This window comes from Melopsittacus undulatus, chromosome Z, assembly GCF_012275295.1.
Source record: "Melopsittacus undulatus isolate bMelUnd1 chromosome Z, bMelUnd1.mat.Z, whole genome shotgun sequence".
Lineage (NCBI taxonomy): Eukaryota > Metazoa > Chordata > Aves > Psittaciformes > Psittaculidae > Melopsittacus > Melopsittacus undulatus.
Window position 1 is genome coordinate 49,215,871 of NC_047557.1, and position 72,089 is coordinate 49,287,959.

General features: G+C 39.5%; 1 pseudogene; it reads right to left on the reverse strand.

The window, feature by feature from the left end:
• Positions 1 to 2,670: 2,670 nt before the first annotated feature.
• Positions 2,671 to 22,537, reverse strand: LOC101880610 (long-chain fatty acid transport protein 6-like; annotated as a pseudogene).
• Positions 22,538 to 72,089: the final 49,552 nt, after the last annotated feature.

Genomic DNA, 72,089 nt, shown 5'->3' on the forward strand with positions numbered 1-72,089 from the left:
TTCAATTTAGATACATTCCTTGAAAAATTTTGAAAGAAATCTTTAGTGAGTTATATTAAATTTGATAAAATTCAAGCAAATGTCTTCATGTTAAAGCAAACATTAAAGCAAGCATTATTTCATAGTTAATGCACTGTGATACTTAAAATATTGTATTTTTTAAATTTTTGAGAGATAGGTTATTTAAGTTCAGATCCAAAAAAACATAGAAAATTTAAAACACAATATATTCTGTAAGCACCTTCCCTCATTCTTGACTCAAGGCTTCTGAGAATTTCAGTTTATCTGTAGGACGCCAGAAGATATTATAAATAGGTTTCTTGAATAGAAGGCACAGTAAAATTAAGCAATGTCAGACAGTAGTAAACTGAAAGCTTTTTTGTCATGCCTATTTAGGATTAATCTATATTTTCTGCAATTAAGGAAAGATGAGCCCTCATGTTGAAGCTTTTATTTCTCTCTTTTGTCCAATTTCAGTATGATGTTTAGGTATCAGACTCTGGTCTTTATGTTGCTTTATTGCATGAGGACTCATCAAGAGATCAGAATACTTGGATAGAAAATTGCTCACCTCTACCTCTCTGCTGTGTGTGAAGGATATTAGCATATTTTCAGCATCTGTGATTTTCCTTCCTTTACTCAAAGTTTAATCATGATGGATGTGATAAATTGTGCCTTATTTATATATTTCAAAACAGCAAGGTTCTGGTGTGGATTTTTTTTTTTCTGAATACGAAGAAACCTTGAAGATTTTTTTTTTCTCAATATATAAGTGCAATTTATGTTTTCTTTTAAGCATGTAAAATGATCTGTGTTTGTCTTGCTGTTGATCTAAAGCAAAGTATTTTGTTTAACATACCAAGAGTTACAGAATTCTGTCATTTGATTTCTGTAAATGTTTTTTTAATTAAAATCCATATTTGTAGAAAATGTTGGAAGATATCAAATTTGTTTGATATATAAGAATTTTATACTTAATCTTGTCCTATCAGGGATAACAAACTAGTGCTGTTAAGCCTAACATTATGAATGCCATACAGAATTAGCTATGCCACATAAAACCATTGCGATATTTTAAAATCAGCATGTATATCATGAAGTAGAATGCCATGCAACACTTCCATTTCCCCTGAACTTTTAATAACATTAGCCTGGTTTCTGACAGTTTGTCTAGCTGCCTGCCTGAGGCTTGGAGTTCCTGTACTGCCTAATGTGTAGAAACATTCTGCACAGGGTAAAAACTTCCCAGGTTTCTGGGTGTATGAGGTTTCCAGGTTCCTGTGCTTTGCTGTCAAGACTGCAAAGATTTATGGCTGGACATTGAGAAACTACCTTTGTTCCAAAAGAGGCAGTGGGAGGATTGTTTATTCTTTATAATGACTTCCCTCCCTTATGTATTTTCTACTTTAGTTGGTCTGCCAGGGAGTATTTTGAATATTTATCTTGCTTTCCAACTAAAAACATATATTCATAGGTAGGGATAGTTCTTGAACAAGTTAAATTGTGTACAGGAACAATAGAGTGAGGAATCTGTGGTGCTGCACAGATAAAAGCATTCTCTGGAGACTGCAGGACTGTTAACATGCATGTCCCCAGCATCAGTAGGAGACTGGATGGTAGGAGATGTATTCAGCTGCTGTGTGGAACAGACTGCAGAATCTGATCAGTACTCATGTTACATGATAAAAGATGATTAGTGGCAATAACAGGCTCTAAATCTCAAAAGTATAAATCTCAAAATTTTCTTGACAAAAATGACAAAAGGCATGTCTTTGCCAAGTAGTCTGCTTACATAGGAATCATAGTTATCTTTTGTATTCTTACTGATACAGAAGCTTAACACAAGGCAACATCAACCCTTTGCAAACTTTATCACTTGTATTATGTACACTTCTGTGTATTCATATAGAAACACATTTTCTTCTGAACGTTTTTCTAGAGGTGAATTTTTCTGCTTCTGGCATGGCAGAAGCATGTATCACCTACTTCCTTCAGATCTTAAAAAAGGCATCATTATTAGGAAATAAAGGTCTGCTGTCTTTGCAGCTAAAAGGATTCCCGATTTTGAATAAAGAAATTGGTGCCCTCTATAGAATCATAGAATTATAGAATAGTTAGGGTTGGAAATTACCTTAATATCATCTAGTTCCAACCCCCCTGCCATGGGCAATGTTTATCACTGAAGTCACTAATGTATTAAAGATTTTTTTGTCTTTTATAGGACTTCTTTCCTGTTGACAGAAACATTTTGTTCTGCATATGAAATATTCCCTCTCTCAATTTCTTTTTACTCTATAGATCACTTGCTTCACCTTTTTGTGACATAAGTGAATAAAATATGTATTTAAAAACTTTTCTGTGTTAAAAATTTAAATTTATTCTTATAATGTTGTTTTGACTCTGGTTTAAGCTCTGAATTTCAGCTGTTGTAATTTAAGGTTGTTGTACAGTCCCTGGTGGAATTCTTTAAAAAAGTAAGTTTCTTAGGTAATATAATTTTAATTCTAAATTGAATGCATGTCTTCTTCCAAAACAAAAGTAAAGTCCTTCATACAGGAATTTGAAATACCAGATAAAGACATGTTAGTGATACTGCTTTGAACTGGATGTTTGCTGATAGGAGATAGAAACAACACAACAAACCTGGCAAGATGTTGAAGTCTGCTATGGTCATGGAAAGTACCTAAAGAGAAAAAAAGAACATGAAGAAAAGGTTAACACTGGGAGAGATCACACTAAAGGCTTTGAACTGTGACACGGATGAAAGTGTATGGAAAAATACCTGACCCTGCTGTCTGTTTCTGTTCTTACGAAAATAACCTTACAAATCTTGAATTTTGGCAGGTCATCTAAACCTTATTGCTGCATACAGAGGAGATTACTTTTAGTCCTTAGGTAAAACTCCTCCTGGTTTTGAAAAATACAAAGCATGGGGTGGGGAGGTGCCCCAGAAGTCAGCTAGCACATCTTCACTTTAAAAGGATTTCAACTGTAAATAAAATATTCCTGATATTTATCTCACCAACAGATCTGGTTGACAAGTACGATATGTGTGACTAATCCTTGTGCTCCTGTGAAGATAATAAAGCTACATGATCATGAATGCCCATCATGTCACAGTATGAGTCACAGTGAGTCTGTAACAAGCTATTGGTGATAACCTGGCCAGAGGCACATCTGAGCTGAAAGTTCACAGGCTTTCAGAAAGCTTCCAGGAGCATATACTTTACAGCCTCCTCAGCAGTCTGTCAGTTTCTATTAGTGCACAAAAATGTGTCATAATACCCAGCTGCCTTGTTCTCTTACCTTGAAAGACATGTTTGGTTCAGTGTTATGTCATAGAGAATTCTTCACCCAGAGATACATTCTATGCTGCTGTTGTGCCGCTTGTGGAAGTGGGTGCTCATACTGTGGCTTTGCAAGGCCAGGGGAGAATGAAGGGACATCCATGTGAAAATGAAGTGGTTTTCAAGAGGACTACTTTGCTGTTCTGTGGTTGTCTTATGTAGGTGCAAATAAGAGCACTCAGGTTTGAAAACTTTATAATTAGTAGGAAAAGACAGGCACTTTCAGAGGCAGCTTGCATGTCTGATTAAATTGGTGTGTACTACGTACTATTGCTGCTAGAGGTCATTAAGTTACCTTTTAGGATTTTTGTTTGTATCTTTGTGGATGAATACAAGCATGGCTGAATTCTCCTTTCTGTACTCTGAACTGTTCTGGAAGCAGTGTAACCATGTTAACCTTGCAGAAAGAACAAGCTTACACACAGATCAAAATTTCTTGGCTGTTGTGCTTTGTACCCAGAGTAACTTCAATGGCCAGCTGGAGAATGAACAGGCTTGGTCTGCTTCTGCCTACTTTGGAAGACATGTCCTTTGATTAATCATTCTAACCAATAAATCCTCCTCTTCAAAAGTTCCTGATTGGTTATTTTTCTTTTTGTGCAAGGTGCAATCCAGTCCTTCTTGCATTTAGTTCTTTACGTGTTTCCCATCCACCAGCTTATTAAGACTATTTAGCAGTCCACTTTTACTGGCAGCTAAAATAGAGTACTGGTAGCTTAAACATTGACAGGCATTTATTAGCGTATCTTTTGTTCCTTAAACCAGAGATTAAATCACAATTTTGAACTGAACTAGAAGCAAGACAGATGCTGTTTCTTTTCTAGGGCCCTTGAAATTAAGGATAAACACTTTTAGATGGAGTGAGGTGGGACATAATTTGCTGCTTGTAAATATGTGCAAATGAACAAGCTACTGACTTTTAACTGTGCAGCCAGGGATAGAATTGTTGTCTTGTGCTTTTTATTATTTTAACTTTTTCTGAAGAATTAATGTTGGATAGGAACTTAATGTAGAGAGCAAAAAGGGTGTAGAAAAAAGGAGAAGGTAACAGGAAGATAAGTGTTCTGTAGTGTATCTCCATAGTAAGAATAAAGCCTGATACGTGACTAGCCATTTCTCAGCTTCTGGGAGCTCCCTAATATGCTTATTAACAGAAAATAATTATATCAAAGCAGTTTTTAAAATCAACAGTGTTGTGAGCTACATCAAGAGTGTTGCCAGGAAACCAAGGGAGGTGATCCTTCTCTCCTCAATACTCCAGTCCAATCCTGGGCTCCCCAATGCAGGTAGATATGGGAATACTGGAGAGAGTTCTGTAAATATGAAGATCATTGTAGGACTGGAGTTTCTATTGCATGAGGAAAGGCTGAGTGAACTGTTTAGTCTTGAGAAGGAAATGCTATGGGCGATCTCAACACTGTACAAATACCTAAAGGCAGGGTGTAAATAATATGGTGGCAGGGTATTCTCAGTGGTGACCAGTGACAGGACAAGAGGCAGTGTGCACAAACTTAAACACAAGAAGTTCCTTCTGAATATTAAGGAAAAGTTTTAATAATAATCTGATTCACAAGTGTAATGAAATCAAAATCTAGATGCAGCTCTTATTTCTTATTAATTTCTCTATCAAAGCTGCATACAAGCTTGTAAGTTTCTGTTTCATTTTCTTTAATTTTCATAAGTGCAGCTGATCACAAAATCTCTAGTTTACGGGCACTTGGTGATGCTCTGGAGATATGGCTGATTTTATGTTACTGGCTCTCCTCTGATTTCCAGCTGCTAAACTTCATTTGCAACATTAAAACAAAAATGTTAAATGCCTTCCTGTATTATTTTTCTATGTAGGCAGCTGCTGTACAGCACTTGCTCAAACGCCAGTTCATGGACCAGTTGTCTGCACACTCTAGTCAGCGCTGGAGAGGCAGAAGAAATAATTTCATTTAAAATGTGGCTCCCATTAAGGGAAAAGTATAAAACAAACTGTTTTAGAATACTGTTATTGTATGATGTTTTTAATGTACCCAACATTTCCTTTCAGTTCCATCCCGAAACAGGCCACATCTGTAACATGCCTGATTTCCTCTTCGCGCTGCTACTCCATTTCCACAACTCCCAAATCATTTAGTCTTTGGCTTCTGAGCTGGGACTGCTAATAAGTTTGCCAGTTAATTCTCTCTTTTGGCAGCATTTATGATAGGAACCACACTTAGACCACCAAGTCATTTCACACAGGCACTGAATGGCTGCCAGATGGCAATAACGTTAAATCATAGCTAAGTGGGATTGCTTCAAACAACTAGCATGAATTTCTCTTGGTAATTATTTAGAAAATTGATAAGATTAAAAGTTTAATAAGGGAATTAAATATTTTAAATGTGCATTATGAATACAGATTTCTGAGATTTCTTTCTTTAGATGACCTGCTGATGTTATTCTTATAGAGTCAGATTTTTCTGACTTTAGGAAATAGGAGTTTTGGAAAACACAAAACAAAACAACAAGAAGACCTAAACAGAAACAAACAGCCAAAGAAATAAAACCACCCAACACTATCCCTTCCACCCCCTCACCCCCAAAAAAAAAATCCAAAACCAACAAAGAGCAATGTAACCAAACAAAAATAAAAAAAGAAACCCCACAGATATTGCAAAACTGAAATAATTACCTTGCTGTTCTTAGAAGCCTCTTCCTAATGTCTTTCTGCAAAGAAAAAGTTAAGTTAGGGAAATTCAAGTGAAGACACTAGTATGTCAGAGCCTCAGAAATCCCTGGTTCTTCACACCATTATCCCTGGGCCTCAGCTCTTCTAGACTCAGGTCAGAGAGGTTGAGAAGAACAACTCTTAGTCTATGTAGTTTTCTCAAAACCATTCAACAGTGGTGCAAGTCATATTAGAAAGACCCTACATATGGGCTGCTGAAAAAATTTCAAGACTGATATTATCTTAAGTAAAACTTTGTGTGAGAATTTTTTATTTTTGTCATTTTTGATTCGGATGAGCTCTTTCTCAAGACGCATACTTTTTTTCAGAAGTGACTTCATTTTCTGGCCACTCAGTTGTGAGTTGAACATTCATCCTATTACCCTACCGTAAGATATTTTTTAAAGAAACAACATGGACTTGATAATTTTGATTTTTTAATAAGATTGGTTTAAACTCCTTTGATAAGTGTTTATACATGTAAGTGGTCATTAGTTAATATTGCTAGTATCTTTGGTAGTAGGCTCCCTTCAATTAGCTAAAAAAAGCTTGAGTCAGAGAATGTATAAATGCAAACAGATTTAATGAGGTCCACTTCTATACCACCTAAAGCTCCATACTGGTTTTCTTCATCTAATGGAACCATAAAGACAAGTCTATTCTAAAAATTTTTCACTGCTGTCCTGATGCCACTTAGGTAGTATAACCTATGCTAACTTCATCTCAAGATAAATTTACTTAGTATAGTGGCCTATTAGTAAAAAACTAGCTTTTCTCAGTTCTTTAAACTCTCTTAAAAATTACACTTATCTCTAAATGTATACATTCTTTTCACTCACTTCCTCTCCATTTTCACTCAATCTGTTTCATTTCCATGTTGTTCTCAACCAAATTTTTGCCTTTCAGACAATTTATCAATATTTAGGGAGAGGCAAAACTGCTCAATACCTGTCAGCATCTCCTAACAGCAGAAAACTAACTGCTGCAAAATTTCAGAAGCTGTAATGTGGGGCCCCTAACTGCTCTTTGCACTGCATGCTTTCCTGTGCTGTTGCGGAAAGTCATCCTGTGGGGAACACGCAAGGAGTATAATGCTTGCACACTTAAGATTAATGTTTAAAAGGGATTGTATCCCAGTTCTGCTTTTATACTCCAAACCATGTGGGTACATTCTTATTCTAAAATTATGAGATCTTCACTGTAGAGTATCTTACTATCTGTTGCAAAGAACTAGATATTTCTTTGAAACTTTGTCAGTAACAATGAATTATAATCACTTCAAAAACAATCATATTAGGAAAAGGTTTTAAATTGATCACTTCATCCTTTTATGAAAGGATGCTAATCCTTTATGACGGGGGACTTGCCGTGTAATGGACTCAGTCAGAGATCAATATGATCAGACCAAAAGCCATTTATTGCAAAGCATTAACTCCTTATATACTATTGCTTACACACACCTACAGCAATTTGGCATATCATGATTGGATACTTGTCTTGAAGACCCTTAGTGACTAACATATAACTGGTTAAGCACAGGTGTGAAAACTTGACCTCAAAAGCTTGCCAACAGTCGACAGTTCTCATAACTCAGTGAATTCCAGCTTCTTCTTATCTTGCTTGCTTAAGCTTCCTCAGGCCTCCCATGGCCTTGCTGTATCTTTCAGAGTTATTCACAGTTCATGTACCAAATATCCATTCTCCTGTGAGAACACTGTCTCCACAGGGACTAAACCTTTATAAAAGGACACTAAGTTAAGTGTAATATTACCCATGTATGTCTACTTAGTCTTCTATTTGCTAGTTACAGATTAAGAGCTTTGAAACAAAGTCCAGCTTCACCAAGTTGTTAGACACATCTAGGATTTTTTGGTATGTATGAATCTTTAAACCAAAATATAAGTTTAATTCATCAAATATTTCTTAACTTCATAATGATAAAAGCAACAGTAGTTCAGAATAGTATTACTTTTTATGTTTCAAGTCTTGAAACAGTTTTTAAATTGCTTCCTGCATTCCATGATTGTAGAGACCAATTTTCAGGTCAGACAGAAGTTAGAAGTAGAAGGCAACTGATTGTCTTACCATAATTCTCACAAAGTGTGGTTGGGCATAACTTGGAAGGAGATCCACAACATGCTTATGAATTCTTTCTTTGTTAAAAGGCTGGGCAGGTTTAAGCACAATAGCTGCCATCCCTGCTCTTCCCTCATAGTCTAAAAAAATTGAAAAATAGTATGACAAGAGTTTTTGTGAGTCTTGTATAACATTTGGAGGGATTTAGTATTGGTTAAAGCAAATATTTTGAGAGAGTGAAATATCAGCCCTATCCCCTCTGACATCATTGAATGTGAGATACACCGTACTTTGTATTAGAAGACTTAAGGTCTTTTAGTGTTTCTATTCAATGAAAAAAAATGACACGAACCTCTTTTTATTAGGAATTCTGAATGGCTGGCAGCTCGCTGTTAGGTTTTCTTCCTGCTTTGCTCAATCTTACAAACATCTTTCAAACATAGTGGCCTGATGAAATCAGAGTGATCATTAGTTCAATAAAAAGCTCAAAGCATTTCCACAAACATTAATGCAAAAGATGGACATAGACATGTATGAGACTGTACTTGGTCTATAGAAAGCCAAAGGGCTGTTGTCTACTGTGTAAGCAGTGCTGAGTGTTTTCTGCTCTATTCCACAGACAAACAGGGAGGTGCTTCTTAGTAAATTACAAGCAGCAAATTATGTCTGATGGGGAAACAAACAAAACACTTTTAAGAGATGTAGCAAACATGGTTTCTGCTTTTTCTTTGTTCTCCTTTCACAAACACATTATGGAGGAGTTTCTTCTCTGAGGCTCCACTATTTCCAGTACAACCAGAAAATGGGGTATCATGAGTAACTTGCACAACTACAATACCAGCTTTACCTACAGGCCAGGAAATGGTACGCCCCCTACCCCCCACACCCCTACCCCCACCCCCATATTTTTAAGCTGTTTCAAGCATAAAGTATCATATTAAAAATGTTTTGGAAAACCACATATGTTTTACTCATAGGTACAATTCTGTAACTATTTCCTGAACAGCAGAAATAGGTATGTGGAAGAGTATTCTGATTTTGGCTGGTGTAGATTTAGTTATTGTCATGGGTTCAGCTGTGGCAGTCATTTTTTTCCTTCTTGTAGCTGGTGCAGTGCTGTGTTTTGACTTCTGGGCTGGGAATAGTTGCTTAATAGTGAGCATGTTTTGAGGGTGTTTTTGTTCAAAGCCTTTGTTTTTGTTCAAGTGCCTTTTGTTCAAGGCATGTGTTCTGCCCGGGAGGAGGGGAGTCCGGGAGGAAGGAGAGACAGGACACCTGACCCAGGCTAGCCAATGAGGTATTCCATACCATAGCACGTGATGCCCAGGATGCACACTGGGAGAGAGAGAGCTGGAGGGGGAGAGCTCTAGAGGAAAATGGAGGAGGGAGCACGCGGTGCTCGGCCAGGCAGGGTGGAGTGAGTTATGGGTCGGTGGCTGGTGGGGTGTTGTATTCTTTTCGCTTGTTATTGGCTGTATCATTATTATTGTGTTATGCCTTAGCTATTAAACCGTTCTTATCTCAATCTGTGGGGGCTACGTTCCTTGGATTCTCCTTCCTAACTCTCCAGGAGTTGGGGGACTTGGTTTAAGCCACGACAGTTATCTTTCTTGTAGCTGTGTTTTGGCTTTAGTCTGAGAACAATGCTAATAACACACTAATCTTCTAGTTGTTGCTAAGTAGCACTTACCCTGATCAAGGACTTTTCCGTCTCTCATGCTCTGCCAATGAGGAGGAACACAAGAAGGTGGGAGAGAGCAGAGACAGGACACCTGACCCAAACTAACCAAAGGGGTATTCCATACCATAGCACACCATGCCCAGTATATAAACTGGGGGGAGTTGCCTGGAAGGGACAAATAGCTCCTCAGGGATGAGTTGGGTATTTGTCAGTGGGAGGTGAGTAATTGTATTATGCAGCACTTGCATTTATTTGGTCTGTGGACTTTTTTTCCTTTTCCCCTTTTAGTTTTACATTTCTCTCCTTGTTATTCTCCTTATTATTATTACTGTTGTATTAATAGTAGTATATCGTACTTCAGTTATTAAACTGTTCTTATCTGAACTTGCAGGGTTTACATTCTTTTGATTCTCTTCCCCATCTTTCCAGGGGAGAAGGGAAGAGAAAGCGAGCAAGTGTTGGTACTTGAGTTGCTGGTACTGAGTTACTAGCTGGGTTTAAACCACAACAAAGAGGGAACGTAATTCTGCCTCCTTCTATTCTGAAAAGCTAGGCCTTAGGGAAGAGTTTTTTGTGGTATGGTGTACATACTTACCCTGAAAAATAATTTGCCCAATGGAAATTTTGTCATTTGAAAAGGGTGCTGGTAGTCAAACAATACATGTGGGGGCAAAATATAGTGCCTAATGTCTCATAAAACAGGCCATTCTGTCAATTTCACTGAGAAACCAAGAAAGAAGCAAGCTCTTTTCAAGGAAAAAAAAATATATAGATCTTCACAGCAAATAATGTATTATCAGTAATAATTAATAATTGGTACTTTAGTTTCCAATACTACCACCAGAATATATTATAGTATGAAAAAACTCACACTGATTGCTGCTTTGATGATAAATAGTACTATGTGTCACTAAGATCTGACATTAGCATGACAAGTGTTAGGTCTTGCTATACAAGAGCCTTTTTTGCCTTCTGGAATTTTATCTCAATGACAGTTAAATCTACACAGAACTAGTGATGTTAAAGACCTTTTTCCCAGAACCATTAATGGTGACACACATTCATTCGTACTTCTGTAGAGAGACACTCAGACATTTAATGTGACATTAGTAAAATGCAGTGCTCCATCTTTTATGGGAGTCAGTTTTCAGGATTTTTTTCTGAAACAGTCTCAGCTGTGAGACCATTCTATTTTCAGTCTGGAAGCTTCAGTTCTGAGTAGGAATATTCCATTCTGAGTGAGAGTCTGAAGATTCTATGCAACTCTAGGCACTAAATAGTTAAAACTGTTTTGGTTACTAGATGTAAAAATAAGAAAAATATTATCCAGATTTTTAAGTGTCACTGTTATTAATCAGAACTTAAAATTTTGATATTAGAAAGCATTTGTAAACATCTCAAAACACAGTAAATGCAGGAAGTACTGTAAGAAATATGATTTGTTCAGGAATGTGAACAAGCTTTTTCAGGTGAAAATAAAAACATTCTGAGCCCAGGATATCGATTATGGTATTGGCTGTATTATAAATATTTGGATATGTTATAGGGTATATTAGCAATAGATCTCTATTTGTATCTATTGATAATAATTTTTTTCTTGTGTTATTTCTAAGTGTATGTCAAGAATCTGGTGCTCTCAAATCAGTTATGTGTGCCACAAAATATCACCATCTAAATTGAGGTATCTGTTAGTTAATAGGTAATATTTTTCCTTACCTGTGGGTGCTTTCTTATGCTTTCCATTTTCATCCTTCACAAGTTCTTGCTTCCAGACATCATATTTCAATAACTCAGAAGAATGTAGAAACTAAATAAAAAAAAGTGCATGTGCATACTTGAAAACCTCACTGTCTTACTTTCTAGCTGTTTCTATAAAAATTCCTTTCAATTACTGGATAATATTCTATTGACTTTGGAAGTTTTGGAACAGCCTGAAATATACTGAGTTTTCTGAGAACCAATTGTCAGAAGTGTTCATATCATGGTAAGCAACACTAAGTATACATATATACAGATGAAGTGTTTGTCTCCTTTATCAGCAAAAAGAGATCCATTGGTTTGGCGTGTGGTCAGGTTCAAATCATTTATATAAATAAAGTGAAGCAGTGCTTTTGATCAGTTTGTCAATTTTGCTTTAGAACTACCAACCACTTCTAGGTAGAGACTTAATATTATTTAAATATAACTGAAGAAGATTGTCTGAGAAAAAATCTAAATGAAATTTATAGACATCTCAAAAATTACTCCAGCCAGATCCAAATGGAAACTTATATATCAGTTGTTTGATTTAGGCTTTCCTGCCTTCATTTGCTGTCCGCATCATTAAGATTGCTAAAAGATCAAAGGCATTGAAGAGTTGTTATTATGGCTGTAGGGAAGGCATCTCAAATTAAAAGCAGAAGTCATTAATCTGGTTTTGATGTTAACTGGTCTGAATATTTAGTATAATTTGAACATATTTTATTGTAGTAAATGTTCATGATTCACAAGCAGTCTGTCAAACAGAAGCATTTGAGACTGTCAAGACATTTTTGTGCATGGAAGATGTGCATCTCGGCTAAGAATTTCAACAGTAGTCATATGTATAAATTTTGAAGCTCCAGTGTCTGGAGCTATTTTTTCTACGTTATTTGCTTAGAATTTTGATTTTTTCTTCTGCTAGTTTGCTTTGCTTATTTCAGAGAAGAAAGTGTAATACTGGTTTTAATAAGTGAAGATGCAGTCATAGACTAAATTTGTCTAAGTTTGCTCAGGAATGGATATCTCCTGATTTGTACCAAGGCAAATTGAAACTAATTTCTGCCTCATCAATTAATATGTGTGGATTTTTAGGTTGCTAAGTAAACTTTAACCAAAAAAAATAGAATTCAAACACACAAAGGAGTAGTTACAGCTTCTGTTGACTTTCTCTGTATCTTTATTGTAGCTTCACAATGTATGTACAGAGAATAGTGTCAAATAAGGGGCTAAGAATAAAATTTCTGTTTCCATGAACCAAATTTTGCTACATCTGGGCTGTAGTAAGCAGGTTCTTTTTTGTATACTTTCCTGTTCTTCTTAAGTTGTGTTTTTCATGTGTGGTTTCTTTGTTTGTTTGTTTGTTTTGGTTTGTTTGTTTGTTGGTTTGGTTTTTTTTTTTTCAGTTGGCTGTTTACTTGGTTGGTTGGTTCATTTGATTACATTTACCTTTGAGAAGATGCCAGCATGGCCTACAGCTCCTATTTTATTAGTATAGTTCAAGTAAGTAAGATTTCCTTCTGCGAATCCATAGAATTCAGATATTTTAGTTGGGCCAGACTTCATCAGAAATTCTTTCCAGATAGCAAGATCTGATCCATTTCCTAGAGGAATGTGCACTTTGAGAACTCCGTCCTCTTTTTTGTAAACTGCCAAAAGGAAATATTCTGCAACTGAGAAAAGTGGGTCTAAATACCTAGAGTTGGTCTAAATTATTTTATTAGAATAATTTTCCTTTAAGACTCCTACTTTGACTAAAGCGCTTCACAGAAGGGTATTTTTTTTTTAAATCAAACAGAAAATAATCAGAATTCTGTTTCATCCGAGTAAGTTTGGTAGATCTTCCTAAGGTGAAAGCTATTTCTGTAGCTCTGCTTTGTATTTTCACTTATAAATTCTATAACTGAGATGTGTATTAAAAAAAGACTTAGGTTATCTTGAATATGTAAATAAATAATGAATTACCATTTCCTAATAGAAATTTCTTTCTGAACCAAAAAAGGAATTTTTCTGCATAAATAAAATCATGTTGGTAGAAAACACTTGTGATATGATATGATCAGTTCCACATGTGCTGGTAAATTTTACACATCTGCCATGTTGCCTAAGGAATCTGAAAAAGTAGCAGAATGACTTAAAGCTCCTTACTAAATCTCATATGACTAGGTGCAAATTTTAATCTTAAATCTGAATGCAGAAAAAGTGGTAATTAAATCTGAAGTCAAAATGTAGTTGTTAGCCTGTCACTGTTACATGTCAGTTATGTCATTATTGTGGCAAACTTCTGTAAATGTGTTCTGTATTGAGCCTGTACCCTATATGTAGGACTATAGTCAAGCCTCTGCCAATGGAAAAGCCACCACCGTTTTTGAAATGTAACTGGAATTGAGTGATTAAATTACTGCCATGGCTGAATTACAGCAGAAAGTAAAATTATTTTAGTGCCACAGGGATGGCTCCTGTGAAAAAAATGAAAACATATAAATTAATTTTGTTTCCATTTTATTGTTATTTTAAACCGTAAAAATTGTAAAGATATATTTTATTCTTAAATAATATTAAGGTGATACTGAAACAGAACGTTGCCTAAAAATTACTCTACAACCTTTTAGCAGAACCAGGGTTTCAACTTTTTCACTTTTAAAAATACATAAAATTGTCTTGTGAACTCTGGATTAACAGTCAATTCTATTTTATCCAGAAGTGCATTTTATATCCCACAATAGGATCAGCTGTAATGCAGATAAACTACTGAAAAACAGGAGTGGAGACTTCTCTGCTTCTATTTTCTTTTGCAGTTTTAATGCTAAAGCTGAAGAAGTACCATGCTTGTAAATTATGAACCAGTTTGCAGGCTGATTGGGAGGGTTAATTCATTCATAGCATTGTCTCTTCTTCAGCACTTGGTCTTCAGGATGAAATAATGGTTTCCTTGTTTGTTTGTTTGTTTCCAAATTGCTGGTGAGACTGTAGGACTTGAAGTAAACCACGCGAGCTCCAGAGAACTAAGCTTAGGAGAAACTGTTACACTTCAGTTGTTTCATCCCTGCAATAACAATCTGCAGGACTTTCCTACATTACCTAGAATTTTAAAACACCTTTGTTTTAAAAGTTGTATAGCTCTCTTTAAAACCATCCTTGACATACACTCTATATCGTTTGTCAACTTTTATGAGGTACCGTGTTTAAAATTTACTTCCGATATGGATACTGGGTAAGCTTCCCGTAGAAATACTTAGACACTAGTGTCTGTAGAGTCTCTGTCTACAGCAAGAAATCCAGAAGTGCCTCCTCGTTCCCAAATCCATGTTCTTTCTCAGTTTCTGTGTAAGACTTAGGCATGCTGTGGGAAAGGAGGTAAGGACAGGCATTATGGTCTAGGTCCCTAGAGCATACTCCCAACAGTTCCCTCACCTAGGAAGCCCTAGTCCTAGGCAACACCCAAGGCTGCTGTGCTCTGGCATGCACAAGGAGTCTTGGTGAAATGTAGCTGGCTGGTTTATTAGTCTGCACGGGTTTCTTTCACTGTGGAAGAACTTGTGCGGTACACTAAAGGTGATATATAATACACTTTGGTAAGATACCTGATCTTGACAGGGCTGAATTTATCTTGATCCACTTCTGCTGGCATCCTCAGCTTCCTCAACTCAGCAAGGCATCTTTCTGTTTTTCCCTCTTCTTACTAGTTGCCAGTTAAATATCAATACCTCCTCTGTTAAATTCTTGTTATTGAGCCAAGTAAGGAAAGTTCTTCCTGCCTTTTCCTGCAGGAGAGATCTTTACACAACTAGTTTGGCCTAGCTAATTATTCCTTTGTTGGGTTTTTTTTGGAGGCTTTGGGGCTTGTTTTTGTTTTTGGTTGGGTTTCTTTATCCACAGACTTCTGATACAATGTTTGTACAGACTTGAGTTCTGGCCAACAGCTTTCCTGGCTTGTTCTCCCTAATACCTTTTTGTCTTTGACTTCTCTTCTACATCTGGACCACACAATAATAAGTCTCTGTTCAAAGCAGCTGTTGGATTCTCTCAGATGTTCCCCTGTTGCTAGTTCTTGCGTCAACCTCTGACCAATGCAGTTGAAGATCATTAGAACCATTTGCTTGTACATGGGGAGTTCTGTGGTAGGTACAAATACCTCTTGTCATCTCCCTCTCTTAGTAACTTCCCAACTTCTGAGTACAAAATGAAGAAAAGTCAACTTACTCTTTTCCACCATCATTGAGAAACAAGCATTGCAATGTAACAAATATTTTAAGATGTGCTTTTCTGGTGCTACTCTGTTTAGTGATATGTAACTTTTGTCCTAAATCTGATGATGATTTAGCTCCTGTGCTCTTTAGGACACTGGATCATGCTCTTATCATTAAGTCAGATAAAGCTTTTATAGCTTACACCTTTTCCTTACTGTGTCACTTGCTGAGTGACACTTGCCTGTCACTCAGATAAAAAGCTAACAAGCTTGGCTTTACAGGGAATTTATGTTATTATCTGGGAATAACTGTCTCAACCTGCCATGCTTATTTCAGTGTAACCACTACATTTGCTAATATAAACTTTGATTGCTATTGCTGAGCTACACAAACACAAGGCCCAAATTTTGTATACATGGGGGAAAAAAAAAGTATAAAATGTTAAAAATACTATACCATTGAGAAATGGGTAAATCTATGTGACTTAGATTTTCTGTATTTTAAAGGTGCATTTGCAAGCAGGAATTTACACTTGATTGGTTGCAGAGGTAGCAACAGAATTCTCTGATGTATCAAAACACTAACATTGTGTTTTCTTACAGTCATTCCAAAACTGGCTTGCATAAAATTTCTTCTTAAAAACACAAGTTCCTCCTAGGTGATGAAAAGAGATAAGAAAATTCAAAATAACATTTAAAATCTATCTTCTGTTAAGAAAGAGTTGTCATTCTTTTATTTCAACTAATGATTAAATTCAGCTATTTAAATGAATTGTAAGCTATTTCTAGCAGATACGATTGTTAAATGTGAATAGCACAATAGAACCTTGCTTCTTTTTTTGAGTAGTAACTAAAAACTTACAGTATCAGAATCAGTAGAAGAGAACCTTTTAGTTGTAGCCAGTTGTTAGGGACAGGTCAAAGCCCAGTCGTTTTACTTTTGTCAAGATGGTGACTTGTGTAACTCTGAGAAAAAACATCTTGGGATGGAGGAGAAGGTAGCTCACAGCTTCTCTGTGTGAGAAGTGTTGAAAGGCAAACTGGCTCAGAGTCTCTGTTGTTTAAGTTTCAGTCCACTTTTCCTGTTTCTTGTCAACTCATGATTCACAATTTTATATGTTTCCGCAGCCCTGAAGTTTCTTTACAGTTTCCCACTCCAAAAGTCACGTCATCCTAGACCTCTCATGTCTGCCACCCTGCCCCCTTTTCATTTTTTTCTAAGTTTGTCAGTCAAGTCCTGAATCCTTTCTAGCCCACTTGCTTCTAGCTTACCTGTTCCCTCTTGCATTTCTGCCTTCTGAAACTAAAATCAAACCTGATTTCTCAGATGCCAATGTGAACACCCTTTCAATCATTTGGTGCAGGATATGAATGTGATTTCAGATCAAACCTGCAGAATATATACAGTGGTATCATCAACAAACAGACCTCAAGACATGTTATGTCAGATCTAAGCAACAACTGGTGTCTGCTCTAAGCCTGAAAAATTATAACTTAGTTTTCAAATGTTGCTTGAAGACTGAAGAAGGTGATAAAATGAGAAAGTAACAAAAATCTATTCGTAAACATAACATTTCAGTTACTTGCCAAAAAGAGTTACTCACAAAATAATAAAATGTTGCAGCATTCTCAAGTTAATGAAACCTCACTAGAAGATAGATATTACCAAATTTAATGCATCTACCAACAGTAGCACTAGTGTGGTGCAAGGAAAGAGTGAGATACATCATGCCCTGGAGAACTGCACAATACTGAGTTAATCCTAAGTAGGCAGGCAGAACTCTTGGATGAATGATGATAGCAGCTTTCAGGAAACCTGTCAAAGGGAGAAGAGCAAATAATTACAAATTAATTGCTCGCACTAACCAATTTGCTGCAAACAGAATTATATTTGGAATGTACAGGGATAATTGTCTTCTGAGTCTTTGTCCTGTCTGTCAGTCTTTACCTCACAAGTATATCTCCTTATTCTCTCAGCTTCTTCTGTCTTTTTGCCTGTAAGGCTGTTTAGTCTTCTTGCCTGCTTTGTCTGAAGGAGAAAATCTGTACCCTTCACAGGCAAGTGCAGACCAACGGTGCACAGCATTCCCTTCCAACAAAGCAAGAACGGGAAAGCTCCTGAAGAAACGAGCTGCTATTTACAACAGAAATAACTTTCACAAAGCCATTTGGCTTGACTAGAAGAAGGATTTCTCTTTTGTTCCTAGTGAAGTAAGGTGAAACTTTATTATTCAGGCCAGTTCCAAAGGAAAAGCTTTCTCCCAAGCTGAAACACTTGTGCTGACAACGTTTCTTTTTAGTATAGACCTGTGAAATTCTGTCACAGTGGACTCTAAGCAGCTATTAGAGACTGGCTTTATTTACCTTATATTTAAGAAATAAAGTTCAGCTATGGCATATCTATGTGAAATTAGGATCCCATCCTCCTTATGCCAAGGCAAAAAATGAAGTACACTATGCTTTTAACTAAATTAATTCCTCACCATCTTGACTTAAAAATTAAAGTTCTGACTTTTTTTGTGTAGCTGTCTTGTTGTTAAATTTGTACCACCTTAATATTTAGAGAGCTGCAATTGTACTTTGTAAGCATACATCCTCACCTGTACTTCCTGATGTGAAGATATACATACCTGTGTTTCTTGTGTTAGTAACAACTTTAAGGTGGGATGGAACAGGGTGATTTGGCACCGTGTTTGGTTTGTCTGGTACAATGTGAGTGTGCTGGTGCCCATCAGCCGGAAAGCAACATTATTTTCCGAAAGATGAAAAAGAAATTCTTTATTGATGTCAAACAATCTAAATTAAAATATATATATAGGCGTATGATTAACATAATTACAACTGCAAACCTGATTACCTGCATTTGAATTATGTACCCTACCACTGTGTACAGTGAACCTACCACAGCCTACAGCAAGATTTACCCACCTATTGGACAGTGAAAAAAATAATCCTGATGTATATTTTCCCTACACTTCTCATGTGACTATAGCTGTAATACATATGCCCCCTGATCTTTTTTGGTGATTTAATTCAATCGGTATGTTACTTATTTTAAAGCTTGGTACACATACCAACTAATGAGCCCTCATATCTTCTTACGGAACTTTGCCAACCTGTATTGAACATAATACAGTGTTGCATCCCGACTAGAAGGAAGTGCAGCAGGAGGGCCAAGAGACCTCCTTGGATGGATAAGGAGCTGCTCAGAAAAATTCACAAGAAAAAAGATGTTTATAAAAGGTGGCTTGGGATGAATACAGGGATGTTGTCTGGGTAGTTAGGGACCAAGTTAGGAAAGCTAAGGCCCAGTTGGAGCTAAACTTGGCTAGGGATGTTAAAGATAATAGGAAGGAATTTTATAAGCATGTAGCAGCTAAAAAACAGACTAAGGACAATGTAGGCCCCCTCCGGAAACTTTCGGGAGAACTGGCTACACAGGACTTGGAGAAGGCTGAGGTTCTGAATGGCTTCTTTGCTTCCATCTTCACTGGCAAAGGCTCTGACCGCACCACCCAAGTCTGGGAAGGCGGATGCAGGGACTGTGAAAACCTAGACCTTGGGCCTACTGTATGAGAGGATCTGGTTTGAGAGCATCTTAAGAACCTGAATGTACACAAGTCCATGGGACCTGATGAAATCCATCCGCGGGTCCTGAAGGAGCTGGTGAATGAAGTTGCAAAGCCACTGGCCATCATATTTGAAAAAACATGGCAGTCAGGTGAAGTTCCTGATGACTGGAAAAAGGGAAATATAACCCCCATTTTCAAGAAGGGGAAAATGGATGACCCAGGCAATTACAGACCAGTCAGTCTCACCTCTCTGCCTGGCAAAATCTGGGAGCAGATTCTCTTGGAAGGCATGCTAGGGCACATGAAAAACAACAAGGTGCTTGGTGACAGCCAGCATGGCTTTACTAGGGAAAATCCTGCCTGACCAATTTGGTGGCCTTCTATGATGGGGCTACAAAAGTGATGGACAGGGGTGGAGCAGTTGACGTCATCTACCTTGACTTGCGCAAAGCGTTTGACACTGTCCCACATGACATCCTTGTCTCTAAATTGGAGTGTCATCAATTTGATAGGTGGACCACTCGGTGGATAAAGAACTGGCTGGATGGTCACACTCAAAGAGTTGTGGTCAATGGTTCAATGTCCGGCTGGAGATCAGTAATGAGGTGTCCCTCAGGGATCGGTGTTGGGACCGGTCTTGTTTAATATCTTTGTTGCTGACATGGACAATGGAATTGAGAGTGCCCTCAGCAAGTTTGCCGATGACACCAAGCTGTGTGGTTCTGTTGATACACTGGAGGGAAGGAATGCCATCCAGAGGGACCTTGACATACCTGTGAGGTGGGCTGATGCCAACCTCATGAAGTTTAACCATGCCAAGTGCAAGATCCTACACCTGGGTGCAAGCAATCCCAGGCACAGCTACAGGTTGGGCAAAAAGGAAATTCATGGTAGTCCTGCGGAGAAGGACTTGGGGGTGTTAGTCAATGAGAAAATGAACATGAGCCAGCAGTGTGCACTCGCAGCCCAGAAAGCCAACCGTATCCTGGGCTGCATCAAGAGGAGTGTGACCAGCAGGTCGAAGGAGGTGATCCTGCCCTTCTACTCTGCTCTTGTGTGACCTCCCTTGGAGTACTGTGTGCAGTTCTGGTGCCCTCAACATAGAAAGGACATGGTACTGTTAGAACAAGTCCAGAGGAGGGCCACGAGGATGATCAAGGGACTGGAGCACCTCCCATATGAAGACAGGCTGAGAAAGTTGGGGCTGTTCAGGCTGGAGAAGAGAAGGTTGCATGGAGACCTCAGAGCAGCCTTCCAGTATCTGAAGGGGGCCTACAGGGATGCTGGAGAGGGAGTCTTTATTAGGGACTGCAGTGATAGGACAAGGGGTAATGGGTTGAAACTTAAACAGCAGAGGTTTAGATTGGATATAAAGAAGAAATTCTTTACTGTGAGGGTGGTGAGATACTGGAATGGGTTGCCCAGGGAGGTGGTGAATGCTCCATCCCTGGCAGTGTTCAAGACCAGGTTGGCTGAAGCCTTGGTTGATATGGTTTAGTGTGAGGTGTCCCTGCCCATGGCAGGGAGGTTGGAACTAGATGATCTTGAGGTCCTTTCCAATCCTAACTATTCTAGGATTCCATGATTCTAAGATGAGAAAAGTCAGTAGACAATTAAATAAATTGTCCATTATTATGTTATATTCCAGGAAGAGGGCCGGAATTACAGCTCAACATGCTGTACACTTTGCTTCAAGCAATGCTGCCTTTAGACTGCTAATTTGAAACAATTTTAAAGTAACATAAATTTGTATAAGAAAACTTCGAGCAAAAGAACCCCTAACAAAGGGATTTTGAGTAGTCAGTGTACCTGTAGCTACATAAGCCAATAAATATAAATGAAGATGAGAAGATGCAGAAGTATCTCCCCACGCTGTTAGTTTTCTGATGCATGAATGTTTCTGCCAGCACATTGTTCAGTACTTGGAAAGGTTCAGCTTTAAGCCTTTTATTACACTAATTAAATCTATCTATTTTTGGAGCTTATACACTAAATTTAAACAAGGCTGTATCTTTCCAGTCTTTTTTTTTATCTAGCATATGTGTGTGTGTATACATATATATATGAAAGGTCAGCAGCTTTGAATGGCTCTGGTTTTCTAATTTTGATAAAAAGCGTAAAGGAGTAGAAACTCAGTAGTAAGTCAGACACAATACAGAACTTACCTTCTATAATCAGTGCTTTTGCTGTGTATGTGTTAATGCAGTGCAGGAGTGACCTAGAGCAGACATTGAAATTGAGAAAGGTCACCACGCAGCCCAGCTTGGCCAGTCCAAACCACAGAAGCCATTCAGAACCTCAGCCTTCTCTAAGTCCTGTGTAGCCAGTTCTCCCGAAAGTTTCCGGAGGGGGTCTACATTGTCCTTAGTCTGTTTTTTAGCTGCTACATACTTATAAAATCCCTTCCTATTATCTTCAACATCCCTTGCCAAGTTTAGCTCCAATTGGGCCTTAGCTTTCCTAACTTGGTCCCTAACTTCCCGGACAACATCCCTGTATTCATCCCAGGCCACCTGTCCTTGCTTCCACCTTTTATAAGCCTCTTTTTTCCCCATGAATTTTTCTCAGCAGCTCTTTATCCATCCAAGGAGGTCTCCTGGCCCTCCTGCTGCACTTCCTTCTAGTCGGGATGCAACACTCCTGAGCTTGTAGCAGGTGATCCTTGAATAGTAACCAAGAGTCTTGGGCCCCCATGCCCTCTAGGGCTTTATCCCATGGAACCTTGCTAAGCAGGTTCCTGAAGAGCCCAAAGTCTGCTCTCTTGAAGTCCAGGGCAGTGAGCTTACTGCACACTCTTCTCACTGTCTTGAGGACCTTGAATTCAACCATCTCGTGATCACTGCATCCAAGACTTCCCTGGAGCATCACATTTCCAACGAGCCCTTCCCTGTTGGTGAGCACGAGGTCAAGCAGGGCACCTCTCCTCGTCGGCTCCTTTATTGCTTGCAGAAGGAAGTTGTCTTTCACACAATCGAGAAACCTCCTGGATTGCTTGTGCTGGGCCGTATCGTCGCCTCAACAGATGTCAGGGTGGTTGAAGTCCCCCATGAGAACAAGGGCCTGCGAGCATAAGGCTTTTCCTATTTGTCTGTAGAATTCTTCATTCACAGGTTCCTCTTGATCAGGCGGTCTGTAACATATCCCCACAGTAATGTGTCCCATCACCAATTTCCCCTTAACCCTGACCCACAAACTTTCTGTTAACTGATCACCTGTCCCCCGACAGTGCTCCATACTCTCCAGCCTATTCCTAACATAAAGGGCAACTCCCCCTCCCATCCTACCGGGACTGTCTTTTTAAAATAGCCTATAACCTTCCATTCCAACACTCCAGTCAAAGGAGCCATCCCACCATGTTTCAGTGATGCCTATTATGTCATAGCCCCGTAGATGTGCCCACATCTCTAATTCCTCTTGTTTATTCCCCATGCTACGGGCATTTGTATAGAGGCATCTGATCCAAGCTCCAAATGAAGCCAGCTCAGTGGCTGGAGCGGCTAGGATATTACTACATTGCTCAGAGTATTTATTATAGGTGCTGGCAACTGACTGGTTGTGTTGGGATGGAATGATGCTCCCCTCCCCCGCACAACTAGTTTAAAGCATCCTTGACAAGTCTGGCAAGCCTCCAAGCAAAGCCACTCTTCCCTTTCTTTATCAGAGCAGTTCCACCAGCCCCCAGTAGGCCTGGCCTACAAATGTGGGCCCCATGTCCAAGACACCCAAACTCTTGACTATGACACCACCCTTTCAACCATTTATGAACCTGTCCAATCCTCCTTGCCTTTGGAAGGTCCTCCCCTGTGTCTTGGAGAATTGTCGAAAAGACTATCTGAGCTCCAGAACCCCTGACCACCTCTCCCAGAGCTCTGTAGTCCTTCTTTATACTCCTCAGGCTACTACTATCTATATCCCTAGCACCCACATGTATCCCTAGAAGCAGGTAATAGTCCGTGGGACTTACTAGAGCAGGCAGCCTCTCCGCAACATCCCTGATCCATGCCCCAGGTAGGCAACGCACCTCCCTTGCGACCGGGTCAGGCCGACAGATGAGCGCTTCTGTCCCTTTCAAGGCAGAGTCCCCTACTACTACAACCCGCTGCTTTTTCCTGGCGGCACCAGTAGAGATCTTCTGTACCAGTGCACCAGCGACTGTTTCTGATGCAAGTGCATTTCCTCATCAGCCCCTTGCAGGACAGCAAAGCGATTCTGGGTTGGTACAGCAGATTTAGGAGGAAATGCCTAAAAGCATTTTAATTGCTCTCTTCCTCCTTTTGTTGTTTTTTTTTTGTTACTAATTTTCAGCTTCCCTGATCAACAACCCCCTTCTTTCCTTCATGAGTTAGAGGGGAGTCTTGAGGCCCCTGTGCTGTTTGGTCCTGGAGCAAGCAGTCCTGCTTCCTCTCAGCTCCCCTGACATCTTGCAGCTTACTGACAGCATCCCATAGCTCAGCCACCTGCTGCAGGAGGACCTCCATCAGGGAGCAGCGAGTGCAGCCCTGCCCATTCTGCACCTTTCCCTCACAAGACCAGTGCAGGTACTCTCTACACTACAAGTTCTGCACCGCAACCTCCCCACTTACCGGCTCTGTCTGGGTGCCTACGCTGGCCACCACTGGGGCAGCCGGGGCAGAGCTCCCAGACCGGACCCTGGTCATACGGCAAGTGCTCACCATCCCGCTCGCCTGCCCACGCGAGCTGCCGCGCAAACTGCCTCGACCCGCTCGGTTTGGCTGCTCTGTTCACCTGCTCTGTTCGCCCCGCTCCTGGTCACCGCGCTCCCTGAGTAGATTTTTAAGCACTCACAGTTGGTGCCACTCCTCCTGTCTCTGCCCCCGGTGAGTCACCTCCTCGCACTAGCTGAGGTCTTTGCAAGTCCTGTCGAGGACTTGAGGTTCCCTCCTCAGTGGCTCTTGTTGCTCTGTGGTGAGGCTTCTGGACCCTGATCTCCCCCTGCTCCGCTCCGGTGTTACCTATCTATCTGTATTGTCTGTCCCACAGCCATGGAGGAACCCCTGCAATTCACACGCATCTGGCCCAGTGCATGGTATTGTCTTTACATGGAAGTGCCTCCAGAATGTATTTGGTTTCAGATTATCCCAAGCCAATCTCTTGCTGAAGTGATGCCTGGATTCCAGGCTTCAGCCTTTCTGTAAACAGGGAACTGAGAAGGAAGGAAGACCACACAAACTGAGATGTCATCTTCTAACTTTCAAGGAAAGAGTTAGAAACTTGCAGGTGAAGGGCCTTTAAAGGGATCCCTTATTTCTGTCACTTACGTGAAGCAGCAGGATCTGGAAACATGAGTCTAACTCAATTCTTTCAGGATATGGTGGCACTCTGGTCACCTCCATGGATGCCAGAGGCCAGAGGGCAATGCAGTGTGCCCCATGGGGAAGCAGAAGTTACCTGAGAGCCACAACCACAAGGAGAATAAAAACTCAGGCATTATTTGCCTGACTCAAGGTGCCCTTCAAATCCTACTAAAAACCATACTGCACTTCTGGTGGTATACATCACTGTTAGATGATATGAAGTAGCACCTATGAGGCAATACATTATTCAATTTTGCCATTTGCATTGTGCATTTTTTCATGAAATTTTTCTTAGTCTCCTGCCAAATATGTCTGTTGAAACCATGAAATCTGAGATATGGTTTTTTTTTTAATCCATCACCTATTTTGAAGAAAAAAGACTTTCTTTGTTTTGCTCTTCTGCATGTAAAAATTCTTTTGTACCTGAGAAAAACCAGTATTGCCTCAATGAAGAAAACAGAAAGATAATGAAAACAATCTTATGACTCAGAACTTACATGAAACCTCCTAAAAACTGACAAAAATTAATGAGAAAAGCAGCTTCACATGCCCTTCCCCACACCATCCCTCCAGAATTTCACCTTTGCTAGAAGCTCAGTTGAGTTCTATATTTAATAATACAAAGCCTAAGCACTAAAGCTTGAGTCTAAGCTCCCACTGCATGCAAAATATACTATTTGGTATACCCATTTTCTAAATGTCGTATGGTCATTTTCAAGATTATTTCTATAATGGTATGTGGGTGGAAAAAGAAACACAACAAAATCAAAACCATAATTTTAAGTGAAAGCTGGCAGTAGTCTATATGGTAGACTTATAGAATCATAGAATAGTTGGATTTGGAAAAGACCTTAAGATCATCAAGTTCCGACCCCCCTGCCATGGGCAGGGACAAGTTGCACTAAACCATGTCACCCAAGTCTCTGTCCAACCTGGGCTTGAACACCACCAGGGATGGAGCACTCACAGCTTCCCTGAGCAACCCATTCCAGTGTCTCACCACCCTTACAGGAAAGAACTTCATCCTATATCTAATCTAAACTTCCCATGTTTAAGTTTTAACCCATTACACCTTGTCCTACCACTACAGTCCCTAATGAAGAGTCCCTGCCCGTGCAGCCTTCTCTTCTTCAGGCTGAGGAGCCCCAACTTTCTCAGCCTGTCTTCATACAGGAGGTGCTCCAGTTCCTTGATCATCCTCGTGGCCCTCCTCTGGACCTGTTCCAACAGTTCCATGTCCTTTTTAGGTTGAGGACACCAGAACTGCACACAATACTCCAAGTGAAGTCTCACGAGAGCAGAGTAGAGGGGCAGGATCACCTCCTTCAACATGCTGGTCACTCTCCTTTTGATGCAACCCAGGATACGGTTGGCTTTCTGGGCTGCAAGTGCACACTGAAGCCAGCTCATGTTCAGTTCCTCATCAACCAATGCCCCCAGGTTATTTTCTGCAGGGCTGCTCTGAATCTCTTCTCTGCCCAACCTGTAGCTGTGCCTGGGATTGCTCCCACCCAGGTGTAGGACCTTGCACTTGGCTTTGTTAAACTTCATGGGGTTGTTATTGGCCACCTCACAAGCATGTCAAGGTCCCTCTGAATGGCATTCCTTCCCTCCAGCGTATCAACCACAGCTTGGTGTCATCAGCAAACTTGCTGAGGGCACACTCAATCCCACTGTCGATGTCAGGGACAAAGATATTGAACAAGATCGATCCCAGCAGTGATCCCTTAGGGACACCACTCACTACTGGACTGTGTCTTAGCAACTTCACTCACCAGTTCCTTCAGGACCCGCAGATGGATTTCACCAGGTCCCATGGACTTGTGCACATTCAGGTTCTTAGGATGGTCTCAAACCAGATCCTCAGTTACAGTGGGCCCAAAGTCTTCATTCTCATAGTTCTGCATCTGTCTCCCAAAACTTGTGTGGCACTGTTGGTGCATTTGCCAGTGAAGACTGAGGTAAAGAAGTCATTAAGTATCTCAGGCTTCTCCAAATGCTGTGTAGCCAGTTCTCCTGATAGCTTCAAGAGAGGGACCATGCTGTACCTATTCTGTCTTATTTGCTACATACGTATAGAATCCCTTCCTGTTATCTTCAACATTCCTTGCCAAATTTAATCCTAACTGGGCCTTAGCCTTCCTAACTTCCTAGTCTTCTAGTCTTGAGCTTTCAGAAGGACATTGGTCCTTATGAGAGCTGTGATAAAAATATTGAGGCTTTTCAAAACCAGCATAATTTGCATAAAGTTGTGCATGGTTGAATGCAATATCAAGTAACAGAAATGACTGCAATTTTCTATCTCTTAAAGAGATCTGTGTGTCTGAGCTCTTACAGCGATCTGTGAACCTGAGTCTCTGTGCATCTATTCAAAACTTCATAACAGATGTCTGAGGTAACTGGAATTGTATCAAAGAAATCCTATTTGTGCCCATTGATTAGGAGGGAAGCAGATAATTAACTCAGAGGTTGGAGGTTCAAATGCACCCATCTAAACAACACCAGATCACTTCACTGTTTGGGGCAGTTGCTATTTCAAAGAGAAACAATCTCTGCTAATAACAAATAAGCATTTATCTTAGCACAGATAGCCTTAGCTGTCCTGAGTTGGCTTTGACCTTTTAAAACCTTTGCATAATCACAGGGTATATTTTAAAGTAAAACAATATAAGTATGCTGATAGCAACAAACGATCATCTGTGCCTCTTCAGCTGTTCCCATTGGCTGTTGTCTGTTCAGGAGAAGAACAGACAAGAGCTAAGGACCTCAGTCTTTTTGCTGAGCACCACTAAGAAGAATCTGTCTCTATCATTGTTACCTTCTCTGTCAGGTACTTATTGGTAAGATCTCCTCAGCTCTCCATTCTACAGTCTGAGGGGGCCAGCTCTATCAGTTTGTCCTCATACAGCAGATGTTCCCATCCCTTAGCCATCTTCATTTTCCTTGCCTGAATTCACTACATTATGTCCCAAAGTTTTCTAAGTGTAAAAGCACAGGAACTTTGTTGTTGATTGAGACCACAATGCAGGTTTTAACATGAATTACCCTGAGGCCTGTGGTGGGGCAGCAGCTCGAGCAGCCAGGTCTGCTCAAAATGCCTGCTTCAGGTGTGTATCCTGACACAGCCATGATCCAGATGATCCCAGCACTGGGAGGTATCCACTGCAGCTGTGGGAAGCTCTCACTGGAGCAGGGAAAACTGTGAGAATGACAGAGAAGCTGAGAGAAACTGGTACAATGTTCCTGAGCCTCCTGCACACTTGGCAAGGCTGGAGGAGTCTGGGAGAAAGACAGTGCTGGGCCTGGCAGGCAGGAGGAAAGGTGATGCTTCAGTGTCTGCCTTGGCTTCTCACCACCAAAACCTATTTTATTTGGCAGTAAATTAGATTAATTTTTCCCTAAGTGGAGACTGTCTTGCCCTCAGCTATAGTTTGTAAACAGCCACTCTGATGTTATGGTGACCCATGAGCTTTCTCATCCTGTTTTCCCCTGGTCTTCCTGAGGAGGGCCTGCATGAGAGTTTGGCTTTTCACCATAGAATCACAGAATCATAGAATAGTTAGGATTGGAAAGGACCTCAAGATCATCTAGTTCCAACCCCCCTGCCATGGGCAGGGACACCTCACACTAAACCGTATCACCCAACATCTTGGCTGATCTCAATCTGGCTTGTCAGTTTGCTGAATTCTAATGATCTGGGTTTATTTCCAGATAATGACTATTTATGTAAATGAGATGCCTTATAAATAAATATGGAAATTATTCCATAATAGTAATTAAAGGCTTATGGTTGAATTACTTAATATATTAAAGGCAAATGGTGATGTGGACTGTCTTTGAGTTTATTAATTTAGTTATCTTGGTGATTTGTTTGATTTTAACCTGACTTACATACGTTGGACAGTGTTTCCTGAACTAAAACATGCCACGTTATATGTCTGGATACATCAGAGGACATTGAAGGACAATAAAAATCAAAATGCATCATACAGTGGTAGTAGTAAATGGAAACACAGTTTTTGGTCTAAGAATCAAATAAATTAGTTATACTTGGAGAATCTCAGTTTAAGTGTTAGCCATTTACTCAAAAAATGAGGTAGTTTTAAGTTAATTATAATCCTTTGTGCTTCTGTATCTGCTTCTCTGGAGAATCTCAGTAGTGTTCTACAAACATTAATTAAGCCTAGTAGTACTCCTGAGAAGTGATTAACTGATATACTTCACTTAACACATCAAGATATAAGTGATCTCCAGAACAAAATACAAAAACTTTAAACAGCAGGACTAGGCAAGAGTTTAGAGCCTGAAGTATCTTAGGCAGACCAAACTGTGGGGAATGTTTAGATACATAAAATGCAGTTACTTGTCCTAGGCATGAACTGAAGGTTAACCCTCCACAATATTAACTTTGCCGTCAGCTATCAATAGAGCATATTTTGTAGAGCATGTTCTATAAGACCTTCCACAAAGTACTGACTTAGAACAACTTGAATTGGTGTCCTGAATAACTGCCTTCCATTCCTTCTTTCCCTGTGGTTTGGGATGTGACAGTGTTTGACTACCTTGCAGGAGGAGTAAGTCACTTTATTGTATATTATGTTAGGACTAGCTGTTTTGCTAGTTAACCTCTGCACCATAGTGACACAGGTCAGATAGAGGACAGGGTGTATAAAACTAGGGTCAGAATTTAAGCCTAACTTCCCACCAGGAGAAGAGATGAAATAACATGTTTACAGCTGAGATCTTCAGAGAGGGGCCAACAGCAATAGTATCTGTGGTAGAAGAATTGTCATTATGCTCTCATTAGGCACCTGGGTTTTATATTAACGTATAAATGCAAGCATTTCCAGTAAGTGATGATAGGTACTTCATAAGTACTTCACAAACTGAGGACACCTTTTGCAAAAACATATTGCAACAGAATTACTTTGTGACATCCAGAAGCTTGCAGTTTTCACTTTATGTCTTGAGAATACTTGTGAGCATTATTTGCATTTAACTGTACTCCAATCTGTCATTCAAAACTAGCTTAAGTCAGTCTACTGGAAATCTCCTTTATGGCAGGTTCCTCTTATATGCGTTGCCTGGGCTTGAGTAATCTTGAAGATGTGTCACAAAAATTAAGAACCTTCTGTAGTAATACAACTCCGAATGATGTTTTTGTTTGTAGTGCTTTGTATTCAGCAAATAAACGTTAAAAGCTGCACTGAGTTGCAGGGTATTTTTTTGCTCTTGAATCTGTCTTATCATACTGCAGAATCTGGAGAAAAGGTTTATTCAAAACATCACATTCCTGCACTGTTCTTTATTTCAAACAGGATCCTGCAACGTGGGGAGCTTTAGTGTCAAAGAATGTAGGGGGCCTTCCTTGATGTGCTGAATTAGTTTTCATGTGTAGCTCGAACTGAGTTCAAGAATTGTGCCTGCACATGGGGACTGTTGCCAAATGCAGAGAGACATATTACATTGCTGCAGAGGAGAAGGCATTGATCTCCATGAATGTGTAGTCCTGGGGTTTGTCACTACTGCCAAACCTCTTGCTGTTTATAATTGAATATCAGAGTGCTTTTATTCCCTATCACTGCTCCTCCACCCGCGGAAATAAATCAACAGAGGTAGAAAACACTGAACTCATGGCTGTTACTCAGACAGAATGTCCTTTGAAATCAAAAATTCTGGGTTTGGGGCTTTAATTTCTTTAATGCTTACCTGAAACTTCATTTGAAAAACTGTCACATTTGAAGAAGTTTTTTTACGTCTCTTCTCTTTTTATTAATTAGCTCCCCTTCTAATCTCTTTGTGTCACTACAGCTTTATTTCTTGGCTTCAGCAATGTTTCTTGACTTCAGTATGTGTGATACCTGACTTGGTTCCTCCAGCTTTTCCTTGTTATAAGGACTTTCTGCCTTTATTTGACTGTTTCTGATCACCCTCCCATTCTTTTTTCCCATTGTGTAAATAAAATGCCCATCCCTTAGCCCAGGTGAAATTTGTGCTACCTCCACATTAATGTTTTGTTTTGCTTTTTTTTTTTGAACTGACTATTATTGCTTACAAATAAATTAATCTTTTTTTTTGGGGGGGGAGGGGGGCAGGGGGCATTGGTGGTGTTGTTTTGTGTTGTTTTTTTTAAACTGCCTACATTAGTCTGACCTGCTCTTGTTCTCAATCCAAGATCAGTATTATAACCTTAAGCATTTTGACTGCCTCAGTGGAAAGCTTTCTCAAACTGTGTAACTCTGCGTTGTGAAGATAGCAATTCTGTAGTGTGGGGAAGCCATTTGTGTCTGCAGAATGTTCAGGACCTTGTGGAATTAGCCCTGGTTTTGACAGGATCAGTTTCCCGCTGCTGCAAGCAGTCCATGGTAACTGTTTATAAAGCAATGATCAAAAGTGAATTAATACTTAAATTAATTGAATCCTTATTCCTGTTACTCTCTCAATTCATTTTTGTATCTCAGGGCCTTGTTTTGTGCTGATAAAATCCTATTTTATCAGAAAAGAACTGCAGGCATCTGCTGGAAAATCACTGAAATCAATGGGGGAAACCTCATGATTTGGTCTGTACAGCTGCTGCGGCAGGCACTGTAGTGGCAGTCAGGTTTGAATAACGCCAAACAGTAAGTCAATGGTGGCTCCAGTTCCTTGATGTGCTACCACAGGAGGAGTGAGAATTTAGTAGTTAGTGTCAGTGGCATAGATGCTCCTCTTCAAGTAATAAACAAAAAGATATTATTAGGGGAATTATTTAAGCTCACAGGGTAATTTGTAAGTGTCTTTGTTTAAAGAGAGGTATTTTCTCAGGCCATGTGAACTAAAGATATAAAAAATAAATAGCAGTGATATGATTGTGCTTTGTGTGCTGAAGTATCAAAATCTTCAGTTCCTACAGCTTTAGCTTCCTCAGTCCCTTGGCTCTTCCTCCACTAGGGTTTGTTAAGAAATCCCTTGTCACACAAAAGGAACCAGAAAGGCACTCAGCATTTTCCAAAACTGCCCACCCAGTTTGAATGTCCTGGTACAGACCCAGCAACTACTGTGAAGAGAGTGACCTGTATCACGCATCCCACCCAAGGTGGCTCTTAGGAGCTGGAGTAGGAACTGCCCCACATAGAGCAGCTGAAAATGCAGTCATGATGCTTGAACACCCCAGCAATTTTACAGGCAAGAGAGGGTTTTTCTAAATGAGTGGATGTGCCCCATTGGTTCTCCCTCTGCCACAACAGGCAGGAAGGATGCCCATACAGAGCAGGGTGCTAGGAATCACCTAGCTCTAAGCTCCTAGCTTATGCAGAGATATTTATCTCTCTGAATGCCTGTGTTTGAAAATGAAATCGATGTGTACAGTATTGTAAACTTCAGCTTTGATCTGAGCTATTTGGAACATTTTGACCTTTGTGAGGTGCTGGCTTAGCTAGTTTCCATGTAGCTGTTAGTGGCACTCATACGCATTTTTTTTTTAACCAGTAAAAGATCAGAGAAGTATCTGCATATTGTCAGCTAGATTTTAATATAATTTGTCCTGGATTTAGTCTTCTGGACTAAAGGAATGGCTTAGCACAAAACTCTTAAAGTAGAAAGGTGCCCTTCTGAAGAACAACAAACAAAAGGTTTTTGTGACTCTGGAGAGAAGAATTGTCATCCGAAGGGACCTCAACACACTTAAAAACTGTGCTGATGCCAACCTTATGAAGTTCAACAAAGCCAAGTGCAAGGTCCTGCAGCTGGGTCAGGGCAATCAGAGCCACAGCTACAAGTTGGGTGAGAATAGATTCAGAGCAGCCCTGTGGAGAAGGACTTCAGGGTGTTGATCAATGAGAAGCTGAACCATGAGCCAGCTTCAGTGTGCGCTCGCAACCCAGAAATCCAACCATATCCTGGGTTGCATCAAAAGGAATGTGACCAGCAGGTCAAACGAGGTGATCCTGCCCCTCTACTCTGCCCTCATGACACCTCACTTGGAGTATTGTGTGCAGTTCTGGTGCCCTCAACATAAAAAGGACATGGAACTGTGAGAACAAGTCCAGAGGAGGGCCATGAGGATGATCAGGGGACTGGAGCACCTCCCATATGAAGACAGGCTGAGAAAGTTAGGGCTGTTCAGGCTGGAGAAGAGAAGGCTGCATGGAGACCTCATAGCAGCCTTCCAGTATCTGAAGGGGGCCTATAAGGACCTTGCACTTTACACTGCTGGAAAGTTCTGATGACCACAATACCTTTTGGTAGGATACTTTTTACTCTCTCCTCTCCCTCTCCCTGTCCTATCCTCTTCTACTTCTCTGGTCTTCTCCCTCTCCTCTCCATTTCCTCTTCTCTCCTGCAGTATGAGATATCTGGAGCTTAAACTCCTTAGTTTTAGTTTAACTCCTAACCTTAAAGTTATGTTTGGAAAGTTAAAGAATCCTTGAAAATTTGTGGGTATGAATTCAGCTAGCAGGGAGATAACAAAAATTTGCTTTTGAAGTTGAGCACTTTAAAATGTCTTTATCCAAGTCTGGGCAGTATAATTTTATTGAGTTAGAGAAGAAACAGAAAAATTAAGTTTTCCTCCATTCTAGAATGCTTTGAATTCTGTGTTAGTAGCAAATAATATTGCTTTGATTTAGATGAGGAAACCAAGTTTTAGCAAATGAAGGCCAAAAATAATTTGTCAATGCATCATCAATTTGCATCATCATTTTCCTAATCAAGCTAACAGCAGATCTGATGAAATTCTGTCAGGAACTTGTTACCAGTTCCTTCTCTGTTCTGGGTACTTGAAGGAGCTAGATTCAGTTGGATAAAAAAGATATGGTGGGGTCTCAGGTTGGCTACAGCTTTGAGATTAATGTATCTCTATCTTCTCCCATAGTGAGCTCACCCAAAAGACCAAATGCGCTTTAAATGCAGATTCAGTGTGACTTACAGTTTGCTTTTGTCAGTAAAGGAAACTCCAAGTGATTCAGTCAGAACAGAAACAAAGCTGTTTCCACCTCATTCTTCCATGCCCTCTGACTTTTGAAGAGCTCCTTGCTTGTGTATGCGAGTTGGACCATGGAGCTGTAGTGAACCCTAAGCAACTGACTCTGATCCAAGTGAGTTCATTTTTAATTCATCTCTGTGTTCTGTTTATGTTCCTGGCTTGTTTTGACAGTGGTATGTGACCTGCAAATTTCCAGATATGCAAAGCTACAGCTTTCTCTCCCATGTGGCCAGAGTGTTTTGAAGTGTGGTGCTTGCCCTGAACAAGCTGTTGCTACAAAAGGGAAGATAAAATGTTGTCTTTGAGGAGGGCTCTGCTTTCTCCCTTCTTCAGAGGGTGACATAGCCCTCAATTAGAACAAGCCATTCATACACATCATGTGTCTCGTGTGCTAAAAAAAAAGAAAACTGAAGACATTGGACAGAACAACTTTTTCTTGGGAAAACTGCAGAGCAGAGTTACACTGTTAGTAAGTTCTAGTCAGAAGAATTATGCTGGAGAAACAAAGCTTCTATTCAGACCTTCTTGTTGCCTACTGCATTTCCCAAGCCCGAGAGGGTAAGCTTTTACCTGAGATATGGTCTGCAACTGGATGAAACACAGTTCTATCATTATGTGTGTGGAAAACCGCATATAAGTAGATTTTTAAAAAAGAAATATAAATAATTATCTAGAATTTATGGACTGGAAATACCTGTTCTTCATTGTAATCTCTAATTTGTATATTTAAATTATCTATATCTGAACTTCCCATAAGATATTTCAGGTCACAATGTCCTGAAAAGCAGCTATAAGAATATAAGGACCTTTGCTGTTATCTGGGAACAGAGAGAATAGGGAAGGAAAGTGATGACAGATAAGAGTTTAATTTGGTAACACTTGATTGACCACCTGCTCCACTTCTTCTTTTCCTTTCTTTCCTTTCCTCCCCCTTTATATATATATATATATATATATATGTATATATATATTTTTTTTTTTTTTTTTTTTTTTTTACTCATGGGACTATCATGAAGTGGTAGATACTCAGGGATGTTAAACTAAACCTAACTGGGCACACATTTCTTGTGAACCTTTTTTAACAATGAAAAGGAAATCAGGTTCTTGATGAAATCTTTTTTTCCTCCCAAAATGTCCTCCTGTACTGAAAATGCCGGTATCTTTTTACTGGGAGATTTAAACCTTTCAAGCATAATTCTTTCCTCCACTTGACAATTTTAACTTTAAAATAGCCTCCTTCTCTAAGTTCTCCTGCCAGCTCTACATGTGGTGGCACCCTTTCTCCTAACAATAGTCACCCCCCTGATCCAGACTGATCAGAGGTGTCTAAATGCTGCTTTTCCCCACAGAACAGTTCTTAGTATTTTAATGTGCGTATGTCACTAGACAACACTACGTCGCTTGCACTTCTCATCTTTTACCACTTTCTCTGCAAGAAACTCAACCCCTGGCAGTTCCAGTGAGCAACTGCAAAAATGGAAGACTGCTTTTCTGACCTAGCCTTAATTACTTCAAAATGAGCACTGCTCTAGACAAGTCAGTGCTGGCAAAGTGCCTTGTTGAAAGAATTAACTTTTCCTCATGGCTGAACATCTAATACCTAGGTCTACCACTAATCACTCCTTTGAAAAAAAAAAGGTACAGAAACTTACATTCAATGCAGAATATCCCTTTGTCGTGGTTTAAACCAAGTCCCCCAACTCCCTGAGAGTTAGGAAGGAGAATCCAAAGAATGTAGCCCCCACGGATTGAGATAAGAACGGTTTAATTGCTAAGGCATAACACAAAACCCCTACTGCCATTTACTACTACAAATAATAATGATACAGCAAACAGCAAGTGAAAAGAATACAACACCCCACCAGCCACTGACCCATAACTCACTCCACCCTGCCTGGCCGAGCACCATGTGCTCCCTCCTCCATTTTCCTCCAGAGCTCTACCCCTCCAGCTTTCTCCTTCCCAGTATGCATCCTGGGCATCACGTGCTATGGTATGGAATACCTCATTGGCTAGCCTGGGTCAGGTGTCCTGTCTCTCCTTCCTCCCAGACTCCCCCTGGCTGGAAAAAACCTTGAACAAAAACACCTTCAAAACATGCTCAAACCATGACATTATACACCCCTTAAAACATGCTCAAACCATGACATTATCCACCCCTTATTCCATACCTTTCACGTCATGCCCAGATCTCACATTTCCAATACACAATCACTCTTAAGTCCACCCCTCGATCATGAGACATCTCTATGTTGCATCTCTCGAATGATGGCCTGAAGTATCTGGGCCCACCAGGCTCAAAATCATTCACCGTCCCCTTCAGCAGTTCTACAGCTTGCTGCTGGGGACTCCATACAGCTGCCTTCCACCTCCAATGCTTCCAAAGCACTGGAGGGGCCCAATGGATCAGATACCTGGCCATACTGTCCCACATGCCCTGCCACTCATGACTGTCCAGCCTTGGGAACAGTCTACTGGTGCTCCTATGTACTTGTCTAAACTTAGACAAGACCCAGACCTGACTCTGCTTAACTTTTGGGATCAGACAAAATGGTTGTGGATGGAACACACTCTGTGTGTGTGCCACCATGCCAAAAACCATCACAATCAGCAGGCAGGTCCCAAGGGCACCCAAAAGCCATTCATAACCGTCAGAACTCTCAAATGATGCTGCTGCACTTGTCACTGGGGCTGATGTAGCTGCCCTGCTTGCCAGCTCTCCCACTATCAGCTTCTCTTCTCCCGAGTCCAGATCTTCCTCCTCTGCCTTGCTGGGAAATGCTGCGTGGTCTCCTGTATCCTGCTGGGGCTCGGCGGGTGACTTCCGGGGAATATTCTCGGATGCTGCGGGGTTCGGAACGGCGGCAGGACTCGGTTCCTCCTCTGCCTTGCTGGGAAGTGCTGCGTAGTCTCCTGCATCCTGCTGGGGGTCGGCGGGCGACTTCCGGGGGACACTCTCGGCCGTCGGAGGGTCGGGAACGGCCGCAGGACTCACCCCCCCCACTGCCTGATCCTGCTGCTCAGCTACCGCCCTGCTCCGCTCCTCCCCCGCCTGCTCCCGCTGCTCTGCCACAGCCGTTTGGCTCCCCGTGCCGCTCTCCCTGGCAGCCTTAGCTGCCGGCAGCTCCCGGGGCCGCTCCTTCCTGGCTTCACGCAGCTCCACACAGACGACGACGACGATAAAGACAAGGACGGCGAAGAGCAGCGGGACAGCCTGGTACAAGTCCAAGTCCACGGCCACGTCCATCCCCCCCTGCTGCCGGAGCCCCACCGTATTACAAGCCTCCGACACAAACACAAACACATCCAATCCATACACCAAGTACCCGGTAAAATCCCGAAACAGCGAGATCCAGAGAAAAACCTCTAAGAGCCAATAAATCAGCATTGTGACAAGAGACCATAAATCTGCTCAGATCTGTTCTTATCTCAATCCCTCGGGCCCCACGTTGGGCGCCAAAAATGTCGTGGTTTAAACCAAGTCCCCCAACTCCCTGAGAGTTAGGAAGGAGAATCCAAAGAATGTAGCCCCCACGGATTGAGATAAGAACGGTTTAATTGCTAAGGCATAACACAAAACCCCTACTGCCATTTACTACTACAAATAATAATGATACAGCAAACAGCAAGTGAAAAGAATACAACACCCCACCAGCCACCGACCCATAACTCACTCCACCCTGCCTGGCCGAGCACCATGTGCTCCCTCCTCCATTTTCCTCCAGAGCTCTACCCCTCCAGCTTTCTCCTTCCCAGTATGCATCCTGGGCATCACGTGCTATGGTATGGAATACCTCATTGGCTAGCCTGGGTCAGGTGTCCTGTCTCTCCTTCCTCCCAGACTCCCCCTGGCTGGAAAAAACCTTGAACAAAAACACCCTCAAAACATGCTCAAACCATGACACCCTTTCTTGACTGTGAGATTGTACGGTAGCATCCTGCACATCAGTACTGAATTGACTAAGTCGGCTGGTAGTGGAAGATACAGCACGTTTTTAACTTTTTAATGCCCTCATGATTCATATTTAATTACTGTTATTTCTTGTTTTTTCTTCCCCTTCAGCTTCTGGTGCCTAATAATATTTCTAGACATTTGCTTCTTATTCTGTTCAGCTTTGATGTATTTCTGTTTACTGCATCTGTACTGAACACAGTTCCACCATTATGTCTGGGGAAAATGGGATATAAATAAATAAAAAATGCTCAAGAATTTATGTACTGTTCTATAGAGAAATATGCATTCTTCATCTAAATCTCTAATTTCCATTTGCAAATTACCCATACCAAAATTCTCAACAACACCTTGTGTGTCACAAGGTGCAGAAGAACAGCTATGAGAATATAAAGATCCAAAGAACTTCATAAAGGGCATGCTGGAGGATTTCAAATCACTCTTTAGTAACCTGCTTTATCAAAATACTCAGTGAACTCTGAAATCTATTCCTGTTCAAAGCTGGGGCATGGGGGACATGGGGAAAACAGCAAGAACTACCTGTAAGCCTTAGGGCATTAAAGATAATATTTTCCAAGATAAATGCACTGCTCCTCTTAAAGCAAAAATTGTCTTATTTCTGAATAAACGTGGTATTCTGTTGCACCTGAAATTCATATATTTCATGAGAGGAAAAAAAAACAAAAAACAAACCAACAAACCCAAAACAAAACAAAATAACAACAAAAACAACGCAAAACCAAACAAACACCCCACAGCTTAGAACCAACAAGTATTTACAGCTCATGTGGTTTCACTCTGGTGAAAAGAGGTATGAATGAAACATGTTGAAGAGAGTTATGGTCCCACTTTACTGGCATTTTACCATCTTTTCTGAAAGAATGAGCCCTCCGTAAATGAAAATAAAATGTGGGTTTCAAGAGATAGAATAGCCTGGGAGTAACTTTTGTATACTGTTTTATACAGCAGGTCTAAATGGAAAGTGTTATGAGAATAGATAAGAGCTTAGAGAGGATGATTGTAAAGGGCTTAGCAGAAAAGACATTTCATAAGAGAACATGTAAAGTGAGTTACCAATAGGAGGAATTTTCAATGCTGAGATGAAAGTATGATGAGATGAAAATATTGCTAATTAACCAAAAAAATATAGGAGGGGACACTTGGATTACAAAGAGATATTCACTTTGAGAATGAAGTGAAACCATTTCAGTTGAGAGGAGCAGTTGATTCATTACATGAATGAAAAGAAGTGACCAACCTTTGCAAAGAAGGATTTGATCTGGCAGAACTCACCTTAGTCCCTTAAAGTCTTCAAAAGGCAAGAATGGGTGTAATACTCCATATGGAGTCTGGCCAAAATACTCTATAAGGAGAAGATTCTTCTTAATAAGTCAAACAGAGATTCTCTGACAAAGTACTACATGTTAGGAAAAATTACAAATTAGTCTGTTGGCAGAAGAGAGTGATTGGATCTGCAAGGGAATTAAAAGTGATTTTTCCTTAATTTCTTCACATAAGTCTCTGTAACTCTGCTTGATATTTTGGATGTTGTGAACAATTTTATTAACATTTTACATTATGTTGGCTTGAGTTAAAAATGATTTAGCAGTAAACTGGCTAGCAAGATGTTCTTCACAGAGCAGCACGGTGAACCTTTAAACCTGGGCACTGTGACATTAGCTGCTGCCCAGACAAACACTCTTCAGAATATCCCAAATGTACTATAATGTATCATGCTAAAAGTGAACTTAAGGAGCTAGAGAAGTGGTATCTTAAAATTTAAAGGGAGTAATGAGCATCTTTGCATGATTAAGGGTATCCAGGAAAGCTTTATGTCATGTATCAAATCACTTTGGAAACTTTCTTCTCTAGGAAGATTTTCTACTTTGTCAGTAAGATATCGATTAACAAAACCCAGTGAAGGAAAAATTTATACTGAGTATCCTGGCTTCTGCTGATACTCTTGAAGGAACTCAGTACTGAAGAACATAGTCCTGCCCAAGAAGACAGGGAGCTGGTGACTCACAGAGAGAAGACATCTCTTCTGCATAGGGGGTACACTGATACATGACTTGCAGTCTTCCACAGGAAAGCCCAAGGCCTTATGGCTAGTAGCTGGGGTTGCAGAGTTCTAGGCTCATTGCTAATCCCTATTCATAGTGTGCAAACTGAAATAGTAGTAAAACAGAAACTGAGAGTATCCCATCTCTGAATTTTCACTCATTCACTGATTTGACAGATGCCTCAGCTTTGAAAAAGCCAACTTTGAATTTCTCTTCTAGGAAGCTTCAACTGGAATCCTGCAGAGAGGATTCATACCATTCTCCCGTTATCATAGACATAAGATGTCTTCAGGCACAGTGTGTCAGGTCAGTAATCAGCAACAGGTAACTTCTGAACAGAACTTTGCATTCCTATCATGAAGGCTAAAACATTTTCATTTTGCTTCAGGTTGAATAAAATTTTGGTTTTGCCTCCTGAATGGATAACAAAATTACTGATTGTTATCATATTGAACATCACTTTTTCATGTAAAATGTCATTTAAGCCTGCCTTCATCTGCTTCTTGTGCTTGTATACTTAAATAACAACAAACTTAGAAGTTTTCTTAGAGATGCTACAACTACTTTGGTTTTCTTAAAAATTCCATCTAAACAGATTTCAGATTTTATAATACTGGTATATATTTAGAATCCCCTGTTCTACCTAAACCACAGATCACACCTTCCTCGATTCAAAATGAAGGCATGGACACACTCTTATAGTCACACAGCTTTTTCCCTCCTTTATTTCAATCTCATTAAATCTTAAAGTTACACAGTTTAAACACAGGTATAAATGCAGCTGTCATAGATTAACACAACTGAACAAAATTGTATTATAATAAATATAATCCCTTTCAGTCACCATTTAGGGTCACATTTTAATTTAGTGTGAAAAGTCTGTGATGCTTAAAGGGAAAACACTTCAGAATGGTCTTCAGAGCACTGACAATATTTCAGGTGTAATATGCATGGGAAAAAAAAAGAAACATTAAATTAACATTTCTAAAAATATTATTTCTTCCTGTTATCTTTATTGTCACTACCAGGAGGATAAAGAGATGTAAACTTCTGGGGGAAAGGGGAAATATTTTTTCTCAGTTATGATCACTGTTTCTCCTAGATGTATTTGACCATATGCCCTGGTTTCAGCTGGAATAGAATTTATTTTCCCCCTGTAGCTCATGCAGTGCTGTTTTAGCTTTTGACTGAGAATTATGCTGATAACACACTGATGTTTTAGTTGTTGGTAGGTAGTACTTACCCTGATAATTTCAGCCTCTCATGTTCTGTCAGTGAGAAGGGGCACAAGCCAGAAGCAGAGACAAGATACCTGACCTGAAGTGGCCAAAGGGGTATTCTGTACCACAGCATGTCATGCCCAGTATATGAACTGGGAAGAGCTACCCATAAGGGACTGATTGCTGCTCAGGTCGGGCTGGGTATTGGTCAGTGGGTGGTAAGCAATTTTGCTGTGCTGTACTTGTGTTTTCTGAATTTTCATTTATCTTTTTCTCTTGTTCCCTCTTATTATTATCAGTATTGTGATTGTTGGTATTATTTCTATTATTTTATTTTACTTAATTTAAATTATTAAATTGTCTTTGTCTCGAGAATTTTTTTTACATTCTTCTGATTCTCCTCCCCATCCTGCCTGGGGCTGGGGGTGGGGGAAGTGAGTGAGCAGCTGTGTGGTACTTAGTTGCTAACTGGTTTTAAACTATGCCATCATAGAGGGCTAATGTTTTGAATTCAAATGGCTGCAGTTCGTTATTTTAAAAGTGTATTTCTAGTTTAAAGCTTTTTGAATACAAATCTGAGAAATGAAACATCATATTCCGTAAACAGAGGACTTCATTGTAAATAATTGACTGGTTTTGCATTCAGACACCTTCTAATAAGAAAAAAATTAGCATAAAGTTGCCTGATGAACAACATAAGGTAAACCATAGGGCTGTTGGTTATAAAATGACCCTAATGCACTCAATAAACAATCATGTTTTCATTAAAAAAAAAAAAAAGCTTGGATATTTTTAACCTATTCTAATGTTATATTGCTATTAACTAACACCCTTAATACCATACAAAAGTAACACTGAGGCTCAGTCAAGTCCTAATATCCAAATAAAGGAATTATGGTTTTTAAGCCTGTAGTCTGCAGCCGCAGTACAGGAGCTCATTTTTGGTCTGATGGGAGAAAATTAACAAGGACCACAATCCACTCTAGCAGTAGCACGTGAAAACAAATGACGCTCTGTTGTTTAATTGTGTGGCTGCATTTTCTTGCTCAGCAGCAAACAAATGCTCGGATTAAGACCACTGGCAAAGAGGCAGGCCCTTCTATGAAGGACTTCAAGGTCAACTGCTCTTTGACTTCTGAGGTGCATATAGGTCATCAGGCCTATATGAACAAGGGAACAAGGCCCTGTGATTGTTCCCAATTTACTGGTATTTTCATTATGAAAGGAAAGTTGCTGTGAATGGAATATTGAAATGTACAGTTTTATTTTTTAAGGGTTTCATATAGCCTTCTCAGTAGTTTTGTGATAGTGAATGTATGCTCTTTCTGTGACTACTGTTTTTTGTGCTTGATAAGCTATCTACAGCAGTCTGGGTTTACCCAGCAGACAGTTTAATCACCACTGCTGTAAACATAAATATAACACTTGTGGGTGTGTAGTCTGATACAGGGCAGATTATGAAAATGCATGATCACTATTTCAAGCAATCATAGATGTTGGGTATCTTCTGCACATGGCTTCTGGAAGAGAATACTCTTTAGTGGTTTATTTTTTTTTTTTGGTAAGAGATAATTGTTTGAGGCAAAGGTGAGGCCACTCCATCTTGCAGTGGCTTTTGTAGGACACTGTCCACCCTGCTCTGCCTGTCCTGCTCTGCAGGCTGCTTTTCACATTCAGCCTGAATAGGAAATGCTGCAGTTCCTACACATCTGAGGCTGTGACAGCTGCAGAGATGGATATTGGCCATGCAGCAATCTCTCGTGAAGCACTGCTAAACACTGCATCTGTACTGTTGTCCAGTTTCCTTCCTTTTCCTTTAGAGGGCTTGTCATGGTTTAAGCCCAGATGGTAACTTAGAACCACGCAGCCACTTGCTCACTCCCCTACTTCTCCCTCACTCCCAGAGGGATGGGAGGTGAATCAAAATAGTAATAACTCCCACAGGTTGAGATAAGAACAGTCCAGTAACTAAGGTATAACACAAATCACTAATGCTGCCACCAATAATAATGATTATAAGGGAAACAAGAAGGAGAGAAAATACAACTGCTCACCACTTACTGACCGATACCAGCACGACCAGAGCAGCAATCAGTCCCTTATGGGTAACTCCCCACAGTTTATATACTGGGCACAACGTGCTGTGGTATGGAAGACCCCTTTGGCTACTTTGGATCAGGCGTCCTGTCTCTGCTTCCTTCTGGCTTCTTGTGCTCTTCCTCACTGGCGGAGCATGAGACTGAAAGAGTCCTTAATCAGAGTAAACATTACTTAGCAACAACTAATTACAACAGCACTGTTCTCAGGCTCATAAAAAATGTAACACTGCACCAGCCACTAAGAAGGAGAAAAATGACTACTACAGCTGAACCCAAAACAAGGCTGCTGGCTGCTCCTGTGCAAGTGAGGAAGACATGCTTGGCAGTCTTTGGGGAGAACAGGAAGGGCAAGGTGAGAGCTATAGAAATTGAAGCAGGCTCTGCAGTTTTGGAGACTGATATTTATGAAGCAGCACAAACATGTTTTACCTTTGCCTGTGATTTTTATTGCACTGGGACAAAAGAAAGGCTTTTCTGGGAGACTCAGGTATGTTGGCCAAAATATTTACCAACTATTTATTTACAACTTTTCCATCCACTTGCTCTTTAGGTAATTGCTGTCATAGCAGACAGAATACAAAGTTCACAGGGTCAGCAAGTTATGTAGCCAGCCTTGTCTTAGAAGGAAAGATGAAAAGGAGTAACTTTACTCCATGTTTTGTTAGCACTCACTGACTTTCAGTCTCACTTAGAAGCCCTGTTATTGCTAATTTTCAGTTACTTGTTAACATGGAAACTGGAATTCTGGGTACTGTGAGTTTTTTAATTATTATTTAATTCCTAAATAGATTTTTGGCAATCCTTGAAGGAGATGCTGAATAGAGTGAGGAGTTATTGTGTACTTGTGGATATTCCTGAAAGAGAACAAAATAGTGGAGGGAAGGTACATGCAGGACACTAACTTGGAGCTGTGACTACACAGGCATTAGATAAACCTGAGTTCTTATTGGGAATTCGGTCTCCTTTTTACCTTGGGGACCCATTTCTGCTGGTTTCATTTTCCTTGTGTTAGATGTTCATGATCCCATGTGCTGAGCTAGATCAGACAAATCATCAGGCATAAAATTATCTTTTCTTTTTTTTTAAAAAAAAAAGAAAAAAAAAGCTAAAAAGAAATTATCCTAGCAGATCATCAGGATCAGCTGTGCAAATGTTTTTGTGGAGAAGAGAGAAGGAAGGAGACTGGTATGGCAACCCTTTTTAACAGCAGATTGGTTTAAATTGTACTAGCTTGACCTAATTTGGACTATTGCACTTCATGCTCAGGCTTGAGCTTTGACTTCTGTGCTCAGACTTTAGACTTCTAGTTGGGATACAGGGGATGCTTATGCCCAGGGTCCAGATATAATAGAGGGAGCAGGACAGCTTTAGATCCAATCTTTAGTTTTCTGAATTACACAGTGCAAAAATTCCCCTTATCACCCTTCTCAAATGTGTCTTTTGATTTTGCTGTCACTGTAGCAAACTGCTAAGGCATTTCAATGAGGAAAACATTGTTTCTAAGGCTGCACACGAGAAAACCTGCAGTTGTATGCTTACAGGGCAATGTAATTATTTGTAGTTAGAACTCTATCATATAATCATGAAATACTTTAGGTTTAGGTCACTCATATGATCCAGCTTCCTAGTCAAAGGCAACCTCCAAAGACAGGTCCATTAGTCACAACATGTTGGTTTTGGTTCCTTACTATTCATTTGTTATAAATTAGATTATTTTCTTACATGTCTATTCCTACTTTAAAGAAGTTAAATTAAAGCTAAGCTTTCACCCCTTGTGTTGCTCTAGTAATATGGTACTAATACGGTACTCTTCTGTTGCAAGAAACATCCACAACAGGCAAACCACAACAGACATTCACTACAGAAATATCCTGTCAGATGAGGGATAAACACATTGTGAAAACAATGACCAGACAGAACCTCTGAAAACTGACCACTACTTCGCAAGTAAATAATCTCTAAAACGCATGGAGAGAGTCTGAGGTGTTCTCTGCATCATTACTTTAGCATTCCTTTGGTTTCTGCTGCAGTACTGCACTCTTGATATCTACTTACTGCAGAACACTGCAGGTCACAAACCTGACTATTAAAGCTGAGTAAAGTTTAAAACTGGTACTTATTAGAAAAATTCTGGCAAAAATATTGATTCATCTAAAATATCTCATTTTAGAAGAATGCAGCAGTACCAGTAAAATTTTCTCTGGAAGATATTTTTTCTCAGCCTCAGACTGATTCAAAGGGAAGGTTTTTGGTAGCAACAGCTGCCACAAACTCACAGGATCACTTCCCCCATCTCCAGATTCTGCTGAGTAGTCCAGTTCTGAGAGACGAAGGACTGAAAAATTTAGTCCTTCCTGCCCTGATGGGACATTTCCTTTGACAGAAAGAAATCCTCAAGTCTGGTCTATTTTGAAAGAGCTTTGGCTTTTTCATTTGAGATATGAAAGCAAGGAACAGTAACTTTTCCACACATGACTATTTTTACTAGTGAAATATTGCTTTCATTTTTAAATGGAAAACTTAAAAACTCACATAGTTAATCTCATACAGAATAACAACATCTGTTGCTTCCCAGTTCCATGGCAAAATGTTAGGGTTTTCTCTCATATTAGCATAAAGGCACTGGACATACACTTTGCAGTACTAGGGAGACTTTTTTCCCTTCAGTCTTTTCTGATACGTATGTTTCACATTCAGATTCACATTACAGTGGATTTCAACAGAGTAGTATTTTGAAACTCAATTTTACACTGACTTGTTTATGTCACTTCATTGTATCTTTATCACCTATCTCTGGATTAGTATCAGGATCACGGGGCAAAGGAAGCTGCCTCCTGTCACTATCTTCACTATCAGCAAGTTACTTTGCCATATTTCCGTGGGCAATGTTTTACTCTGCAAGGCAGCTCAATGCATAGTCCGATTGTATGTGAAAGTTCCTGACTTGAAAAATACATCCAATATTTCCTTAAGTGCATTGGCTGCCTTAAAGGTCTAAGAAACCACTTAGATTTCAATGCCTGATGAAAATAGTCATGACACATGGGAAAAGGAAGCCTAAGAAGGGAATAGCATTACAGTTTTGGTTCCTGTGCTAACAGTCAAGCGTTGTATTGAGTGATACTCTGCAGAATGACAAAATGCTGCTCTCTGGTGAAAATGTCAAGTGCTATGCACTTATTTTCAGTGAGAGACTGAAAAGTAATTGTATAAGAAAAGAAGCTTTCTGTACTAGTTTCTATACCTGAAACCTTTTCTCTGCATTGAATGGTATGCTACATAACTGCATCAACACCACAAGGAACTATGGCTTATGGCAGGAGTCAGCGCTTGCTCTTTACATTTTTAATTTTTTTAAAGGAGGCAGGGAGAAAAATTACCAACATGTCTACCTGGCATAAAGTAAATCTGCCAGTGGGTGAATAGAACTCATATTTCAATTCCATGTAAGTTTTATGCAAATATTACATTTGTTTTTAAATAAAACATCAGCAGGAACTGTTGGAATGGCTAGCAGCACTTCATCAAAGACACATCTTCAATAGTATTTATTACAGCAGAGACTAGTTGTTAGCTGAGGTCTGTCAAGGGTTTTGACAATATTCCCACTAGCTTTAGAAAGTGATTCATTGACTGTAGGACAGGAAGGTCACCTAGGCTCTGACTGTGAAATATGTCACACTGCTGAAAGTGAGCCAGAGAAGAACTGTACATCCCTAATTCAGCATTGCATTCCTGATCCATGTTCAACAGAGCTAAATACAAATTCAAATGGTTTTGATGTGATGTGCTTTGCTTAAGAGGCATGTTTCATAGACTCATAGAATTATATGTTTATATGTTTTGTTTCTTGCATTTGTTTAAATGTTTACAGATGTAACATGAAAATGTATTTCTGAGGACCAGGACCAAAGTTAACTCAGTATTTTCTCAGCACTTACAGAGGATTAAGGGTATATCCTAGGTAACACAGTTACTTCAGGTAGCTGAATCAGGAACTTCCAGGCCAGAGCAACACATTATAATTGGTTTGAGACTTCCAGACAAAAAATACTTATTTCAGCTTTTCAAGTGATAGGTGCTACCAAAACAAAATTTTTCAGAGATTCTGATTTGACAGTTTGGCAGTCAACTTAGAAACAGTGAAATAACTTTGCTGATCTCAACAGTCTCTTCATTGTACATCAAACATGCCCTTAATATATGTCATGATACATGATACCAGGACTAATGTACTTTGAAACAAAAGGTTACTGCCTTGGTCATGAGGATAAGTAGAAAAGAGCTTCCTTCCCTTGATGAGTACCTCTGTTTAGAAAAAGAAAGCAAATTAGCTAATTCCAGCAATTGTTTACTGAAGTAAACTGAATTGTTTACTTACTTCCCATCAAGATTTAGGTTCAAGGCCTGTAATTCCCATTCTAGCACTAGCAACTACTGTAAACTACTAAGTCACAAAAAATTCTCGGTCCCTGATGCTCTTGAGTCAGGAGTATTTTTATGTGTGTCGTAATGGCTCAAGCTTTTTTACGAGTGGAACCACTTGAAAGCAAACTAAGCCATATGCTGAAAGCAGAGGGATCTCTTTTTCTGTGATCATGTCCCTGGACTTGATGCTTTTCTTCCACATTAATGCCATCCCTTCCGCATTTCAATGACATTAGTTTCTACCTTGTTCCCCGACAGTTACATGCTATGCATACAGACATGCTGTGGCTGGGCATAGAACCATAGAATCATAGAACAGTTAGGGTTGGAAAGGACCTTAAGATCATCAAGTTCCAACCCCCTGCTGTGGTGAGGGACACCACACTCTAAACCATGTCAAGCTGGCTCATGTTCATTTTCTCATCAACCAACACCCCCAAGTCCTTCTCCACAGGGCTGCTCTGAATTTCCTTTTTGCCCAACCTGTAGCTGTGCCTGGGTTTGCTCCAACCCAGCTGTACGACCTTGCACTTGGCATGGCTAAACTTCATGAGGTTGGCATCAGTCCATCTCACAAGCGTGTCAAGGTCCCTCTGGATGGCTTTCCTCTCCTCCAGCATATCAACAGAACCACACAGCTTGGAGTCATCGGCAAACTTGCTGAGGGTTCACTCAATCCCAATGTCCATGTCATCGACTAAGATGTTGAACAAGACTGGTCCCAACACCGATCCCTGAGGGACACCACTTGATACTAGTCTCCAGACAGAAATAGAGCCATTGACCACAACCCTTTGTGTGCGCCCATCCAGACAGTTCTTTGTCCATCAAGTGGTCCACCAATCAAATTGATGTCTTGTCAATTTAGAGACAAGGATGTCATGTGGGACAGTGTCAAACGCTTTGCACAAGTCCAGGTAGATGACATCAACTGCTCTACCCCTGTCCATCAGTTCTGTAGCCCCATCAAAGAAGGCCACCAAATTGGTCAGGCAGGATTTCCCCCTAGTGAAGCCATGCTGGCTGTCACCAAGCACCTTGTTGTTTTTCATGTGCCCTAGCATGCCTTCCAAAAGAATATGCTCACAGATTTTGCCAGGCACAGAGGTGAGACTGACTGGTCTGTAATTCCCTGGGTCATCCATTTTCCCCTTCTTGAAAATGGGGGTTATATTTCCCTTTTTCTAGTCATCGGGAACTTCACCTGACTGCCATGATTTTTCAAATATGATGGCCAGTGGCTTTGCAACTTCACTTGCCAGCTACTTCAGAACCCGCGGATGGATTTCATCAGGTCCCATGGATTTGTGTACATTCAGGTTCTTAAGATGCTCTCGAACAAGATCCTCTTGTACAGTGGGCCCAAGGTCTTCATTCTCACAGTCCCTGCATCTGCCTTCCAAGACTTGGATGGTGTGGTGAGAGCCTTTGCCAGTGAAGACCGAGGCAAAATAGACATTCAGAACCTCAGCCTTCTCCAAGTCCTGTGTAGCCAGTTCTCCCAAAAGCTTCCAGAGGGGGCCTACATTGTCCTTAGTCTGTTTTTTAGCCACTACATACCTCTAGAATCCCTTCCTGTTATCTTTAACATCCCTTGCCAAGTTTAGCTCCAATTGGGCCTTAGCTTTCCTAACTTGGTCCCTAACTTCCCGGACAACATCCCTGTATTCATCCCAGGCCACCTGTTCTTGCTTCCACCTTTTGTAAGCCCCTTTTTTCCCGTGAATTTTTCTCAGCAGCTCCTTATCCATCCAAGGAGGTCTTCTGGCCCTCCTGCTGCACTTCCTTCTAGTCGGGATGCAACACTCTTGAGCTTGTAGCAGGTGATCCTTGAATATTAACCAAGAGTCTTGGGCCCCCATGCCCTCTAGGGCTATATCCCATGGAACCTTGCTAAGCAAATTCCTGAAGAGGCCAAAGTCTGCTCTCTTGAAGTCCAGGGCAGTGAGCTTACTGCACGCTCTTCTCACTGTCCTGAGGACCTCGAATTGAAGCATTTTGTGATCGCTGCATCCAAGACTTCCCTGGAGCATCACATTTCCAACGAGCCCTTCCCTGTTGGTGAGCACAAGGTCAAGCAGGGCACCTCTCCTCGTTGGCTCCTTTATTGCTTGCAGAAGGAAGTTTTCTTCCACACAATCGAGAAACCTCCTGGATTGCTTGTGCTGGGCCGTACCATCGCCCCCACAGATGTCAGGGTGGTTGAAGTCCCCCATGAGAACAAGGGACTGCGAGTGTGAGGCTTTTCCTATTTGTCTGTAGAGTTCTTCATCCACAGGTTCCTCTTGATCAGGCAGTCTGTAACATATCCCCACAGTAATGTGTCCCATCACCGATTTCCCCTTAACCCTGACCCACAAACTTTCTGTTAACTGATCACCTGTCCCCCGACAGTGCTCCATACTCTCCAGCCTATCCCTAACATAAAGGGCAACTCCCCCTCCCCTCCTACCGGGCCTGTCTTTTCTAAAAAGCCTGTAACCTCCCTTAGGATGAGCCACTGATTTTCTTTGTCCCTGCTTTCCACTTTGATGGAAATTATTCCAGAGTTTCAATATGGTGCAAAGCATGGAGTCATGCGCTATTTATAAGAGGACATGATCATGAACTTGTTAGAAAAACGTGTTTCTAAAGAATGCAAATTCACTGCAGCCCTCCTTTTCAGAAAATTGCACCACTTGTGAAAAAAAAAAACAAACAAGAAACCCTAACAAACACACACAAAACCCAAAAACAAATAAAAAAACCCACAAAAAAACCACAAAAAAACAAAAACAAACCCCAAGCTGTGCCAGGAGAAGACTTGCAGCTCCAAAGACAATATGGACACCAGGTAAGCGAGCATTTGGTGGCATCCATGCATTTATTCAAATCTCAGTGTTCATGGGCTGTAGAAATAGTTTTATTCCAGCACTACACATATGATTTGTCAGACTCCAAAATCATAGTTTTTTATGGGTTCCTATCTTGGTGACTGAGCTGGGGCTCTCTTCAGAACATGATAGTTCCTTTAGGAATGTCCATCAGTGTTGGTACTTAGCAGTAAAATACATGAGTGTATCTGTGCTGGCTGCATAACAGGTAATGGTTTCTTACCACAGACAGATGGTCAATCCTGGGAGTAAATTTTTTCTGTGACTTCATCCTGAAGTAGACTCCTACACTGGCCAAATTGACCTCAGCCTTCAATAATCCTGCACAAGCAGAATTATCATCCTCTCTTCCTGACTCTATAGGAAAGAGAGGCAATTCCAGTGCACACATTTGCATGGTAAGCAGCTGAAATTAAGTGAGATTAATTTCATTTATGTAGGGCTTCTCTTTTCCATTTATTTTTCCTATCTCCATTATCTATTTTTATTTCCTTTGTAGATTTCCTTTTATCTTGATGTTTCTTGTTTCTTGCAGGTTGCTTTCTTGGAAGTTCTTGGAGCTCTTCATATAGTTTCTGTAGTAATCAGAAAGATCTGCACTTCTTACCTACTAATGTTGTGTCCATCAGTGGTTCTGATCTACATGCTATGGAAACATGGAAGGAATATTTGTAGCATTTGGTCACTGTTTTACTCCAGGACAAGCAAGTGGTTTCTATGTTTAAGATGCAGTAGACCCACTGAATAAGCAGAGAATGTTTCTCAACAATCATACTGTGTGTCCTGTTCGAAAGTGCAATTCTAAGACAATGCACATTCCTCTCCTGTGAGTACATTTAATGACTCTGTGAATCAGAAGTGGATTTTATGAGTGCATGGAGAGACTTGGGGGTGAAGGTTATGTCATTTCTGTAGCATAGCATTATATGTAAGGATCCAGCAACTAATCCTTATGCCACTCATCTTCACTCTCTGCATCTGGCCATTCAGACAGCCCTCAATCTACCTCAGCTTGGTCCAACACAAACCTTGTGATTTCTTTCTTCATGGTAAAATTGAGACTCTGAGTCATTAATAAAGCTGAAAAAACCCAGCCTTTTATAGCCTAATTATAAAATGCAAGGTTCCAAATTTTCCAGAGATCTTCAACGCTTACTTGTGAGTTGTAAACATCCCTGAGAAAAGCCACTATAATTATTACATCATTGTTGAGTCATTACATTAAACTGAAGAAACTACCACTGTCATCAATACAGGCTCAACTTAGATCTTAAAGTCCCTGAGTTGTGTCATTTGACTTTTTTGAATATTTTCTTGAATAGCCATTTTTTTTCACATTCTGATATCAATTTTAACTATATTGATCTTTTTTTAATGTGGGTTGTTCAGGATGAGTGATATTGCTTATGCTTTACTCATTCTTGGCTAAAACAATGTGTCTTTAAAATAGATATTTCATTATTATGGAAATCAAATCTGTTGTTATTTCAGAAAGAAATTGCAGAAATTAAAACCAAATAAACACCCTCCACCTGTAGAGATGTCTTTGTCACAAAATTCCTAGGGGCTTAGGATCCCAGTTTTACTTTCTTCTTTATTCCATGTCTTTTTTCAGTATTGTCTGCATGCAAAGTTGGCTTTTGGCTTTTATTCTCAGTGGTACAGTGGAGCTCAAAAGGATTTCTCTTTAGCTTTTCTGGAGCTCAAGAAACTTTCTCCATCCCACCACTAGATAGTCTCCTTTCTGGTATTCAATAACACTTGTATTACTTACTCGAAGAAAGATAGCATCTTAGGCACCAATTAGATGCCTCCACAAAAATATTATCTCGATTTGCCATTTCAACATCAGTATAATTTATTATTAAAAAATGGACCACATGGTAAATTCTGAAACTACGTTTATCAAGTATGCGAACATGCTTCAAAAGTAAAATGTTTGGATGAAAAGGCATATTTTATAAGACAGCTACATATTTCAGGATGAAATATGCAGTGAAGTTTTTTTTTTTTGCATACATTCTTAAATACAATAATGTACTGAGAGGAAATTTTAAAGATTTTTAAAGTGTTAAAACATTTTTAAATAAAAAAATGGGGCTTGTAATTTTTTTTATAATTTTATTTTAGTTTGTGTCAAATTATGCTATTGTAATAAATGTATGCAGGGCACTGGGATTTGTCCTAAATATATCTATTTTAGATCTATCTGAAGTGGGAAAATGTTCCAAAAAATAGTTGTGATTGATCAATCTGTAGAAGGTACCCAATTAGAGATGTCCCAGTTCAGCTCTTCCGACTATCTTACATATATGCCTTGTTCTTAGCCGACTTTAGAGCACTTATGACGCTTGGGTAGTGTTCCTTTTCTTGGAGCTCCCACTAGGGTGCTATGTTGTGCAAAATCCTAATCCATAGATTTTATATAATTTCAGATTTCCTTTATCCTAAAACTATGTCTCAGTCTTTTACAGACAGAAGTAATCTGGCTCTGTCTGCCAGTTGTGATCCTGCTCTGAGCTTGAAGTCCGTCTCTCAGCAAGACACATTCACTTGGGAATAGCGCTGTACTACTCCCAGCAATTGGTTGCTGGCATCCAGCTGAATTGAAGCATAAGCACAGACTTGGTTAGTCTGCAGAGATCCTGTGGACTTGCTCTAAAAGTGCTAAAGCATTTGTTTCTTCCTTGTGTTTGGAGCACAGACTGCGAAGTGGCACCAGCTTGCCCTGAACTGCTACTGAAGGGCACTGCTTACCCCTATGCTTTTTTTCAATGTAAGCAGCACTTTTCAGCATGACACTGTTGTAGCCAATATTGTGGACATTTAGAAACACATATGAAGAATAAATAAAGCACTCAGATTGACCTGACCAGATTACTGACTTAACTGTTCTTCAGGTGAGCCCCAAAAAGGTGGGATGCTTAGCAGCTGTAAGCTGTAATTTCTGACACAGTATTTTAACATACCAAGAGTAAAACAGCTGCACATATATCTTTGCATAGCTATGTCCTATATCTGTACGTTAAAAAATTCTACTTGTGCTTTGTGATAATTTTCAAAACATTGCAGTTCCTGTGGCATACATGAAGGCTAGCATGCATTCAAAACAAAGGCTGTATTTAATGTTTTTGCTTATGATGGAAGTTACTAAAAAACCCAAACCAATGTGGAAAAACCATGACAAGAATTAAGCAGAATAAAAATCTGCAACATTCCTAAGGAGTGGCCAGCAACAAAGTGAATAAACACCACACGATAATAAATTGCAAAAAAAATGTAACTTTTGCCGCGGAATGGACTCAGTCAGAGATCAATATGATCAGACAAAAAGCCATTTATTGCAAAGCATTAACTCCTTATATACTATTGCTTACACACACCTACAGCAATTTGGCATATCATGATTGGATACTTGTCCTGAAGACCCTTAGTGACTAACATATAATTGGTTAAGCACAGGTGTGAGAACTTGACCTCGAACGCTTGCCAACAGTCCACAGTTCTCATAACTCAGTGAATTCCAGCTTCTTATCTTCCTTGCTTAAGCTTCCTCAGGCCTCTCACGGCCTTGCTGTATCCTTCAGAGTTATTCAGATCTCATGTACCAAATATCCATTCTCCTCTGAGAACACTGTCTCCACAACCTTTACCTACATTATATGCTCCATAATAAGTAACTAATAATTTAATTCAGGTAGGTGCCCAGAATGGTTATCTGCTGTGCTATATCGTAGAATCATAGAATAGTTAGGATTGGAAAGGACCTCAAGATCATCTAGTTCCAACCCCCCTGCCATGGGCAGGGACACCTCACACTAAACCATATCACCCAAGGCTTCAGCCAACCTGGTCTTGAACACTGACAGGGATGGAGCATTCACCACCTCCCTGGGCAACCCATTCCAGTACCTCACCAACCTCACAGTAAAGAATTTCTTCCTTATATCCAGTCTAAACCTCTGCTGTTTAAGTTTCAACCCGTTACCCCTTCTCCTATCACTACAGACCCTAAAGAATAGTCCATCCCCAGCATCCCTGAAGGCCCCTTCAGATACTGGAAGGCTGCTACGAGGTCTCCATGCAGCCTTCTCTTCTTCAGGCTGAGGAGCCCCAACTTTCTCAGCCTGTCTTCATACGGGAGGTGCTCCAGTCCCCTGATCATCCTCGTGGCCCTCCTCTGGACTTGTTCTAACAGTTCCATGTCCTTTTCATGTTGAGGACACCAGAACTGCACACAATACTCCAAGTGAGGTCTCAGGAGAGCAGAGTAGAAGGGCAGGATCACCTCCTTCAACCTGCTGATCATGCTCCTTTTGATGCAGCCCAGGATACGGTTGGCTTTCTGGGCTGCAAGCGCACACTGAAGCCAGCCCATGTTCATTTTCTCATTGACTAACACCCCCAAGTCCTTCTCCGCAGGACTACCATGAATTTCCTTTTTGCCCAACCTGTAGCTGTGCCTGGGATTGCTTGCACCCAGGTGTAGGATCTTGCACTTGGCATGGTTAAACTTCATGAGGTTGGCATCAGCCCACCTCACAAGTATGTCAAGGTCCCTCTGAATGGCATTCCTTCCCTCCAGCGTATCAAGGGAACCACACAGCTTGATGTCATCAGCAAACTTGCTGAGGGCGCACTCAATCCCACTGTACATGTCAGCGACAAAGATATTAAACAAGACTGGTCCCAACACCGATCCCTGAGGGACACCACTCGTTACTGATCTCCAGCCAGACATTGAACCATTGACCACAACTCTTTGTTTATGTTTATGTTTATGTTTATGTGAGGAAAAAAAATATTGTCTACAGATTCCACTCCTCAGAAATTTTATATCTGAGTAGGACCTTGGCCAACAGTCAGTTGTGCCACTCATGAGTGGCAATCAATGTTTCTTTCTTTGGGACTTGGTGAGAGTCAGTCATGTCCCATTTTCTTTCCCTTTGTCTAACCCTAAGGTTTGTCTGATTTATTTTGAATTCTTTATCAATTTCTTTGGCTTGGCTCAAGGTCTGCAAATAAGAAAAGTCTACCTGTGTGTGTTATACTGTCCAGCTATCTTCTACATGCCATGTTGATGACTCCATATGAATTAAAATAAGCTCCCAGCTTCTTTACAGTCTGGGGCCTATTCCATTGCTCTGCAGTTAACAGACATAATGAACCTCACTGTCTTTGAATCTAGGTGATCAAAATCTAAAGGGTCTTTTATTGATGATTAAAGTCCTGCTAATAAACTGAAATACAGGTTTGTGCTAAACTGAAGTTATTTCAAGCTAAGGCATTTTAGAAAGCTGGTGTCTCTATAGTAAAGCTTGCAAAATATATTGGTTAACTACAGAGCCATTACAGTAGATTCTCACCAACTTAAAGACACACAGGAACTGGTATGCTCATAAACAAAACCAATTTTACAGTCAATTCTGTGACTATAACAATAATATGGGAATCTACTGTATAAAAATGTACTGGGAAGTTAATTTTTCATTGACATGAAGTTCAATAACTAAAATATTTCTCATATAAATATATGCATGTAAAATAAACAGACAGACTAACAGACCCCAGCAGCATATAAGTTATTTTTATACAAAAATGTATACACATGTACATTAAGCACATTAAAATGCCGTAAGTATCTTGGAAAAGCAAAAGAAAAAAGGCTGCAGTCTGATGACTATTTATAGGCAGCAAATGAATAAGCCAATAATGTTACTTTGTACAAAAAAGAGATCACAGAGCATATTTTTATTCTCGATCAATTTTATTGCAAAGAGGAATTGCAGCATTGGTTTTACCGTTTTAGCTTGAATATTGCATGGATTTGTTGTGAGGGTCTAAATTGTGACAAAAATCAGTAACCACTTTCTTCTCCCATCATTGCAGGGCCCTTTATCCTTATTTGCAATTAATGCCTATCTATGAAGGAAAAATATTTGGTTCAGTTAAACTATAATGAAAGTAAAGTGACAAAGAAAAAGTAAAAATATATTGATAGTTTTATACTAAGCAAATTCACTTCTGAATATGTTTAGTGTGAACCAAGGTTAGGTGGATTTTCACATCTCAAATTCAAATATTAAGTAGGAATACCACTTCAATGAAACAACCAAATAGTTTGATTTATAGTATCCCTTTAATTATACGCATGTAAGTGCATGCATTTAAGTGCGTGCTATATTCAGAACCAAATATGAACTTTTGCATTGCATTATTTTAATACTCTATTGCTGGTCTTAAAATATGTTTGTTAAAAATTAAGGTACTGAAAGAATTACTTTTTTTGACAAAGTCACTAATCTTTCTAACAGCTAAATTGTACCACATTGACTTGAAGAAAAGACATTAGCCCACAGAAGCAGACTACAGGCCTTTCAGGCTTTTCATTATTTTGCAGAAACACACTGTCGTAGTTTAAACTAAATCTGCACAGTTCCCCAACTCCCGGAGAGTTAGGAAGGAGAATACAAAGAATGTAGCCCCCACGGATTGAGATAAGAACGGTTTAATAGCTAAGGCATAACACAGAATCACCACTGCCATTACCACTACAAATAATAATGATACAGCCAATAACAAGCGAAAAGAATACAACACCCCACCAGCCACCGACCCATAACTCACTCCACCCTGCCCGGCTGAGCACCACGTGCTCCTTCCTCCATTTCCCTCCAGAGCTCTACCCCTCCAGCCCTCTCTTTCCCAGTTGCATCCTGGGTATGACATGCTATGGTATGGAATACCTCATTGCCTAGCCTGGGTCAGGTGTCCTGTCTCTCCTTCCTCCCGGACTCCCCTCCTCCACCTGGCTGGAAAAAACCTTGAACAAAAACACCCTCAAAACATGCTCAAACCATGACACACACATGTCAAATCCCTGTTGTATTTCTGTCACATCTTTCAGTTTAGAGAAAGGTTCATACATTAATCAGATAATTCTTTGAGTTGGGCAGAGCTTTCATTATGGAATTACAGAATCATAGAACAGTTAGGTTTGGCAAGGATCTTAAGATAATCCAGTTAAACCCCCTCTGCCATAGGCAGGGACACCTCACACTAAACCATGTCACCCAAGGCTCTCTCCAACCTGGCCTTGAACAACACCAGGGATGGAGAATTCACAACCTCCCTGGGCAACCCATTCCAGTATCTCACCACCCTCACAGTAAAGAATTTCCTCCTTATATCCAATCTAAACTTCCCCCATTTAAGTGCAAACCAACTATCACTTGTCCTGTCACTGTAGTCTCTAATGAAGAGTCCCTCACCAGCATCCCTATAGACCCCCTTCAGATACTGGAAGGCTGCTATGAGGTCTCCACGCAGCCTTCTCTTCTCCAGGCTGAACAGCCCCAACTTTCTCAGCCTGTCTTCATACGGGAGGTGCTCCAGTCCCCTGATCATCCTTGTGGCCCTCCTCTGGACTTGTTCTAACAGTTCCATGTCCTTTTTATGTTGAGGACACCAGAACTGCACACAATACTCCAAGTGAGGTCTCAGGAGAGCAGAGTAGAAGGGCAGGATCACCTCCTTCGACCTGCTGGTCACGCTCCTTTTGATGCAGCCCAGGATACGGTTGGCTTTCTGGGCTGCAAGCGCACACTGAAGCCAGCAAATACGCATTTTCTCAGTCACCAACACCCTCAAGTCCTTCTCCTCAGGGCTGCTCTGAATCTCTTCTCTGCCACACCTGTAGCTGTGCCTGGGATTGCTCCCACCCAGGTGTAGGACCTTGCACTTGGCATGGTTAAACTTCATGAGGTTGGCATCAGCCCACCATACAAGCGTGTCAAGGTCCCTCTGGATGGCTTTCCTCTCCTCCAGCATATCAACAGAACCACACAGCTTGGTGTCATCGGCAAACTTGCTGAGGGTGCACTCAATCTCACTGTCTATGTCACCAACAAAGATGTTGAACAAGACTGGTCCCAGCACTGATTCCTTAGGGACACCACTCCAGACACACATTGAGCCATTGACCACAACGCTTTGCACAAGTCCAGGTAGATGACATCAACTGCTCCACCCCTGTCCATCACTTTTGTAGCCCCATCATAGAAGGCCACCAAATTGATCAGGCAGGATTTCCCCTAGTAAAGCCATGCTGGCTGTCACCAAGCACCTTGTTGTTTTTCATGTGCCCTAGCATGCCTCCCAGGAGAATCTGCTCCCAGATTTTGCCAGGCACAGAAGTGAGACTGACTGGTCTGTAATTCCCCGGGTCATCCATTTTCCCCTTCTTGAAAATGGGGGTTATATTTCCCTTTTTCCAGTTCTTGGGAACTTCACCTGACTGCCATGATTTTTCAAATATGATGGCCAGTGGCTTTGCAATTTCATTCGCTATATCCTTCATGACCTGAGGATGAAAACCATGACCACATGCAAGTTTACTCTCAAGTAAAAGACTTGTTTGTTTTGTACTCTCTCTCTAAAACACTTTACTCTTTCAGACTATTTGCTAAACTAAGTCTTCTCTTACAAGTTAATTTTGATTCTCTACAAGAACAGCCATTTTTTGGTGTTTCCATTTTGAGTGACCTTGATTTTGGTTTAACATAATTTCAGAACAAGTACTTTATTCACCATTTTACTGGTTGTGGCAAGAGACATTAAGAGATAATTCAGACAAAATTTGTTTAAGAAAAACCTTGCATCTTAAAACCTTGAATGTTTTTGGTAATATCTTATTCAGCCTAAATTAGTAGTACAGAAACATGGCTGTTTACTTTCATTACATTGTTTACAGTAGCCCAGTGAGATTGCTTTATATTTTCTTCCATGTGATATAGTTTATCAAAGCAGTTGTGGATATCAGTGCACTACAGAATGTGGTTTATGCTTTATCTTTCTAACGCATGTCAGGCTAAACCATTCTGGTCCAATATGCCCATAATTGCTCCAAAACCAAAACATTTAGCAATGTTGGAATCCAATAATACATAATACACTGGTCTCATATGGAACATTACCTGGTTTGGGCAGATTTTTGAACCTCACTGTGGGGTAGCGTTTGATCTTCTGGTGGTAGCTTGGTATTCTGTGGTATGCTGATTATCTGTGATGAAGTGATTGTTTCATGAGAACTCTTATTGCTTTTTTCAGTGCACTGTTGATTGGGTAAAAAAGTAGCTGCTGTTTGAAAACTGCTGCCAAAGTCTCATTAGATCTGGAGACGTATTGAAAGAGTAGAAATATGAAGATATGGTCATTAGTGAATTGAATGAGACAATTGTGTGCATTTTCCCCATTAGCCAGTCTTGGTTACAGAACTAGTATATCTGTAGATATATAGAAAATCTTATTTATGTAGTCCAGCTATTGCAGCTGAAAGGTTCCTTGTCCCTAGACAAGAGTGCAAACTTTTTTGGTATCTGACATAAAATTACATATTTCACATTGCATCCAACATCATCCTACAGATTCAGCTCAGCCATATTCTAGTATTTTTCACTTTACATTTAAATAATTCCCATAGCCAAACAATATTTTCTTCCTTAGAAATATATTGTATGTTCGAAAGATTCCATTCAATAATAGAAAATAAAATAGAAAATAAAAGCAAGATGCTTTGAAAGATAAGCCTGGGATTCCAACCAGTGTAAACACAAATCCAGATGTTTTGGCAAGCTAAGGTGAGAAAAACCTCTACAGCTTTCTTTTACACCTTACAGCAAATATTTTAACTGGAGTAAGTAAATATAGCAAATATTTTAACAGGAGTAAGTAAGGAATGTTGATATTTCACCACTTAGACCCCAGTCAGAACAATGTTCTGAATGCCAAAATGTCAACATTCATTGCAAGGTTTCATTCACATCAGCATGCTAGGATGCACATCTGGCATGTTTCTTTTTTTTTTCCTGCTGGTATTGTAGATTTGAAAATGGGAAGGCAGGATAATTCTTATTTCTCTCAGCCAGCCATCTATATTCAGGTGTCTGTTCACTTATATGGGAAAAAATAACCAAAACAAAACACAACAATTAAACAAACCCAGAAGACAGCATAACCTCAGGTGCATATACTATGTGTAAAATTTCATATTTATTATCTGTAATCTAAAACCCTCATAAATTCATTGTAGACTATAGATTTACATGTTATAATCTCTATTCATTATTATGATTTGTAATTCTTACAGAATTTATGATTTTTATATATCATAAGCAAAATTCAGTTTATCCATCTTTGCTTTTATCTGCATGATAATGTAATGATAAACACTGTAAGATGAAGTTCATTTCATGGTCACATACACAGAAACAGGCTAAACTGCATGCTCCAGAGCTATTAGACAAACACTTTGATTTTGGCTCAATTCTTCACGAAGTTCACACAAAACAGTTTTCCAGGGACATCTAGGGGCAAATAAAGACCATTTTCTCTACTCAGATGTTTATTGTTTTGAAGATCATGTGGTTCTTCTGTCTTGCTCTAATTGTACAGTTGTGAACTGAAAAAAATTCTAGCACTGATTCTGGAGCACATTTTCCCTCCTAGTTTGCAGGGGAAGAAAGATCAATTTATTACTTTTGTATGAACTGTGAAAATGAAGACATGAGGCTTCATGTCTTTGTCCAACTTCTTGTTAAGAACTTGTTACTTTTGTCTATATTTTCCCTTATAATCTGAAGAACCAGTTAATACCTGTGTTTCTGAAAATTCACCATTCCATTTGCAAGCAAAAGTAGAAAGAGCCCCAAAAAATCTATTATTGTGTAAGTATAAATTATTCTGAATTATTCTTTAGGGATCTAACTGTCAGAAATATCCAGGAAGAAAAAGAGTTACAACAATGACAGTTCAGGCTTATTTCTAGCATTCTAGAAATAAAAAGTGTTATGAGAAATATCCACCTTTTCTCCTTCAGTATTTTGTTAACACTTGTTTTTCTTAGTGTCACTGTACTTTGGAAAAATACAATGTAAAGTGTTCTCTTATATAGAGAGATTTCTTTGAGAACTACCCCAAACCACTCTGCCAAAACCAGAGCAAAATAATTAAAACTTAAACTCAACCTCTTCATTCTAAATGCAGAATTTTAAGATTTCTGACTTGGCCTAGAATATGCTCTGTGAACGCTGAGTATGAAAGCAGTCACTTCCCTACGAAAAGAAGGAAATGATTACATTTTCTTTTAAATAGAAACTGCCTGGTTGCATAAGAATGTATCCCACCTGATCTGTAACTCAGGGATGCAAAGATAAAATGTTTAGTAGCATGTTACCACAAAGATGATTAAGGGAATGGAACATGACAAGGGTCAACAACAGACCCTTATGAGGAGAGGCTGAGGGAGCTTTAGCTTGGGGAAGACTGAGGGGTGACCTCATCAGTGTTTACAAATATTGTAAAGGGTGGGTGCCAGGATGATGGAGCTAGGTTTTTTTCAGTGATATCCAGTGACAGGACAAGGGGCAATGGATGTAAACTGAAGCATAGGAGGTTCCATGTGAACATCAGGAAGAACTTCTTTACTGTAAGAGTGACAGAGCACTGGAACAGGTTGCCCAGGAGGGTTGTGGAGTCTCCTACATTGCAGATATTCAAGGCCCGCCTGCACAAGTTCCTGTGTGATGTACTCTAGGTTACCCTGCTCTTGCAGGGGGGTTGGACTAGATGATCTTTTGAGGTCCCTTCCAACCCTTGGGATTCTGTGATTCTGTAATTCTGTTATGCAATTACAGATTAGACAGATTACTTGGGCCACCCTGAATAGTAATTATGCAGGGTTTAGATACTTTCAAGTTACAGTAAGTTGAAGTAAAAGTGATGTAAAACTCAACTGAATTGTTTATTGTAAAACCCCACTACATTCCATACTCTGGAAAGAAAATACATATTGTTACAGGCTTTATGAATCAGTTGTAGTTTGAGCAGGAATACTACTACATTTACTCACTGGTACACTATACAGCACATATAAATACTTAAAATTTATTATTTAAAATGTTATATGCCCCCAAATAAAAAAAAAAACCAAACAAAAAACAAATCAAATCATTATCTCTTTTATCACAAACAATAACATACAGTGAGCACTGTTACACCAGTAAATTAATTTCTTTTTCACAACCTGTAGCATCTCTCCTACAGCAATAGTTTTAATCGAAATTAGAAGACAGAGAACAATAAAAGTGAAGGCTTTTCTTCATTTTAAACCTGCACTCCTTTACATGCTGATTTTTATCTTGTTACCAGCAATGCAAATGTTTTTGAGGATGTGATGTTTTACAGATGTGATGCACTTTCAGCAGAACTTAAACCAGCATGAAGCTTTTTGACAGGTTGTTTGAATATCAGAAGAATATGTATTATATATATGTATATATATATATATAATATATGTATTATTCCTTATGTTTTTTCAAAAGCTGGTTTGTTGGCAGCAAATTAAATGATATCACTTTTCTTTTGCTTATATTTTGTCATGCACACTAGTACAAGCCCAAAATTGAAAATAGTTTGGTGCAGCATAAAATTACCAATGTACAGTCACAATGTAGTTCAAGATGAATGTATTCAACCATGAGAAAAAACATAATTTTCAAAAATTACAGTCACATAGATTAAGATATTTTTTCACAGATAGTTGAAAATAATGCATACTTTTACTTAAAAGAACTTATCTAAATATTTATACTTGTGGTTATTTTTATCCTTCTGGGTTTCTCTTGGTTTTCTATGAGGCTGCACAAAATGTGCTTAAGGGCTTGTCTGGGGTTTTGTTCATTTGCTAGAATTTCTCCGTGATTAGCACAAGCAAAGCACAAGGGATAGCTTTTATCTCAGTTTAGTTATCTAAAAGTTAGGCATGTTTGACCTTCTTGAGTTTGACAATGAAACAGGCTGTATGTATGTGTGTATGTAATAATACACATGGATAACTTCATGTTTTCTCACCCTCTGTGGTGTTCATTTCTGCTTGAGCCAGTTCGTTTAATTTGTAGCTCATGTTGCTCTTTTGACCACCATAAGATCCACCTCCTTCCTGCACCATTAGCCTGCAATTCATACAGTACTTTCAGTGAAATTTTGACTGAAACACAGTCTATTTGGAGTCAAGTATCATAGTCATAGCCCAAGACTCTCAATGGTTCAAACAGCACTGTCCTAGACTGCATTGTTGGGAAACATCAGCAATTCTATTTCTGCTTAATGCTAGCTGTGGTGGCTATGACTATATGAAGAGCTTAGGGTATTTTCTTTGCCCAGGATGTATCAATCCTCTTTCCTGCTGGGTTCAAAATGGATTCTATAGCATAAAAGTTCAAGCTCAAAACTTTATTTCCTCCCAGACCTCTTTACATGGCAGTCCTCAGAGATGGTCTTCAACGTCAGCAGTGGCAAAAAATGTTATCAGTCACTGTCCACACTGTTGCTGCTTCTCATACTGATATTGTTGGGTGCAAGCTGAGATGTACACAGGTAGTAAGCAAGGTTATGGTGAAGAGATTGAATTTCTGAGCATATCTGTGCAACTGAAGGAAGGTGTTGACTGTACCAAGAACTAGCACACCTGCACATGCCCAACTAGCTTGCGAAGTGATAGCAGAGCATAGATTTTGCACTGGAGACCAGTAGGGCATAGATTTTGTACTGCAGTTCAGCTGTTAACACATGCTAAGTAACATCCACAGACAAATCTCTGTCATTATTCACTCTAACTTTTTATGTTGTACCACACTTCAGTTTAGCTCAAACACAAGCTCTCCACTAATTTATAGGCTTACTGTAGTTTTCATGTCTTAAGAATATCACTCTCAAATCTTTTTTTTGCGAGGGCACTGACAGCTCTCAGCCTCCTTCTGCACACTTTGTCTTTAGATTTCCTTTTTTCCTTGGCTCAGGAACAGAGAATATAGATTTTACCAGTCCTTTTGGAGCTAGGCTAATGACTGGAAGTTACTAATGTCCGCACTGCTTTCTTAATGACACTTGGCATTCTTAGCCCAGCTTGCAATGTTTTCTTTTGTCATGGTCATTACTCATTGTTAATTTGCTGATGGTTTTATCCCACAAGACCCCTGTTATGCTGAAATATGAAACAGGTCAATTGCATATTTTTTTTCACAAAAAATGAACAGCATACCATTCATTCCCCTCTTTGCCACAGAAGCCTTCCTTACTTTGAAGTTCTGACATCAGTGTTGGTAATCTTCATAATATATCCCACCAGTATCATATCTAAATAAATTAAGCAGCCTGAGGAAATCTAATGTAAACCAGCTAATTGTCTAGTTCTCAGTTCCTGTCTTTCAAACAGAACTGTTGTAGCACCACAGCAATAAACCAAGTGGTTGTCTGCCATACTTCTTACTCATCTGAACATGCTTGTCTGTATGGTTGCCAATGAATCTGAAACACATTAATTCATTTTTACAACAATAAAGACTGCCACATTTAGCAATACTGCTACCACAGCATTTTGAAATATGACAGACTCATTTTAAACAGTTTGAATTGTGTATTATCAGGAAAGAAGTCTTGAGAACTACTGATTTTGACCACAAATCCTAGAGTTCCATGAAGAGAGCCCAGAATGCGTGAAGCATAGCAACAAATGGGCGGGTTGCAACATGCATGTCAAATGATTATTTCCAAAATGCCTACTGGTTTCGTTAAGATTGCACAAGCATTTGCCTGTTCATTACAGTTTTAGCAAAAGAAAAATTCCTACCTTAAAATCTGCCAGGTTTCTGCCAGTATAGACAAGCCTTGGATTGTCCTAAATGAAGCCTGGTGTTAGTTTAATCAGCTGGTGGGTGGGCTTTTGTGAAAGATATTTTGTGTATTTCCCATCTAATTCACAGCAGGTAAAGATGTCCATTTAGGCTCTAATTTAAAAGACTCCATTCTGTCTTGCATGCTTCTTGGTATATATTTGGAGGAATTTCCTTTAATTCTTTAAATTTCCCTTATTCTTTGGACAAAGAAGAGGAAAATGCTGTTCCTGTGTGTCCTCCTACCTTATAGAGTAATTGCCAAAGTGTGAACAGAATGTCAGTGAGTTTGATCTCCCTGTGATTTTGACTTTTTGCACCACCTGCTCTTTTTTCTTCTTTTTTTTTTTTCCTATTCTTTCCTGTATTTCCCCTGCTTGTCATAACTGTGAGAAGGTCAGGACATTTTTAGAGCTTTTTTTAAATATATATATTTGATACAACTACTGCTATTTTGTTATATTATTACTGATTTTTACAAAGAATGGTGTTTGCAGGATTTTATTTCGGCTTAGCAAATTTGACATTTCAGTTCAAGGACCTGTTTCAAGCCTCTAACTTTGCCTACCTTTATCTTTTAGAAGAAAGTAATGACAGGTTTCCCACATTACATGAGTATTTTTCTGAAACTAAAATGTCATTGTTTTGCAAATACAGAATTGACTGTAAAAGTATCTTTAACTCCCATCTTGTAGGTAAATAAAGCAAAGCAAAATCATATCAGAAGTTCTAAGGATGTAAACTAAAAACTCTGTCACTTCTGATATCACTTACCCTAATGGTAAATAGCTGCATTTAAAATTTCAAAATTCATATGACTATATACCTGCTTATTAATTTCAGACTAAATGCAGGCCAATCTACCACATGTCATTGAAGAACAGGACTAATTTTGTAGGGCTTTTATTTTTATTTAAATCTAGTGGATCCATAAATCTGTAAAGATTTTGTGATGTCAAGAATTATTTATGGAATTCAGGTGTACCCTTGAAAACAAATCTACTAAATTTTCTTTTGTGTGTTTTGGCTGTAGAGCCTACAACAGACCACAGAGAAAAAATATTTGATCACTGTGGAAAGATTTTCAATAGTTTTATGAATAACTCACATCCTTCACTTGACATTTTCTCTAAACAAGTTTCTTCTACATTTACTATAATTCCTTAAAATATATCTGGTTATTAGAAAGGTTACAGTGACAGTTTGCTTGCCTTGCTTGAGTTACCACACCCTGGACCAGAAGTAGGTATTGCAGTACTTCAGCCAGGCAGACATCCTGTCAACTAGTTAGCATACTCAGTATGCTCATGTCTTGGTTTTACAGACTAACTTGGAGAAACAGAGTTGAACCTTTGCCTCAAAAGACAAATCAAGACAAAATTTCTTGAACTGTTAAAACATTTAGTAATCCTTTCTTCTTTTCTCTTTTTCCTTTTTGCCTCCCTGTTTTCTGTTTTTGACTGCAACAAGAAATAGAAATGAACTCCAAGAGCTATCCCCTCTAAACCAGACTGGTTTGGATAAGCAACTTTTGGAGCAATCCAGTAGAACTTCTCAGACTTTTGATATTTGTCTAAAAGTACACAGCCACTTTCCATGCCCCCAGCCACAGACATGACAATAAATACCCTATAAAATAAAATGCCACCTCTGTCCTCACAACTTTTTAAAATTTCTTTCATTATTGCATCCCTAACACATCCAAAAGGCACCCTCTCCCATTTTTTATTTTTTTTAATTCAGTTTCTTATAAAAATTATAACAGTGTGATCAATAAAAGGTTATTTTCCCTGTCCTCTCCAGACAGGAAAAAGAAAACAGAAGAATAAATATAATTTAAAAAACATCTTTCTAAAATGTTTATCCCACTTGATCTTTTCTATCTCCTAGGAACAATCCTTTATCTCAGTATCAAAAGAAGACTCTCAAGTAAATTGCGAGTTTTTTTCACTTTTCACTCTTCTTTCCTTGCCATTGCCTCTAGAAAATCACAAGCTGTTTACATTTCCCTCTAACACTTGTCAAGTAGTCCATCATTCCAGATTTATGGACCCAAATACAGGCCCTGGTTTTGAAATGTCTTTGTGTGTGATTTGCATATAAGACCACATGGTTTAAATCTTGTCTCTAAATACAGCCCCCTTTAATCCAGTTTCTGCTACATCTTTTTTTTCTGTTTCCTCCGTCTTTTCTCCTGTTATAGCATTTGGACTTCTTACTCTTTTCCCCCTTCTTTTTCCAGGCACTTCACTGATGGAAACATTTCCCAACTTTTATTCTTCTGAAAAATATTGAGGAACAGTCTGTGCAAATTACAGTCTGTTTCATTTTGGGAATGGACCAACACTACCCCAGGCAGTGCTCCAGGAAGGACTGAAGGACCAAAAACTTTTCAAAGCACAAAGAAAGAGACAAGGGTATTCATCTCTGCAGCCCATATCAATGCTCAGCAATGGACATTTGTATGGAAATTAGTACCAAAGTTACTTTTTAGCTGGAAATTAGAGACATTAGAGTGAATACATGATAGATTCTCTTGTGCCTTGTAAACATAGCCCTAAATTCAGGCAATCAGAACTGCATCATCCCCAAAGGAACATTATAGTAGCTTTTGCCTTAATAAGCTACAGTGCCTTTCAGATCTCCAAAATGTAATGGGGAAATGCTGTCTACCAGCCAATTTTCAGGATGTACATTATCCACACACCTGTCATACAGCCAAGATACAAGAAATAGTTGGCATTATATCTTTCAAAATCTTCAGCCTGCATTTGGGTTCTGATTTTTGCCTGGCATCTCAGGCAGATCCTGATAGTCTTCCTCTATTTCCATTAGCTGATGTTTATGAAATGTTCAGGAAGAAGTTTGGATTGGTATGTTTGTTCAAGATGCAAACAGTCTCAGTATTCTTTTGTATTCTCAGTATTATTGCTTTAGTCATAAATTGAACAAGGCACCTTCTTGCACCCTGTTATTAGAAACATAAGTAAGTTGTTTTAGCTGTTGCCAACCTAAAAATATTCAAGATACCAAGTCTTCAAAAGATGAGAAAAGAAATTGGTTCTATTTATCTGTGAGCAAGCTGAGGAGGGAACTGTGGCCTACTCAAAATATATGGGCAGAATCTGTACAGTCGGTTGTTTGCTGTGTGTGTTCTAACAGTTCAGATTAACATGGTACTTCCTCTTTCTTCACCACAAAAGTCACTTGAAAAGGCTCTCCAAAAAAAAAAAATTGCTTCTAAAATCTTGCTCTTAAACATAAAAATATGCTTTTTTATTTTTTTTCTTTTCTTTGTAAAAGGGAAATTGAAAGATCACTGCCTCCTGAAGGTTAGGACAGCTAAACCAGACTAATCCCCACACCAGTTCTGCTGGCAATTCCTTCAGTAGTTTGGCAGCCAAACATGGAGCCAGCCAGCAGCATGAAGAAATCCAGCCAGGAAGACAGTTACAGTCCCATATATTGATGCTGGAAAAAATGCATTCTAGAGCTTGGCATCTGTGCTCCAGTCCTCGCCAAGCACACCCTAGAAGGGGCCACACATGTGCTAGCTTTCACAGCAGAGAAGCAGAATGAAAACAAGAGAGCTATGTGAACACAGTGCAAGCAGTAGGGAACACACTGCCATAGTCCATTCTTCTCTTTTAGAAAGCTGAAGATTTTCCTGAGCAGACAAAGTGCAGGTGCACATATTTGCCTTATATACAGGAGAAACATTAATTTTTATTTACATTCAGGAATTTTATTTTCAGGTCTGCTGACCCATTATTATAAGACATTATATATCTAGCTTATCCCAAGTCATTCACATAGAAATTAGTTGGGATGAAAATGCATTCTTCAGCATTCAGATGTCATTTTAAATGCTGTCTGATGCCATTAAAAGAGAGTTGACTTCCATTAAATTTTTAACCAAAATATACATTAAAAATTATTCTATTAGGTTACGAGCTCTTAAAAATATAGGCATGGTTGTACTTGTTCATAGCAGGGAAAGTTCTGGTTTTCGGACTGAAGCTGGTATCCTGCCTCCAACCCTGACCATAAGATGGCAGTGTCCATCTGGTATTGTCTGTGAAAAAATCTTTATTAGTGTATGTATACTTTCTCTTTACTCAGTCCTGCTCAACACTTAGGAACAGATACATGATCCTCAGTTGAAAAGCCATAACAGTGAGTCAGAAACTATAGTCAGCTATCAGAAATTGAGAATGTATCCAGAAAATCAAATGATGGAGTAACCGATGATACCAAACAGCATCTGCTGAGGTTCCCCCTACAGAAGTAGCAGTACTAGATGAACTGGGAAACCATCCTGGACAAATATAAATCAGAGCCTTGGTTTGGGGTTGGGTTTTTTTTTCAGATTGACCAGGATTAGAAGCTGTACCTATATATAGCACTGTAGATATTCCAAGTAACTATAATACCCATAGAGCAGTTTAAGGTGACTGTTGCAATGCTGATAATCCATCACATGTTGCTAAACTGTTGAAAACCAGCTCAGCTACTGAAAAATCCAGGATCACAAAGGCATAATGGTAGCTTAGAGGCACAATGATCTTTTTAACATTTTTAATGAGTTACAGCTACTATGTTGCACCTGTAAGAAATATCAATGCCAGTTGATTTTATCAAGTGTATTAGATTAATGGATACTTGTCAAGCAACAGTAATAATAATTATCCTTTACTGGAAGAGTTTGGAGCTTTTCAGAAATAAACGGTTGACAACCTTAAACTTCAGCATTTTATGAGGATTGTATTACATCCCATAAGGATTAGACTGACTTTTTTTTCATATTTGAGACCTGTACAAGGACTAACCACTGTAGTTAGTGATGGTTAGAAGTTCTGATGTCAGTTCAAATTTAAAAAAAAATATAATGATAAGGTCCATGTAATTTCAGAAAAATAGTTATACCAGACACTCAGAAAGGCAGTCCATAAAATCTGACCATTTCCTGGATATGAATTTGGTATTTGCAAGAAGCTTATTTTTAGCTATTTCATTGCTTCAATAATCTTGACTTTTTGCGAACACAGACTTCTCTTTTGTTCGAAACATTTAAAAGGGTTTTGTTAAGAATGCTGTCTCTGGCTCTTCAATTCTCTCTTGCAGTCGGAACTACAGGCAAATCTCAGTGAGAAGTTAATCTAGTATCTGCAGCTCCACCAGGACAGAAAAATTTATTTTTGTGTCAACAGTTTTACAGCACTGAAGTAAATATTTGTTCTTTCTTTTCACTGTCAGAAGAAAACATTCTGTTCATCTACAAATATTATAAATTTCCAAGGGTTTAACCCATAGTAATACATTTTTCATAGTTACCACTGTTATTAAGCAAAAGGATAAAGGTAAGCAATATTTCCCTTCAGCGCTGATTTATGCACTGTCACCTATAAACTGAATATCCTAACAGTCAGAAAAGCATAGGAAGGAAACATGTTTCAGGTATGTTTTCAAGTATAATATATGTCTGGCAGGTGACACTGAAATAACTACTACCATAACAGGACAGGGTCAATGTACATGATCTTGTGGGATACATCCTAACACAAAATGTGAATCTGACTTTTTGGAACGGTATTTGGAAAAGGCAAAAGTTGTTTATCTATAATGTGTGGCTTTCACTGGCTTCAGAAAATATGTTTGAGATGGCACCCAGTGTTTTATTGTTCACATAAAACCACAGGCCTGCCTGGCTTGTCATACTCATAAATGACACATATGTAAATAATCACTCAAATCTCTGTAGATAGCTGGGGATGGGCTTTCAAGTTTAGAATAGCATACAGCATCAATTCTTTAATATACATCAAAACACTATAGTAGTTATTTCTCAAACTAATTAATATACAAGTTCAGGAGACTGCTTTACAAATAGCACTGAGAATATTTCAGTAGAACTGATTATCTCAGCAAAAAGTCCAAATTAAGTTTTATTTCCCAAGATACTTCTGCAAGACTGATCAAGCTCTTATTACTCCTTTTCAGTCACTAAGAAAGTCTGAGAGAATTAGCCCCTGACAACAGGCATCAACTCACATTCATGGAATCTGGAGAATTCAAATGGAAGAAATATTAACTATAAACATACTTCTATTTACTTTCCTCAGGCTAACAGGGAAACAGCATTTTAGGCAAGTTGTGAAATATGGCTGCAAATTGCTGACTATGAGGAAAACCCAGAAGCTGGTTAATTATGTTAGTGGCAGAGCTAGGTATCAGTCTAACTAGTTTTCCTTAAAAGATACAGTATGAGGGATTGAAAGATAACTTAGAATATTTGCAAGCGCTATGCTTATGAAAAACATAATACTACAGTCACATCAAATATTTTTTGTATGATAATATTTATAGTAAGTTATGACTTACAAAAAAAAATTGAGAGTGTATTTCAAGAGCGGGAACAGAATATCAGACAGTGATTTTCAAATGGCCCATATATTGACAAACAACTTTCGAATTGCTTGGACAGCACTGTATATTTAAATGAAGAATATAACTTTGGAATAAATAGCACTACAATAAAAAAATAAAATTATTTTAAGAGAAAGAGGAAAATCATAGTGTTTTCACCTTTGTTAAAAGCAGAGGAAAGAAAGTAATAGCTAAAACAAAACAGTTTCAGTGATCTTAGAAAGCTGAAGCTATTGTGGGGAATCTTGTCTGCTGGCCGAAAGCAGATGGTGCTTGTTGTGCTTGTTCATCAACTTCTCAGACACCTTTCCAGGAATAAAAACCTGGCTACTTTTAGGTGACAGTAATAGTCTGTCTTGAGTGCTGTATTTTTTGTGTCCTTCCAGACAGTCATGGCAAGCATTCATTCTCCACATGTACTGGCTGAAAATGCCTAGCAGTGAAAAGTAAGTTTTTGTTCTGTGTTTTCATCGTAAAACTATTTAAATCTCTGTATCTTGGATAGACTTTTCATTAAATAAGTAGTCCAGTACTTAAACTGCTAGAATACAGCAAATATGTTTTAATAGACTTTTTACAAAGGTAGAATTGATATTATCTGCATTAAGTTTGCCAAGGTAAATAAATTTTCAATTACTTGAAAGCTTGAAGATTTCTTTTATACTAAAAAAGATCAGATAAATGTCTGGATCTCAACAACAAGTCATTTTCAGAATCTA